The following is a 72,089-nucleotide window of genomic DNA, read 5'->3' as shown; positions in this document are numbered from 1 at the left end:
TTACATATTTTTGGATATTAATACTCTGTCAAATATATAGCTGGTAAGGACTCTCTCCTGTTCTCTGGGCTTCCTCTTCTCCCAACTAATTCTCTCCCTTGCTGCTTAGAAGCGTTTTGGTTTTATGAGGTCCAATTTGTGTACTGTTGTCTTGAATTCCAAGTAAGAAGCATCCTTTCCTATACTTATTTATATCTTGTAGAACACTGTCCATTTTTTCTAGCAATTTCAAGGTTTTGGGTTTCATGATGAGGTTCTGGGTTTTGTTTATTTGTTTGTTTAGTCTTTTTAGAGTTGATATTTGAGCAGTTAATGGGCAGATCTAATCCTCTCGGCGTCCCCAGCACCCTCTATTGATTATAGTCTTTCCTCTAGGACATTCCTTTGGGCACTTTTGTCACATGAGAGATGGCTGTGGTTTTGTATACTTGTATTTGGGTCTTCTATTTTGTTTCCTTGGTCTACATATCTGCTTTTGTGCCATACTGTTTTTATTGCTATAAATTTGTAATATGTTTTGAACATGGAATGGTAAACTCTGAAGTTGTTTTTTTTTTTTTTTTTTTTTTTTTTTTTTTTTGCTGAAGATTGCCTTTGGCTATCATGGGTCTTCTGTGGTTCCTTATAAATTTGAGGATGCTTTTTTCTATTTCTGTGAAGAATGTTTAGGGATTTTTTTTTATTCTTGTTGCATCAAATATATAAGTAGCTTTTGATAGAATGGTCATTTTCACAATATTAATTTTACAAAACTGTGGGCCTGGAATATCTTCCTCAATCTCTTTCTTCAGAGATTTTAAATTTTGATTGTATGATCTTTTTCTCTCTTAAGTTGGGATTTATCCTTAGATTTTTTTTCAAAAAGCTATTTTTAGTAGGAATGTTTGTGTACTCTCTTTTTCATTATGTTGTTAATGGTGTATAGAAAGACTTAGTTTTTTTGTAAGTTGATTTTTCCACTGTACCACTTTACTGAAACTCTTGATCATAGATAGGACTATTCACCATCTTTAGAAATTAGGAAAATGTAAATTAAAACTACTCTGGAGTGCCAGCTTACATCACTTAGAACTGCTGAGAAAATAACTAACAAAAATCACTGGCTGGGATATGTTCGAAGAGGAACACTTACTCAGTGTTGGTGGGATCAAAAAAGGGTACCGCCACTCTGAAAATCACTGAGAGAATTCCCAAAAAGCTAAAAGTAAATCTACAATATGACTTAACTATATTTCTACTTGGCATATGTCTAAGAGGGTCCACATTCTATCCCATAGATACTTCTTTGTCCATGTTCATTGCTACTATATTTATAATATCTAGGAAATGGACACTACATGAATGTCCTTTGGCTGGTTCATGAATGATGAAAATGTGATACATACACATAACATAATATTATTCAACTACAAAGTAAAATAAAATCATGAAACCTGTTGGTAAATGAATGGAACTAGAACATAGCATGCTAAGTGAGGTAATCTAGGCCTAGAAAGACAAATACCTCATATTCTGTCTTGTTTGTAGTTCCTAGCTCTAACCCTTCCAATACAAGCACATAACAGGGAGTATCCATAGAAACCAGGAAAGCATAAAGGACCCATGGGGAGGGGGAGCACACAAAAGGGGACAGCTAGATTCAGTTGATATGAAAGGAAATGGGAAGAATGAGTGTGGGTTTTCGAGGGAATGAGGCAGGGAAGTCAATGCAAGAAGAAAGAGGATGGAAGAAATAACACTAAAGAAGTTTGAAAAAGACATAGGGGATCATATTGCTTTATGTCCATCTAAACTTACACACCACATACAGGCATGTGCATACAGATATATATATATATATGCTACATATAAATGATAATGAAAGATAAATGAAATTATGCTTGTGATAACATCTCCTCTGAGATGTATAGACAATTCAACAAGAATCCTGGTACCAGCCTTGAGAAATCTCCATTCAAGTTGCTGGGAGTCCAAGAGACTCCCAAAACGATATAAGCCACTACCATTTCCCTTTCTTGTCTCTCATAATTTGAAGGTAATACCTTATTGCTAAAGACACAACAAACACAGGGCTCAAAGGAATCCACTGGTAACTGACCTGGAAACACTCTTTCCGAGGACTGGCTCTGACTGAATTTGAAGATGCTGTGCAGTTGAGAAAGGAGAAGAGCAATCAGCAGTCCTACCCAGCTGAACACTGCAGTGACAGGACCAGCAAGATGGCCACAGTGCTGAGATAGTGGTGCCTTTATCTCAGAGGTCATCAACAGCCATCCAACTGGACTTGAGTCCTGCAAAAACCAGCAGAATCTATGCCTGGTACTGTAAACCAAGCCAACTACCCATGGCTGAAGAGGTCATAGACCTAAGAGGAAAACATAGCACTGCCGTTTTTTCTAATCACTATGACTTCTGTTTTCTAAATACCTTTATATCTCTATAAGCACAGATGAGTGTAGCTCTCTTCCCTCATCAAAAATGCAAACACTCAAAGAAGCTTCTGTTGGAGCAGATGGAGACTATTCTAGATACACTCAACTCTTCAGAATCCAGAGAACAAAGGAGTGTGGGGGACAAAATCCAACTGATCTGTCTGAAATGCAGCTCCTCTACATAAGACTCAGATTCACTGAAAAGGGACAGAAGATGCAGAGGCCCAGGACATCTGTCAGACAGTGTCATTCGGACACGACAGGGAAAATGCTCCCAGGAACGCTCAACAATATGATTGTCTGAACATGGCCAGCATAATGACACCAGTTTACATAACTGTGCAGAAGACATTCCATATGTTCCCACTCCTACACAAAGAACTACAGGTAGTCAATAGCTACTGAGAGATGGAGAGCTGGTGTCCAGTGGGGACTAGCCCCGGTATAGGTTGTATGATCCCAAGTGGTCATCCCTGGACACATGTACACATAAGCAAAGCAAAATGAATGCAGTGAATCATCTATAGCACATATGTATACACATGTAACCATCATATTAGAGATCACAAATTTGTAAAGGAGATAAGGGAAAAGTTGGAGGGACAAGCGGAAATGGAGGAGTCAAAGGTCCTCACATACAGAATTTCAAAAGATTATTTTTCTTTTCTTGCTTAATTCTTCTCTCATATATTACATCCCAGATGCAGTTTCCCTTTTCTCTCTTCTGTTTACTCTCTCTCCACACCTTCCCTTGCCTACAGATCCAAGTCCCTCCCACCTCCCCTCAGAAAAGAGCAGGCCTTCCAGGGACAACACACAAATGTGACATAACAGCTTACAATAAGACTGGGCAAACACAGTAGTTGGAAAAAGGGTCCTGCAAGTAGGCAGAAGAGTCAAGGGACAGCAAGTCCTTTAAGTCTAAATGTTATTAATTTCATCTTGGAAAAGAATGTGTTTGAAAATATATTTTGAAACGATCTAAAATGCATTTGAAATACTGTTTTTCTTTTAAGAGACAAAAAGAACATTCCTCATAATAGATAATAATAAATTGGGCGATAATGTTGGGCACTTGTATGTACTTACATGGCAAGAAATGGAAAACTTCAAGTCTCAGGAGGTTGGGTGAAGGATATGTTTCGGGCAGGTCCTGTGTGGCACCCTTGATGACAGACCTGGCACTAAATTCCAATGCTGAATCTTTTGGTCTCAATCTGACTATATCCAGCTTGCAGTCTGCTGTGAGCCTCTTCCAGGACCCATCTCGGGCCCTTGCATTCATCGATATTTCTTAAATGAATTTCAAATGTGATTTGCAAAATTCTCATTGCCACAAAAATACCAAGGACTGAGTTTATACACTTTTAATTCTTCAGGCACATATTAATGAGTAAAAAAAAAAGATCAAGGCTGGCCCTGAAGTAATACAGGTGCAAGATGGAAGGACCTTGGGCTAGGGCAATTTATGAAAACTAAACATGTGCTCTTAAAACAGAATGTGGAGGCAAATACCCAGAGGCACCCCACTTATTCTTGTAGCAGACATTTAATGTGAATGGAGTTGATAGTCCCGATGGAGAGGTGGGCTGAAGAGCCGCATCAGAGGCTGCCAAGAGGCAGAACACACATGGCTTCAACATTGTCCTGCCAGAACCCGGATGCTTAATGTTCCCTGAAGAAAATGGGACATCATTGCCATGATTAATGGAAGAAAGAAACCCTGAGCAGATCCCCCAGAGCTTCCAGGGACTAAACCACCAACCAAAGGGTACATACACATGGAGGGACCCATGGCTATAGCAGCATATGTAGCAGTTATGGCCTTGTCAGGCATCAATGGGAGGAGAGGCCCTTGGGCCTGTGAAGGCTCCATGCCCTGTGTAGGGAATTGCTAGCACAGTGAAGTGGGAGTGGATGAGTGGGTAGGAGAGCTCCCTCATAGAAGCAGGGGGAAGGGGCATGGGATAGGGGCTTTGAGGATGGGAAACTAGGAAGGGGGACAACATTTGAAATATAAGTAAATAAATTAACCAATAAAAAACAAAAGAAAGAAACAAAGAAAGGGAGGGAAGAAGGAAGGAAGGAAAGAAGGAAGGAAGAAAGAAAGAAAGAAAGAAAGAAAGAAAGAAAGAAAGAAAGAAAGAAAGAAAGAAAGAAAGAAAGAAAGAAAGAAAAAGAAGTTGCAAATAAAACTAAGTTTTGTAACTTTGAAATACGTGAATCACGAGGCTGTGGCTCAGTAGGAAGAGCACTTGCCTGACATGCATGAAATCCCGAGTTCTAAGCCCGTCACGTTATAAATGAGCATAACAGTGCACAGCTCCAAGCCCAGCGTTTGGACAGGCTAGGTGGGCAGGAGGCTTGAGCTGCAGGCGTTCACGTTGAAACTCAGTTACACCGTTAGTACAAGGCCAGCTTGCACTGCACGAGATCCCATCTCAAGGAAGAAGTAGAAATATGTAAAGTGTGCTACAGAAAGTAGGAGGGCGAGAATGGAAAGGATGGAGAGGAGCAGAATGGAAAGGGTGGAGTGCAGCAGAGAGGAAGGGACAGGAGGAAGAGGGGTAGATGAGGGAGAGTGGGAGACTCTTCTGAGAAGACCAAGTAACAGATTCATCAGCCATGATTTCCTTGGTCTACAGTAACAGGTCACATCCATGATCACATGATCTGACAGATACTGCCATTTGGATCAGGGAATCTTCAATGTCCACACTGATGCAGGATGGGGAGGGCTAAAACTGATGCAGCAACTGAACCATCCAGGTCCAGACTGCTACGCCACCTTGTGCAAACCAAAGCACACACCTGCAATTACTCTCTGCAGCCCTGGGGACAGCATCTTAAGACTAGTCTGACCTGCTTCTGAGAGTCAGAATAGAAAATCTACCACACTCCTGGAAGTTTTCAGTGATGTGGACGGCCCAGCCTTCTGCCGCTGTAAAGGTCAAAGAACATTTGTTCATGTCTTTCTTAGTCAAACTGGAAGTTTCGTGATAGCTGATTGGTTATCTCATGATGTGTGTGGATTTACATTGGTCTGTCGTCTGCCATACTTCCTGTTGCCTTCTCCCCATTTTTGGTTGAGTCTTTGGTTTTCTCTTCCCTGTGTGTCCATGTTGCTTGAGTTAATTCCATCTGTCACAGACCAGGAACAAGCTCCTGGTCGGCACTTGCCTGTGATTGTGCCTATACAGTTGTAAGCCTGTGTTGTTTGGCTCTAAATTCTCTCTTGTGCCATTGTCAGCTTGTGCTATAGTGTTGCCTTTGGATTTCATTTTCAAAGCAAAATATAATAAGCTTGTTCATTCTTCCATCGAATGAAAGTGGAAAGTTTTTAAAGGGCCTGAGTAGCATGTTTTCTAAAACCCATGTCCAAATCTACAGAACTCTTCAGTTATACCTTTTATCGTGTATTTGATGTGTTTTGGTTTTATTGTTAAAGTTGTAAGGGGCACTTCCGAGGAAATGAGTTAAGTATGAATGATATGGTTATCTAAACATGGCCACTGCTAACTAGATGACTCTAAACAAGTATACATTTAAAATCTTATGCAAGTTAGGCAAATCACCTGTCACCCAGTTTTCCTTCCTCTATTTTATTTATTTCATTTCATTGAGTCCTTATCCTTGTCATAGTTTCCATGCTCATTTCTGACACCTTCGTCCTCAGTCAGCCCTAATTACTGTGACCAGGGACCTCCATCCTTCCTCCTAAGCTGGTAGGCACAGGCTAACATGGTAACCCTGTGTCTTTGTCTTCTGCTGCTCTCCCCGTCACTAGCTGGAAGGGCAGGTCTGCCACAATGCCCTGGGCAGGCCCAGCCTCATGTGCCACATCACACTGTCTGCTTTAGACAGTACCCAGCCCATCCCCCTCAGCACTGCTGCATGCACTCTCAGTAAATTTCCTACCCTTGCCATTTTTAGTTTCTGAGAAATGAGGTGCTTAGCATAGTAACATCATAATTAAGTTATGTGGTTTAAATTACTTGTATTTAAGTGAGTTAATACTTGAATTCAAGCCTGGACTCAATAGACATTAGTTACATTACAGTTTCCTTTAATATATGATTATGTCATATTAATTATAAATGTATTAACAGCTTTTCTGGTGTTTGCTATTTCAGAATAGTTCATAGCTATCGGTAATTACAAGGACTTTTTTCTCAAAGTATCTTCAAATAGCATGTTATCTGTGAATAAAGCTGCGTCTTCTGTAATTAGCTGTGTCGTGAACCAGTGAATACATAAGCCCACCTGAATGAATTACAGCCAACCAATATAACCTAGCATTCAGTGATATAATAAATATAAAAGCTACTGTATAACATAATAGAAATTATACAGTGTATATCTCTCATGCTGGGCATTTTCCTAAATTGCTATTTAATCCTCACTACCACCACCCAAAATATGTGTAAGGAAGTTACTTTCATTTACATTTGATATAAATAGAAAATAACACATGGACAGTAAATTATCTAAGATCCAAGTTGGGTATTATAGTGATAACAAAACACAGTGACAGAAGCTATCCAGTACTCCCTCTGTGAGTAGTTATGGAGACAAAGCATAGAACTCTGCCATGAATGTCTGTAATGTCACACTGTTTAAAATGTCACACTTAATTCACAAAAAAAGACAGTGGCAGACCTGCCCTTCCAGCTAGTGACTGGGGAGAGCAGCAGAAGACAAAGACACAGGGTTACCATGTTAGCCTGTGCCTACCAGCTTAGGAGGAAAGGATAGAGGTTCCTGGTCATGGTAATTACAGTAGACTGAGGATGAAGGCATCAGAAATGGGCGTGGAAACCATGACAAGGATAAGGACTCAGTGAAATGGAATAAATGAAACAGAGGGAGGAAAATGAAGATGAAGACTGAAAATGAAGACTGACTCCTAACAAACCCGCTTTGAGTTGCTTTACTTTAAAAAAATAATTACACACACACACACACACACACACACACACTACTGAGTCCATTTATCTTTGTTCACATCTACATATGATTAAGGCTAACCATAACCACCTATCAGGGTTATCCCTGGAGAAAATTGATTCCCAAATCTCTTAGTAACTATTGACTGACTTCATTTTGAAGTGTGGCCTTGTAAATTTCCCTCATGACGATACAATGTTAACTGCTGTCATCATTATATGAGTCTTGCTTAGGCCATCTATTACTGAGATTTCATGGGCATGACTTCCCTGCCATGGAAGATGCTGTCAGCAGGCATGCTGATCCTCTGATTCTCACAATCATCTTACCTCCTCTTCTATGATGTCCCTGAGAGTTAGGTATAGCGGCAGCACAGTAGATGTAGCCGTTGAGTGTAAGTGATCCATGGTTCACTTACTTTCTGCATTCTGATGGGCCATGGCTCTTTACAATGGCCTCCATCTGCTGCACAAAGAAGCTTCTTTGATGAGGGGTGAGAGCTACACTTATTTGTGGGTACATGGGTGAGTGAAGTTGGAAATTATGCTAGATTGGGAGCTATACTTAAAAATGAACTCCTAGACTGAAGAGACGACTCAGTGGTAAAGAGCACTGACTGCTCTTCCAGCAGTCCTGAGTTCAATTCCCAGCAACCACATGGTGGCTCATAACCATCTGTAATGGGATCTGATGCCCTCTTCTGGTGTGGCTGAAGACAGCTATAGTGTATTCAAATATATTAAACAAACAAACAAACAAACAAACAAACAGTTGGTGTCTGTTAGTCACATAGTGGCCTTAATCATTGCAACAAACATGAGTTAAGTAACCCACGATCTCAACCCTAAACATGAATTTATTAATCCTTCTTCTGTTACCTCAGTAAAATACCTGAAGTTGTCTAGTTATAAAGAAAAGCAGTGCGGCTTATAGCTTTAGAGGCTGAAAGCACAAACAGCATTAGGCTGGCTCAGACAGGAACTTATTAGTAGCATTCCCTTGGGGTGATGGACCAAAGGAACAGGAACAAGTAAGAGGGAAGGGTCGTAAGGTGACTCCAGGAGACAAAAGAAGAAACAAGGCAGTCACAGTGTTCCACTAGGTGCTACTTTTTAAAGGTCCCCAATCTCTAATGTTGCCCTAGGGACCAAGGTCCAATCTATGAACTGTAGTGGGAGTATGCTCAAACTATGTACCAACTTAGCAGTTAATGTAGATTTTCAAAGAAGGAAAACAAAAGGTCACAGTGATATTGCAATCAAGATTGTCCTTGCATTGTCAATAGCAGTAAAAAGTTTCATGGCCAAAATGCTGTTTATACCTCCTAATGACACTCTAACAAGTATTAAGTTACTAATTGTATTAAGTAATTAGTTATATGTGACATTTCCTTGGGCAACCTGCAACCTTTTTGTGAGTCAACAAATACTTTAATTTAAAAAGTCCTCACAGGGACCAGATCCTGAGCTTGTAATAGCTGACAGAGTTGGGAAAAAGCAGGCACAGACTGTCTTCACGGATCTTAGAGCTCTTCAGGAACCATGATGAACAGTTTGTTATCTCAACAGGTAAATCTTTAACAGAGACACCTTGTCCAGTCTCTGGAGAGAGGCACACTTTCTTGAAGTAGAATTACTCTGGCATCACTTAGGAAACAGATCCACGAGGGGAAGAAATACAAAGTGGAGGGGATCTACAAAAGATTATACACCCTGTGGCCAGAGTATTTAGGGCCTCACGCCCCAGCTCCACATCTGTCCTCGGAAGTTATTTTTGCTATTGTTGTTGTCGTCTCTATTTCTATTCTAAACTTAACTTTAAATGAAAAGTCTTTTCTCCATCTCTCTGACTGACAGCTACCAGGATGTTCATTTAACTTCTGCTGTTTTTCCCCCTCTGGAACTCTAGTAAAATTTTCCTCGAGCTTAAAGCCTCAGGTGAAGTAAAACCATATTTGAACAACTGATAGAATGCTCATGAGTTTCCCAAGTGCACGCTTCAGTTTTCCTTTCTGTCCACAGCTCCTGAGCTCACTTCCTCCACGCCTCCTCGTGTTTTATCATCTTCCTTCTCTTCATGATGGAGACCTTCCTGGCCATGCAAAGACACCGAGAGGTGCGCTCTTGAAATAGCTAACAATGCTGAGCTTGTCCAGGTCCTACTGGGTTTCTGAGTATCTTCTTTGCAGAAGTGTGTCTTCATTTTGCCCATTTCATAAATCAATTCCTTGTGTTTTATTCCTGAGTATTGAAATAGTTCTCTGTGTATCCTAGACACAGTAGAGGTTGGTTTTATTTTTCCGTATCTATCCATGGAACTGTCTTCTAGTCTTAGATGTTTCATTTTGGTCTATGACCCATGCTCCCACATGGAGGAAACAGGTGTCAGCTTCGTTCTTTTGCACACAAATATTCAGTTGTAACAGAACCACTTATGTAACAGACAATTTAAGAATCCTAGTACCTTTCTAAAACATTACTCAGTCATGAACATGGACATAAAATTTTAGTTGTGGGCTCTCTATTCTATTGTTCTGTGTGCCACTGTATCAAGATTATGTTCTTGCAATAACAGCCTTAAATAGAGTAACCGTAATAAATATGGTAATCAGGAAATTCGAGAGTTTGACTTGCTTGCATAGTTCAGGATAACATGGACTATTCAAAGTTCCTTGAATTTTTATGAGTGTTTGGTGAGACTTCAAAGTTTTCCAAAGAAGCAACTTAGAATTTGTACTGACAGGTTTTGTGTGTCAACTTGATGCAGGCTGGAGTTATCACAGAAAAAGGAGCCTTCCTAGAGGAATGCCTCCATGAGATCCAGCTGTAAGGCATTTTCTCAATTAGTGATCAAGGGGGAGGGCCCCTTGTGGGTGGTACCATCCCTGGGCTGGTAGTCTTGGGTTCTATAAGAGAGCAAGCTGAGCAAGCCAGAGGAAGCAAGCCAGTAAGAAACATCCCTCCATGGCCTCTGCATCAGCTCCTGCTTCCTGACCTGCTTGAGTTCCAGGCCTGACTTCCTTTGGTGATGAACAGCAATGTGGAAGTGTAAGCTGGATAAACCCTTTCCTCCCCAACTTGCTTCTTTGTCATGATGTTTGTGCAGAAATAGAAACCCTGACTAAGACAAAATTCAGGTAAGATTTACGGTGTATTCATAAATCAATTGACTTTGCAAAGAAGAAATTAAAATTCTCAGTAAACATTAAAAAAATTCCTATACAAAATCATAACACACAAATTACCACTGTATCCACCAACTTCAAGTGAAGTTAAAAAGACGGGAGGCCATGTTTAGGTGAGGAGAGTTGGAGCAGCTGAACACATGTGAAGCACTAGGGAATATAAACAGGTGTTAGCGTCAGACACCTCAAGAAAGCTGAGAACTCATGTAATGCTTTCCATCATTCAACAATTTCACTTCTGTGAAATGTCACCATGTCCCTAGGAGATATATGCAAACCAGGAAGGCAGGAGCAGCAGCTGACCCCAAGCAGGAAATCATTCAAACCTCACAGTTGGTATATCCAAATTAAAGTTTGATATTACTGAGTTTTCACACAGCAATAGAATGAGAACAAATCCCACAGCATTGTAGGTGGAACTGCAGCACTTACTATGAGAATGTGTAGCAGACTCAGAAGGGCTGTGCTGTAAGATTCTGTTTATGGGAATCCCAAAGGCACTCAAAGTCTAACCAACCTATAGCACCAGAAGTCAGTGTAGTACAGATTGATCATCCCCTTTCTAAGTCCTGAAAAGTTCTAAGTGTTGACATAATGCCATGGCAATACTGTCTGGTGGTTCAATACACACAAACCTTCCCTGAGACAAAGAATTACCTAATATGCTGCATAAACCTATCTTTATGCTGTGATTAAAGTATGCACGAGACATACATAAATCTAGTGTTCAAATTTGAGCCTCATCCCCAAGTCATCTCATTTTTATGTGCAGATATTCCAACATGTACAAAATAATCCAATCCATCTCTTCTCTGCTGCCAAGCACTTTGGATAATACTCAATCTGTGGCTGAGGTGGAGGAATACCAGGAAGTCCAAATGGCTGTCATGAGGGTAGTAGGATTCTATGCCATGATTTGAGCAGCAGTTACATGATGTGCTAACATGCCCACTGCTATGCCAGTTTATTCATGCCTAGAAACTGAATGTGAAAGTCAGAAAGGCAGCTTCCTTGTGTTTTTGTGCAACAAATACTGAGCCCACAAACTAGGAGGATGGTCGAGTGGTTAGTAACACTTGCTGCTTGCTTCTGCAGAGGTCAGGAGTTAGGTGCCAGCATCTATGTCTGCAGACTCATAATCCCTTATGAATCCAGATCTAGAGAATCTGATGCTGTCTTCTGGATTCAGCAGGCAGATACTCTCATGTACACACACACACACACACACACACACACACAGATACACATATATACACGCCACACACAGGTACACACTCACACACAGGTACACATACACACAGATACACACACACAAAGATATACATATATATACATCACATATGTACATACACATACAGAGATACACATATATACATGTACACACTTATACACAGAGATATACATACACATGGATACACACACATACATACATACATAGATACATACACAGAGAGATACATATATATACACACCACACATGTACATACACACACAGAGAGATACACATATATACATACCACATACATGTACACACAGATACACATACACAGATACACACACATATATACACAGAAAGATACATATATACACACACACCACATATGTACATACACAGAGACAGAGATACAAATATATACACCTCACATACAAGTACACACTCACACACAGATACACAAACACACACAGAGACATATATGCCCACCACACACACACACACACAAACACACACAGAGAAATATATATCCACCACATACACATAAACACTCACATGCACAAATACACACATATATACAGTTACACATATACATAGATACACATACATACATACATGCATGCACATATACATATATCAAGAGATACACCTATATACACACCACACATGTACATGTACACAATTTAAAACAAATTAAACTTGAAAGAAGTCTGAGCTCAGCTAACAGCACAGAACAGCCACTCTCTGCATTGAGCTGAACCCCCCAGACTATAGAAGATTAGAGAAAGTGCATCCTTGATAGACAAGGATGTATTCACTTAAGGTGGGACAAACTGGAAAATGCTGACCCACTTTGGGGCAAAGTAAACAGCCAAGGGTAATGCATACCGCTTCAGGGTCAACTCTAAAACAGAATAATATATATTCCCAAATTGTCTCTGGCAAATAGCCTAGATTTCAGCACAGGGAAGAAAACTATTTCAACTTGAAAATTTGAAGACTGTGGAGAATGAAGGGAAAAGAAAAATATGTGCTGACAGAAACTCCCCACATGCTGAAGATGGTGTTTGTTCTTTAATGCAACCTCCTTGTTCTTTAAGAACTTTAGGTACTCTGTTAGAGTGGAGAATATTAATCATTTTAATTTTTGCCTAATAAGCTGCAGAGGTGCTTTATCTCAGTGTCACACACGGTAAGGCTGCAGTAGGAACAGGAGTACAGCTATTATTCACATCTACAGCATTTTAAGACAACCATCCCTAGAAGCTCATTTGAAGAAAATAATTTACATACACCTATGTTCTTCCAATGAGATACTTAGCATTTACCCTTCCAAATATATCCCAGAAGTGACTGAGCAGGGACTTAATTCTTGAGGTATTGTTCTAACCTGGAAGAGATTTGCTCATGCCTTCTGGATTATATGAGGACCCATGAAAATCAGAGAAGCAATCACATTCTTGGCATCCAAGTAGCCTGATGATAAATTCCTCCTACCATCAGAAGAGGCTGAGACAGAAAACCACCGGAACGGGTGAGTACTGATGGAACCAAGACTAGCAGGCCATGCTGATGGGGCAGCGGGGTGTAACAGTGGACAGCAGGCAGCGGCTTGCACTGGCCAACAGTGTGTGCCGACGTTGGTCCTTTGCCTGCTTGAGTCCTCCCCTGGTACTCCATCTCCATCAAGGGCCGTGGGATGCAGATAACCGAGCACTAACATATTGGCCGTGGCCTTGCTGAGCTGACAGGAGCGTCTATGCGTATGAGCGACATCCACATCTGAGCTCAAGACAACCATCTCTTCGCACATTTTTGGAGGACCTTCCTCTAAGTTACGAGAGAGGAGCCTGAACTCCACTTACAAAGTCACAAATGTATCCTTCAAAGTCATTGCAGTTAAGACTCTATGTCTCTTGGGAGGGTGCATATATCCTTTATTCCTCTGATTGCATGAAGTTTACCCCCTTTAATTACAGAAGTTCAGTAATGAGAAAATTTAATGTAAGGGCACACAAAATCACACCATTAAGAAAAAAGAAAGACAATTACTCCCATAGACTTGTGTATTTTAAAAACATGAAATATGACCTTGGGTGTGGCTCATTGGAAGAAGGCTTGCTTATAATTGACAAGGTCCTGGGTTCCACCCCAACGCTGAAAACATATATATGAAGCACATTTAAATTTTTTCATTACTTTGAGCTGCTCGCTAGAAGTAATTATAAATTCTCTTCTGACTTAAAAAGAGTTTTAAATGTTAAACTGGCCTTTATAACACTAAAAATAAATTCCACGGTTCTTGACAATCAGCCTGTCTTTCTCACAAAAGTGAAAAGAATCATTAAATCAGAAAGGAGGGCTTGCTGATTTTCTATCCACATGTTTAAACCTGACATAGATAATAAGCATCTTCCGAGGATGTTTTCCCAGTATTTAGATACACAGCTCCAACCTACGTACAGTCAGGTACTGAACGCCTTTTTCTTTTGGAGTTTGCATATACACACCCTGATTTTTTTCTTTTTTTCTTTTTTTGTTGAGACAGGGTTTCTCTGTATAGCCCTGGCTCTCTTGGAACACATTCTATAGACCAGGCTGGCCTCGAACTCAGAAATCCACCTGCCTCTGCCTCCCAAGTGCTGTTATTAAAGGCATGCGCCACCACAACCCGGCTATAGCTCCAGATATTTTAAACAAGGAAGACAGGGACCCTGTGTGAAGACGTTTTCTGTGTGGCAAGCCTTGATTTCAGATGTTGCCGGGCAGGGCTTACATCCTAGATTAGCACTCAGCACTGAACCCAATGAAGCAAGGGCTGTATGCTGTGCTCCTCCTACAGCCCACCGAGGCTGCTGTGCTCCCGCAGCCCACCGAGGCTGCTGTGCTCCCGCAGCCCACCGAGGCTGCTGTGCTCCCGCAGCCCACCGAGGCTGCTGTGCTCCCGCAGCCCACCGAGGCTGCTGTGCTCCCGCAGCCCACCGGCTGTGCTCCTGCAGCCCACTGAGGCTGCCACCTTCAAATGCTCATCGCCGGTGAACTGACTCATTTGCCTCTCAGCCTTTTTAACCACATAATGTTTGATATAAGTGCATCTGTCGGACTCCTCTCAAAGCATAAGTCCCACTCTTTATATACAGAATGTGTAATAGCTCATATTCATCAACTTCACTCCCTAATGAAAAGCTGTTTATCCACAGCCACGAGAATATAGAAACCCATTAGTGGAAACCCTGGTGGAGGTATCAAGCGGGTGTGAGTAGTACAGGCTTCTGGTAACCGGATTGTTCTTATTGGAAAGTTATTACACTTTAAATTTAGGATTATTTTAACATAAGTCACACTGAGTGTATATTGTAATCAGATTATTTTCCCTAATCCTGTTTTCAAAGGATATTATTCACAGTGAGAACATTAACAGTAATCGTTCTGGTAAAAAGACTGAAAGAAACACATAGAAATATAATAAGATCTCTGCTGTGGACCTCACAACATAACAGAACCATTTTGCAGAAATAAATACCTGCAAATTCTTATTTACAAATTTAAATATACATTCCTATCGAATGTGCCCTATGCTAAGAGTAAAGGGATAAATAAAGATAATCTCTAGGTGAAATATATACACATATTACATATAATATATTATTAATAATATGCATTTATATGCATTTACATATTATGTCATTATTAATGAATAAATATAATTAATATATAATTATATATTGTGGTATTAATTATAAACATAATTAATAAATGATTAAGAGTTCTTAATTTTCCACATCCATGAAAAAAATAAATTTTTCTTATGTGATTAGATTTTTTATTTTTACATTTAATTATTTTTTACTTTTTTTCTTTAAATGAAAGTATACTTTTCCTTACATAATATATCTTGATTGTGGTTTCCCTCCCTCTACTCTTCCCCATTACTCCCACTTCTTCTCCCATCTGGACCCATCCCTTTTAATTCTCAGGTGGGGGACTAGAAAAGGGGAAATCATTTGAAATGTAAATAAAAAATATATTGAATAAAAAAACAGGCTTCTACGGGATAATAATGAATTTAAATCAAATTTAAAAAATAAAGAACTAACACACAATACAAACAAAGAACAGAAGGGAAAGATCCAAAGAAGGGGGCACAAAAACGCAGAGACCCATCAGTCCGCTCACTCAAGAATCCCATTAAAACACTCCATCGGAAGCCATAATATACCCAAACGACCTATAGGATAAAAAGAGATAAAGAAACAGGGTCCCTGAAAGGAGCCTTCAATGATGCCACTGAGTTCATTCTGTTGTCCATCTACTGCAGGACATGCAGCCTACCCTTAAGAGTGCTTTTTTTCTGTAAAAGATCTGTATAACAAGAACTTCAAGACTCTGAAGAAGGAAATGGAAGAAGACCTCAAAAAATGGGAAAACCTCCCATGCTCATGGATTGGTAGAATCAACATAGTTAAAATGGCCATTTTGCCAAAAGCAATATACAGATTCAATGCAATACCCATCAAAATCCCAACTCAGTTCTTCACAGAGTTAGAAAGAGCAATTATCAAATTCATCTGGAATAACAAAAAACCCAGGATAGCTAAAACTATTCTCAGAAACAAAAGAAATTCTGGGGGAATCAGTATCCCTGACCTCAAGCAATACTACAGAGCAATAGTGTTAAAAACTGCATGGTATTGGTACAGTGACAGGCAGGAGGATCAATGGAACAGGATTGAAGATCCAGAAATGAACCCACACACCTATGGCCACTTGATCCTCAACAAAGAGGCTGAAAACATCCAATGGAAAAAAGATAGCCTTTTCAACAAATGGTGCTGGTTCAACTGGAGGTCAGCATGCAGAAGAATGCGAATTGATCCATCCTTGTCTCCTTGTACTAAGCTCAAATCCAAATGGATCAAGGACCTCCACATAAAGCCAAACACTCTGAAGCTAATAGAAAAGAAACTGGGGAAGACCCTTGAGGACATCGGTACAGGGAGAAAGTTTCTGAACAGAACACCAATAGCGTATGCTCTAAGAGCAAGAATTGACAAATGGGACCTCATAAAATTACAAAGTTTCTGTAAAGCAAAGGACACCATCAAGAGGACAAATCGGCAACCAACAAATTGGGAAAAGATTTTCACCAATCCTACATCAGATAGAGGGCTAATATCCAATATATATAAAGAACTCAAGAAGTTAGACTCCAGAAAACCAAACAACCCTATTAAAAATGGGGTACAGAGTTAAACAAAGAATTCTCACCTGAAGAACTTCGGATGGCGGAGAAGCATCTTAAAAAATGCTCAACTTCATTAGTCATTAGGGAAATGCAAATCAAACAACCCTGAGATTTCATCTTACACCAGTCAGAATGGCTAAGATTAAAAATTCAGGAGACAGCATGTGTTGGAGAGGGTGTGGAGAAAGAGGAACATTCCTCCACTGCTGGTGGGGTTGCAAATTGGTACAACCACTCTGGAAATCAGTCTGGCGGTTCCTCCGAAAACTGGGCACCTCACTTCCAGAAGATCCTGCTATACCAGTCCTGCGCATATACCCAGAGGATTCCCCACCATGTAATAAGGATACATGCTCTACTATGTTCATAGCAGCCCTATTTATAATTGCCAGATGCTGGAAAGAACCCAGGTATCCCTCAACAGAAGAGTGGATGCAAAAAAATGTGGTATATCTACACAATGGAGTACTATTCAGCCATTAGAAACAATGAATTCATGAAATTCTTAGGCAAATGGATGGAGCTAGAGAACATCATACTAAGTGAGGTAACCCAGACTCAAAAGGTGCATCATGGTATGCTAATAAGTGGATATTAACCTAGAAAACTGGAAAACCCAAAACATAATCCACACATCAAATGAAGTACAAGAACAGAGGAGTGGCCCCTTGTTCTGGAAAGACTCAGTGAAGCAGTATTCGGCAAAACCAGAACAGGGAAGTGGGAAGGGGTGGGTGGGAGGACGGGGGAGAGAAGGGGGCTTACGGGACTTTCGGGGAGTGGGGGGCTAGAAAATGGGAAATCACTTGAAATGTAAATAAAAAATTATATCGAATAATAATAATAAAAAAAGAGTAGTTTGTTTCCCCAGTGAGATTCCCTTGGGGGAAACTAAGTCTTCATTTGCAAGTGGTTATCACTAGAGATTGCTTCTGGGTTAAGGATGAGATGTGGGTCTGATTCTCCTATCAGCTCTAGGCCTCCAGCTGGTGCAGATCTGTGCAGGCCCTGAGCATGCTACCACAGTCTCAGAGCTCATGTGTGAACCTATTCTGTTGGTTTAAGCCTTGCTTTCTTGGTGTCCTCCATCTCTCATACTCTTCCTCTTCTACAGGGTTACATGAGCCCTAAGGGATTTGATGGAAATACCCTGTTTATCACTGAGTGTTCCAAGGTCTCTCACTCTCCATGCAATGTCTGGCCACACATCCCAGTATCTCCTCCCGTCTGCTGCAGGAGGAAGTGTCTCTAATGACGGCTGAGTAAGCCACTGATCTGTGAATATAGCAGAATATCATTAGGAGTCATTTTATTGCTACATTTTTAGGTTTTGGGTTTTTTTTTTTTTTTTTTGAATAGTAGTATTTGGCTTTACCTAAAGTCCCTGCTCTCATGTTCTTGATCACCAAAGCAATGCTGGTTATGGCTTACATCTCAAGAAATCGGCCTGAAGTCAAATGAGATATTGGTTAGTTTTGCTGGGTATAGTAGTCTGGGCTGGCATGGGTTGTCTCTTAGAATCTGTAGAACATCTGCTCAGGAACTTTTAGAGTCTCCATTGAGAAATCAGGTGTAATTCTAATCAGTCTGCCTTTATATGTTACGTTTTATGTTACTTACTCTTTTTCCCTTGAAGCTTTTAAAACTTTTTTGACTGTACATTTAGTGTTTTGATTATTATGCAATAAGGAGAATTTCTTTTCTGGTCCAGTTTATTTGGTATCCTGTATGCTTCTTTGGGATATCCTTCTTTAGGTTAGGGAAATTTTCTTCTATGATTTTGTTGAAAATATTTTCTTTGCCTTTGACATGGGTTTCTTCTTCCTATTATTCATAGATTTAGCCTTTTCATGGTGTCTCAAATTTCCTGGATGCTTTGTAGCAAAATTATATATATATAATTCTCTTTGCCCAAGGTATCCATTTCCTTCATCATGTCTACAAGGTCTGCCTGAGAGTTCTTCTGTCATCTCTTGTATCCTGCCAGTGAGACTTGCCTCTGAGGTTCCTGTTCAAGCTTCTACACGTTTTATTTCTGGATTTCTCTCAGTTCAGGGTTTCTTTGTTGATTCCATATCCATTTTTAGGCCTTGAACTATTTTATTCATTCCCTTCTACTGCTTGTAGAAGCTTTCATTGATTCCTTTAAGGGAATTTCCTCCTTAAGGGTCTCTAGCATAGTCATAAGGCTATCTTAAGGTCATTGCAATATGCTTCAGCTATCTCAGGGCTTAGTGTGGTAGTGTTGCTGGGCTCTAGTGAACACACATTGTTCTGGCTGTCACTGGTTGTGTTTTTATGCTAGAGTGGGTTTAGGCGTCTGGGTTTGGGTAGAATCTAATTCTAGGTGCTGATATTTGGTGTTGTTTTTGTTGGTTGGGTGTTTTGTTACTGGGGTTTTGTTGCTCTTTCTGTTTCTCAGGATGTCATGGTGACTCTCTGCTGCTTGGTAGGAATTTCTTCTGGGATCCTTCTCAGTGTGGTCACTGAAGGTTCCTGGTAAAATGTGTTTCTAGAGTTGGGAAGCTGACACTTAGGAATGACAATGGGAATGGGAATGGGGGTGGGAGAAGGAGTGTCACAGGGAGAGAGGGAGGGAGGGAGGAAGAGAGGGAGGGAGGGAGGGAGTGAGGAAAGAAAGAAAGCAAGATGTTCTGCCTAGGATCTGCTTAGCCTCTTGAGAACTGGGGCAGAGAGTAAGGAGAGGTCACAACACTTAGTCTGCTATAGAGTGGATGAAATTTGGGGATTAGATTTGGAGGAGGGGAGGAAGAGGGAAGTCCTGAAGCTCATCTACCTGTGTCACTGGCCTACTTGCTTCTCAGTTAGGCTTCACGGGTTCCCAAGAAATGTCTGCTGGAGTTATGGGAAAGATAACATGAGTGGGAAGAAGGCTTGAGAGGACCCATGTGATCTACTGAAGATGAGGGCGGAGAGGAAGGTGATACGCTAAAGAGATGGAGTGAGATGGGAGTTTGAAGTTTAGAGGACAGGAGGGAGAAGTGAAGATGATCCTGTTTGGCTACCTGCTTCCATCACCAGAGTGGACGAATGGTCCCCAGTGGATGCCTGCTGGAGTTGTAATTTTTAATTGAAAAGCCATGTATAGAGTCAAGACTAGTTAAGGTAGCCTTTACTCTTACTAGAGTCATATGTCATGGTCAATTTGGAACAGTGGGGTGCATGTTTTCTCTGCTGTCTATGAAGCATTGTTGAAGACAGAGTGAGTCACTTGATAGATAAAATGCTCTTAGCAGAAGCAGGTGGCACTGACAGACTCCAAGTGGTGAGTTTGCCACTATTTTTTTTTTGTTTTCTTCTTTGTGATATTTTACAGTTGTTTTATATTGTTTTCTCATCATAAAAGCTTGGCATATACCCATTTTGGAATACAGCATGATGACTGCCATTCTTACTATTACATTGTTTTGAACTAAAAGTAGACATAAAGACCAGAGAAAAAGAAGTAAACCCAGGAACATATACAAGAACCACATTAATCGTCAACCTGGTATTAAGAACACACCATGGGGGAAAGAGAGCCTGTTTAATTGTAAATTGGATCCTTATTTTTCTTCAACTCAAGATGGATCAAAGATTTATACCCAAGTCCTGAAAAGTGCAAAGATTTGTGGTAGAAAACATAAAAGCTTCATAACACTGGTATGGATAATGATTCCTGGTACATGACACAAAAACCCAAACCACAAATCAGAGTTAAACATGACTACATAATCCTAAAAGCTTCTACTTAACAAGGGTGATCAGCAGCAGCAGTGTTGCCAAGGCAACCTGAAGATTGGGGAAGTATTGGCAAAAAACTTGTCTGACAGGCAGCTCAGCTCTGTCTGGTCTCAGTGGGAGAGGGTGTGCCTAATCTGTCAGAGACTTGATGTTCCAGGGTTGGGGTATACCCAGGGGTTCCCGCCTTCTCATAGAAGAAGGGATGGGGTAGGGGAAGGGACATGGTGAGGGAGGGGTAGAAAAGGGAGCAGCATTTAGGATGTAAACAAATTTTATATATATATGAATAAAGAAAAATACCTGTCTAATTAAGGATCTTGTATTAAGATCCTGACTATGGCCAGGCGGTGGTGGCGCAGGCCTGTAATCCCAGCACTCTGGGAGGCAGAGGCAGAGGCAGGCGGATTTCTGAGTTTGAGGCCAGCCTGGTCTCCAGAGTGAGTTTCAGGACAGCCAGGGCTACACAGAGAAACCCTGTCTTGAAAAAACCAAATCAAAAAAAAATATCCTGACTATGTCATGTATATCTCAGCTTAACAGCAAAAATGAAAACTAATTTTTTAAAAAGGTAACTTACAAATGAACAAATAACTTGAATAATTTGTAGTTCTGTTTCATTTGAATTCTAGAATCAAGCTACATCTCTTTCTATAAATTAAAATGTGTTCCAATGAGCTAGTAGAGAGGATTGTCTTTTTTTAATTTATTGATATATTTATTTACATTTCAAATGATTTCCCCTTTTCTGGACCCCCACTCCCCGAAAGTCCCATCAGTCCCCTTCCCTCCCCCCATTTTCCCACCCAACCCCTTCCCACTTCCCTGTTCTGATTTTGCTCTATACTGCTTCACTGAGTCTTTTCAGAACAAGGGGCCACTCCTCCATTCTTCTTGTACCTCATTTGATGTGTGGATTATGTTTTGGGCATTCCAGTCTTCTAGGTTAATATCCACTTATTAGTGAGTGCATACCATGATTCACCTTTTGAGTCTGGGTTACCTCACTTAGTATGATGTTCTCAAGCTCCATCCATTTGCCTAAGAATTTCATTAATTCATTGTTTCTAATGGCTGAATAGAGGATTGTTTTTATAGACAATAAAAATAGACTGAAGAAAATAGAAATAAGGAGCATGAGGCTACTGGTCACTTAAAAGTTGTTTTGTTTATAAAACAGAAGAACTTTCTTATCATGAAGGTAGGTAAAATTGTCCCCTGAGGACTGATGATTGTAACTGTCCTACATTGGGAAAGCTGTCCTATCTCAAATTTCAGTTTGATTGAGTGGTCCTTATATACCAAGCCAACTGTACTTTATTTGGTCTGGTCTTCCTGGGTTTAGAGTTCAAAAACCAGACCAAATCAATGGCCCGTCACAAAATTATTTGACATTTAGATACCCCTCAATGCCCACATCTTAAAAGCTCAAAGAGGCTGATAATGGAATGGAATCTCACTCAATTACACAACTCTAATGTTGTATTTTCTCCAGAATTATCGACAAAGAGGTGCCTGATTCCTGGGCTTGGTGATTGTGTTGGATCACAAAGTGTCTGTGGGGTATATTGCACTCCCTGTGTTCTAGCTTCTGCAGACTGTGGCTTAGCTGTTGAATACTCATGGCTCCAAGGTGAGAATTAATATTGAGCTGCTCCTTTTCTTTCTCTCAATGTCTATTAATGAGAATTGGATTGTTCTTGTCACACCTTTCAGACTTTTGGCACTGTCTGAGGTGGCATTAACAATCTGTCACTTATTTGAAAGCAATAATTTTTAATTTTCAAGAAAGAACGAAAGAAAATAGATGTAGCAGTTCAGCCACTCTAAAATTTTTCTATTGCTTAATTACACACTAAAAAGTATAAAAATGACTTTACGTTGTCAGCTATTTCAAAAAGATATTGCTAAAAAGTTATCTTCAAATGTATGAAGATGAGAGCTAAGACTTCAGAATACAATCATTTTCAAATTTGTGGAATAGGGGGAAACCCAAAGCAGACATATTTTCTTCTACAAGACCTAGATGTCTCCCAGACCCTCCAGACAACTCTACTGGCTTCCCTTCTAATGTTCCTTGATCCTTTCTACTACTGAAATAAGCCCTTTCCTACCCCAGGACCTTTGTATGTACCTCATGTTCTTTGCTCTGTTTCTTCACATGTGTCTCTGGGACCTCAACTATAAAACAAAGCCTTCTGTATACTTTATTCACTGAGTCCTCAATCAGCAGTTAAATCTCTACCATCCCATCTTGGTTATATTCTTCACATCTTTACACCCCGATAACTAACCTCTTCTGGTTTATATTTAACCCAGCTCTAGTTATGCATCGCTTCTCTCCCTCACCATCTCCCACATTCAGCACCTAGAACAGCTCCTGGAACAGTTGCAGTAAAAGCCCTGAAGTGTCTGTGGAGGGAAGGACAGGTAAATCTTATCCGGCTGTACTCAGTGAGGAATGAATCACACGTCACTGGGACTTTCACATGATATGGAATTTCAAACAAAAGAACTGAAAGCTGTTGCTTCCCATGAGCACGTCCTGCTTATTCTTTCTGAGCAGCATAGTGGAGGAAGAGGTCATCAATGGCCAAAGGAAAGTGTCAAGCTCAGCATCCTGTGGGACTCGGAGACTGTGGGAGACAGTTTTATGTCAACCTGACACAAGCCAGAGTCATTTTGGAAGAGGGAACCTCAATTAAGAAAGATTGGCCTATGGTGCATTTCCTTGATGACTGATATGGGAGGGCGCAGCGCACAGTGAGCGATGCCACCTCTGGAGATGTGGTCCTAACATGCTGAGCAGCCAAACCAGTAAGCAGCACCCCTTCAAAGCCTCTCCTTCTCCCTGCCTCTAGATTCCTACATAGAGACCCTGCCCCGACTTCCCCGTTGACGGACTGAAATAAGCCCTTTTCTCCTTAATTTGTCATGGTATTTTATTGCAATGATAAAACCCTAACTAAGATGGAAGCTTTATAATTGAAGGTCTGAATTTCCAGTCAGAAACTAAGCTGGACCCACGTGAGCCACCAGCAGCTCCTTTGTCTGACCTTACATATAAATAGATGAGGAAGTTCTTGTCTAAAAATAGCTGGGCTATGATGACCATGTTTCCATTCCCTGAAACCTCTAGACATCAGAGATGGTGCCCTATGAGTAATCTCCTGTAGGGACAAATTGTGTGGCCATTTCCTCTGTATTGATCATTAAGACTCAGAAAGTGAATAGCTCAGAAGTCTTAGAAAGTCTCTAAGATTCACCAGATTCACAAGGATCCTCCTACCCAAGCTTATCTGGGTAGGTAGACCTGCTAAGGATAGGAGATGCTCACCTACATGCTACGCTCTATGTGCACAGGGAGCTCTAGGGCTCCAGACATCAAGACTTGGTGAGTCTTGGGTGGTACAGCTGCCCTTCTGTCTATGCCTACTCCTGTAGGTCACAGCTCCCAACAAACTCACTAGTTCTCCAGTTAGACCATGGTAGTTCTGTTACTTTGATCTGTGTTCATGTCCCTCTCTGAGGTGAGTAGATATTCACATTACCCCAGGAACTGTGTCACAAAGCAGCATGCAACTAGGGTCTTGACCTCAAGGACTGGCCCTTCAGGCCATAACTATAGGCTTGGTGAACCTCTCTTCTGCATGGTTGGAAACAGACTCTATTACACAGTTTCTGCATTTGTAACCAACTGTGTGTTCCAACAGTGCCTGTCAGAATGGAATTTACCTTTGAATTACCATTACTTGTATAGTAAAAAAATCATAATTACTGAAGATGCCTAGCACAGCAAAAGTCATAATTAGTTTGAAGGAAAACCATTTAAGCCGCAAATTGTATATGTGCATACTCAGATGTACACAAACAGCTGAAGAAAATATTTTTGCATACCAATAACAAATTTAAACTCATTAAATATTCACTAATCTACTTGCATGACTCATTTCAGTTTCCAAAATGAATCTCAACGTTCTCTATTATCTTAATAGAGGCATAAGAGTAGGCAGCAGAGTGTGTACCCTGGAGATACCCAGCATGCTGTTTGGGTTCCAGTTTATTCAACATATATATATGATGAAAGGCAAACACTGTCATCTCAGATCTCAGAACCATGGGGATAGCAAAAAGCCTATCTAATGTTTATCTTGAGATTAAAATGAGTTGATATATTTGTAAATTCAGCATATTTTTACATGTAATATACTTACTTAACAATTTTAAGCATATATATATATATATATATATATATATATATATATATATATATATATATGAGTTTCTCAAGTCGAGGAAATATTGCCCATGATAACATGTTAAGATGAACACCAGTACCATGATGCATGTCAGACGTCTGTCCAATGTTTCCATTATTTTGGTTAATAAGCAATAGAAATAAGTTTTAAAATAAAGATAAACGCATCTTAGAGAAGCTGGCTACATAGACCTACAGCCGACATTTATTTTAGTTCAAAGTCTCATGCCTTCACCACAATCATCTAAATTCAACCCCTACTTTCCCTTTCCTGGAACTACAAATTTCCTTTCATCTATGATTCTGTCGCCACCACCTGTGGTGCATCACTCCCTTCCCACAAGGATGATGGTAATCCAAAGTCACAGAAGAACCTCAAAGCAGCTTCCTTGTTATGGAAACTCTCTCAGCACTGCTGTTCTATGTGGTCTTTAGCTTGCATGCCACATAAAGTACAATAGTGCTGTATGTGTGAATGTCCCCACATTTCCTATAAGATTGTCACATCCTTGAGTTCAAACAATAATGCCACCAGTTTACAATCCCCTCCTCTTCCCCACAGTAACTCTGTCCTAGCATAGTCTTTTCCATTTGATTGATATTTGTCAACCAGAGCCATGCCTTCCCTAGAGCAGCCTGTCATAGGACTGTTAGAATTACCTGTCGACTGTTACAATGACATCAAGGAAAAGACAACTGCATCAAGGATGTTATTGACAGAAACTGCACAGATATGCCAAGAATAAGTGTTCTAATTAATCATCTAGGTTCAGACTCGTGATGTTCAGGGGCCCTGTCTGCCTCCCTTTGGGAGCCTGCTGACCTCAGCAGCAGCCTGGAGGAGGCCATGGATAACAAAAACAACACCTCTAATGAGCAGCGACTTACAACAAGCCCTAATTCATAACTCAGCACGAAAGGGAAGCTAAACAGCCTTCCTGGGAGGTAGGAGGACAAGCAATTTTAGATCTAGCCATGCCCTTGAAGAGTCTGCCCTCTTCTATTATTTGTCTGTTTTCTTTGGAGACAGTGGGTATCAGGGTATGTAGCAAACAGCAGAAGAACACTATGTATTTTACAAAAGACGTTTCCTTCATGTACAGACCAGACACTAAGGCAATCAGGAGCCAAATATAATCAAGACAGGGGAAATCCACAGTGAAAAAAATAGATAAATAAACAGAAAACTAAACACAGGGTTCTGTCAGTCATCATAGCTTTGTGACTTCTCAAAGAAACACATACAAGCCAGAGTCAATGGGGTCTGTTTATTAGTTTGGCCATGTAAGAATAATCTCATCTATTTGGTCTAGAAATCTTAGAAGAGAAGCCGGCATCTCTGGGTGAAGGTATTTACTTCAGTGATGGAAGGTCTTCAGTCCATACGCAGTAAAATGCACAGACACTTAAGGCAACCATAATTATAATGCTATATAGAGAGAGAAATGGAAACCACAGGAATGCTTGATTTCAATGAGAAAAAAATCTTTGGAATGTAAAGAGTAAAACAGAATAAATGAAAAGAAGAGGCAGGGAAACGAGCTGCCAAGACCGTCTACGAGGACTCCTAGATCAGTGACTAACCAGACATGTCTAACATGACAAGATTCAAGAGAAGTAGGCTCTAGTGTGACAGTGCGTTGAACTATAAGCAATCAATCTATGGGGACCCAGGAGCAACAGGGTCAACACCTGAGCTGACAGTGAGAGGGACACAGTCATACGGAGTGGGCACAAAGCAACCAGACAGGAGCCAGAGTGACAGGGGTGTTCAGTGTAGACTGCTCTTGCCGGGAAGTCAGCTGTAGGAAAGGAGACTCCAGGGAAGGAGGGATTTGCAAACGATGCTTGCATGATGCATTTGAACAGCTAGAGGGATGTTCTAGTGGCAGGCAAAAGGTCGGCCACATCTAAGGAAATCTAGATTGAAGCATGAGAGGCTTAGAAATAAGTCAGGGTCACAGGACTTACAAACTTGATGTGAATGTGGTGGCACACCGTGGAATCAGACGGATCACGATGGAGATGCTCACTAGCACAAATTCTTATTCTACTAACACAAGATGGCTGGCGTGCTCAGAATTCTGCAGTCTCCCATAAAGCCAGTGTCTGCTTGGGACACTCGGAGGTCATAGAGCGGTCACTCCCTGCCTATCCTATGCCTCTTCCTTCTGTAGTATAATCCTGGTGCTTTTCACCAGCTCCGCTTTCATGACCTAGCTCGGGGCCCTCTGGTCAGACCCTTTCCATCCTGTTTGAGCAGCTGTGGCTGCGGGCTGCTGAGCTGACACGCCCAAAGCCCCGGAAGAATGTGCATTCTTTCAATGAATTGTCTTCTCATTTTCAAGTAGGGACTTCAGGCTGGTTGTTTTCAGGTCTCAAAATGTGATTCTTACCCTAATGTTGGTCTGGTAACTGACTTCCAAAGTCCTAATACATAGTTACTAATTTAAAGCTATTTCACCACAACGACTGGAGACCCATCTCAGTCCCTCCTTTTTTATCCATTTCTCCTGCAGGTCCCGTCCACAGTCATTAGTGCTGCTAGGTCACAGTAGTAGTGAATTAATTACTGCAAGTGGCCCCTCAGAAGGACCCACCATAAGACACATTTCACATAGGCCCAAGAGTCAGACAGGAGGCTTTAGAATATCTTTGCTTCCAGAACAACCTCATGCTGCTAAGGACCCTCAAAGATCCTCTGTGCATACTCCTTCACAACTGTGCTGACCCTGGCAAGGAAGGCCAGAAAATCAGATGGCCAAGCAGAGCCCTGTGTCTGGCCACTGGAGGCATCCACATTCAGACACCTGGCAACTCTGAGCTCAGAGTCAGCTTCTGGGATGGATTCTTATGGACCTGGAGAGTGAGTTCATGACTAGGTCCTTCTCCTCCTGCTCAGAACCTGCTGAGATGCTCCACCATTGTATTAGGACCCCAGAACGAGGACATTTGATCCTACACAACACTGTTCCTCAATCCTACTTAAGAGGTGTCTTCTGTAATCCCTATTTTCTGCACAGAATTCCTCAATCTCAGTTGGTTGCCAAGGAAAACCAATATTTTCACAAGAGCTGGCCTCTGACTCAGTGAGACCCTGTGCTGCTTAGTTTTTGGGGTTATTTTATTTTATTTTATTTTATTTTATTTTATTTTATTTTATTTTTTTCATCTTGACACAAGCAAAAGTCACCTGGGACGAGGGAACTGCAGCTAAGAAAATTCTTCCGTTAGGCTAGCATGTATGCAAGCCTGATGGGCAGTTTCCTTTCCTTCCTTTCCTTCCTTTTCTTTTGTTCTTTCTTTCTGAAACAGAGTATGTATGTGTATGTGTATGTGTATATGCATCTCTGTGTGTGTGAGAGTGTGTGTGTGTGTGTGTGTACACACACATACCACCCTAGCTAGCATAGAACTCTTTATGTAGGAAAGGCTGGCCTCAACCTCACAAAGGTCCATCTGCCTCTGCCTTGAATGCAGCTATTCCCACATGAGCAATCTCTTGACAAAATGATGGATGCGAGTGGCCCAGCCCACTTTAGGTTGTGTGAGAAAGCTGACTGAACAAGCTTGGACTTTGCTTCAGTTCTTGCCTCCAAGTTTCTGCCTTGAGTCCCTTCCTTGGTTTCCCTCGTGATGGATTACGAGCTGTGAGATCAACTAAACCCTTTCCTTCCCAGGTTGCTTTTGGTCGTGGTATTTATCACAGCAATAGAAGGCAAGCCATGACAGGCCCTTGGCGTCACTGTAACTGTCCATTCCTAATCCCAGTTCCCAGCCAGTCTTCATGGTCTTCCTGCCCCTGGCTTGTCGGTCTCCTTCAGCCATCGCCTGCTGTGCGTGAATGGTTCTCAGCCCAGACAGTGCGGGCTGTTGAGTGAGGACCTGGAAAGGCAGATCCCATTCTAGACGTGCCCACTGGGGTACAGGAGGAGCAGCCTTTGGTAGGAAGTGTACTATATCCAGACCAAGAAGCTCTGGCTCACCTTCCGCCCGAGCCCCGGTTATGTGCATTTCTTCCTGAACTCGTTTCATTTTCAGTCTTGCTCATAGCCAAGCAAGCCTTGTGGGCGTGCACGTCCCTCCTCAAGCTCCAGGGACTGAACTCTTCTTTTCATCTCTGAGTGCCAATGCTGCTCACAGCTAAGCATCCATGACCGCTGGGCCTGCCCCACCCATCTGCTCGCATGCCCTTCCCCTGTGCTCCTTTGGGATAGAAGCTCTTGATTTCTTCTCATAGTAGACTGTCTGTGAATCTTCCTACACACTATGATGCAAGCCAAGGCTACCTCTCCTGACAGTCAAGCCCATATATGTAGGGGTCAGGAGACTGTAATGCTCCTGCCTCTGCCTAAGAATTCAGCTTTGCTACTCAAGAGCTCCTTTTCGGGCCAGATCATCATCTAAGAGCCTCGGAGGGATGCAAACCCTCAGAGGTCACCTGACTGATTACACAGGGAACTACAATTTAACAAGATCCCCAAGTCACAGAATCCATATTTAAATCTGTAGAATAAGGCTCTACACACACACACAAACACACATACACACACATACACACAGTTATGAGCACATTTCTACTACTGATCAATAATAATTGATTATACCCACTCTGGGGATCTCTCTGGTAGGAATAGGGACAGAAGATGAGACTGTATCATAGCTCTCCTCCCTGAGTAGTTGAGGCAGGCACCCTCCTCAAGTTTCCCCCTGCACCTGGTTTCCTCTTTCCTCTTTCCAATAGTTGAGCTGTGTTATTTCTTTTCCACTCTGGGTGCGTGTATGCATGTTGTGTGGTGTGCATGTATGTGTGTATGGGTTGACATGTGTATGTACAAACATGCATACATATGTGATATACACATGTTTGAAAGCATATAGAGACCCAAAGTTGATGTTAGGTGTCCTTCTTAACTGCTCTTGTCTCCATTTCTTAAGCGGGGCTCACACTAGACCATGGGGCTCCTCGGTCTCTATCTCTAGAGAGCTTGGATCACAGATACCTCTTGCTTATGTTCTGAGGATCTGGACTCCAGTCCAGTAAACTTGTATAACAAGTGTGTCACTCGGAGTTTTCTCCCAGCCCCAAGTGCCCTTTCTCATTGGAATATCCCTGACTTTCCAATATGACCCTCCCAAAATAATCCCTGTCACTGTTCTTTAAAATACAAATACTAAATCACAATTTAAAATAATATTCTTTCAAAGCATTTCCTTACTTCCTGACAATATAACCGCATTGCATCATTTACAAGCTTCGGACATCTAGTTAAACCTTTATTTATTTCCATTTCTTGGGCTGAAACGATCCCAAAGAGTCTGTGGTTCTGGATTATGGATGCAACTGGTAAATCAGCATGGTTCTCTTGAAGAAGAGAGGAAATTGCTCCCTGTCCACCTGTGGGGACACGGGGGAGGGGGATGCTTGTCCAACACTTGTTCTGCATCTGTAATTAGGCATTTCTGTCACTGAGCACCATGGGGCTTTTTGTGAAGGGTGCATAGTCTAAGTCTGCTAATCAGAACAAGAACATCCTGGGAAGTGAATTTATGTTGTGGGACATGTGTGTTTCCTTGTCACAGCTGGTGAATGGCAAGAGTGGCTGTCAAGGCTGACAGGAGGGCAGATAAAAGCCCCACATGGTGTTGTGTGCCTCTTTGCTTCCAGAGGCCTTTCTCTGACTGGAGCCCATCATATCCCTTCCTCCTTTTGCCCAAGGACTCTGTCAGCAGCAGAGGAGACTCCTGTGCAGCTACAGCAGGCAGCCAACTTTTCTCTTAATGATCACGCATTCCCTTTTATTTACCCTGGGTTACTCTATGAACTTTCTCTCCTACTTGCATCTATGTCTCCTCCAAATCACTGGAAACGAAGTCCTTATGTCAGATCGAAGCAGGCAGAGTTCTAGCTCCTCCTCATAAACTTGTATATATACACACGGGGACTGGAACATTTGAATCCCAGAAAAAATTCAAATACCTCTCAGAAATGTTTGGTGCTTGCAGGAATCATGACAACTGACTGGAGGCTATACTACAGCTTAGAGTTTCTACACCAGGTGGGAACAGGAGAGAAATGGCATGAGGATAAGAATCTGTCTTGGGGGAGCTGCAGAGATGGCTCAGCAGTTAAGAGCACTGACTGCTCTTCCAGAGGTCCTGAGTTCGATTCACAGCAACTTCATGGTGGGTCACAATTATTGGTAATGGGAGCTGATGTCCTCTTCTGGTGTGTGTGAAGACAGCTATAGTGTACTCATGTACATAAAATAAATAAACCTTTTAAAGAAAAAATAGAATCTGTTTTGATTTAATGCAATTAGTGTTTCTAATCTTCACAGATATAGAGTCACATTTTACCTTTGATTCCTGGTAAAAATTGTCATTTTTGGCAACATTTCCATACCGAACCCTGGGTTTCTCCTGACCTTGTACCACTCATAGGCCATGAGTGACCTGAGCCAGGACATGAGCATGATTTTAGTTCTATCCATCAATCTATCTATCATCTATCATCTATCATCTATCATCTATCCATCTATCATCTATCTATCCATCTATCATCTATCTATCCATCTATCATCTATCTATCCATCTATTTATCTATCCATCTATTATCTATCTATCCATCTATCTATCCATCTATCTATCATCGATCTATCATCTATCATCTATCCATCTATCATCTATCTATCCATCTATCATCTATCATCTATCCATCTATCATCTATCTATCCATCTATCATCTATCTATCATCTATCTATCTATCCATCTATTTATCTATCCATCTATTATCTATCTATCCATCTATCCATCTATCATCTATCATCTATCTATCTATCTATCATCTATCTATCCATCTATTTATCTATCCATCTATTATCTATCCATCTATCATCTATCTATCATCTATCTATCATCTATCATCTATCTATCATCTATCTATCTATCATCTATCTATCTATCCATCCATCTATCCATCCATCCATCTATCTATCTATGTATCTATCTATCCATCATCCATCCATCTATCCATCTATCTATCATCTATCTATCTATCATCTATCTATCTATCCATCTATCTATCATCTATCTATTGATCATCTATCTATCTATCCATCTATCCATCCATCTATCCATCCATCCATCTATCTATGTATCTATCTATCCATCATCCATCCATCTATCCATCTATCATCTATCTATCATCTATCTATCTATCCATCTATCTATCATCTATCAATCTATCTATCCATCTATCTATCATCTATCTATCTATCCATCTATCTATCCATCTATCTATCATCTATCAATCTATCTATCCATCTATTTATCATCTATTTATCTATCCATCTATCCATCTGTCTATCTATCCATCTATTATCTATTTATCATCTATCTATCATCTATCTATCTATCTATCTATCCATCTATCTATCCATCCATCCATCTATCAATCAATCTATCTATCTATCTATCTATCCATCTATCCATCCATCCATCTATCTATCCATCTAGCTAGCATCTATTAACTACCTATCTATCTATGCATCTATCTATCTATCCATCTATCTATCCATCTATCTATCCTCTATCATCTATCATCTATCATTTATCTATCTATCCATCTATCTATCATCTATCTATCTATCCATCTATCTATCCATTTATCTATCATCTATCCATCTATCTATCATCTATTAACTACCTATCTATCTATCTATGCATCTACCTATCTATCTATCTATCTATCCATCTATCATCAATCATCTATCTATCCATCTATCATCTATCATTTATCTATCTATCTATCTATCATCTATCCATTTATCTATCATCTATCTATCATCTATCCATCATCTATCTATCTATCATCTATCTATCTATCTATCCATCTATCATCTATCTATCTATCCATCCATCCATCTATCTATCCATCCATCCATCCATCTATCCATCCATCCATCTATCTACCTATCTATCATCTATCTATCTATCTATTATCTATCATCTATCTATCATCTATCTATCATTTATTTATCATCTGTCTATCATCTATCTATCTATCTATCTATCATCTATCTATTCATCATCTATCTATCTATTTATCTATCCATCTATTTATCCATCATCTACCTATCATCTATCTATCATCTATCATCTATCTATCATCTATCTATCTATTTATCCATTTATCATCTATCTATCATCTATCTATCTACCTATCTATCATCTATCTATATATATATATGTATCATCTATCTATCTCTACTATGTATCCTATCAATCATCTATCATCTATTTATCTATCTATCTACCTATCTATCATCTATCTACCTATCATCTATCTATCTATCATCTATCATCTATCTACCTATCTCTACTATCTATCCTCTTTCATCTATCATCTATTTATCTATCTAGCTACCTATCTATCTATTTATCTATCTATCATCTATCTATCTGCAATGCTGGGAGTTGAAACCAGCATCTCCAGTATGCGAGCCAATCCCATTCCCTTTATATGCTACATCCCAGTTTGTGTCATTCGTCACATCTTATGTGTGAGCATTTTGAGCACTTTTCCATATCATGAAATAACTATTTAAGAACAGTTACCTTTCCAAAGATCTTGCTCATTTGGATGACTGATGCTTCAATTAGCACAAATGTCCTGCATATCCTGGGAATGAACAGCAATGGTCTGTTTCTCTCCCCCTTCACTGACCAGTGAGTGTGGGAGGCTTGCTCTCCGGTACACCTTCTCCAGCTCCGGAGAGCTCCCTCTCACGTCACTCTGTCAGTGTGAGTTCCCCGTGGTTCACACTGGAGATAATGAGAATGAACAGGAAGCCCTACAGCTTCCTGCTCAGACCCAGAGTGCTTGCTGCATCATCAGTGTGACGGAGATGCAGAGCACGCTGGGGACCTCGGTCTTCCTGTGCCTCCTAGCAGGTCTCCCTGCCACCCAGAGCTATCAAGTGGTGCACAGGAGACACTCTCAACCTTATATTTCAACTCAATGTGATAGAAAACTCAGTTTCAGGTGGTGCCTAAACACGTGGGCTAAAACACTGTTTTCCTTGTTTAAATATGGACTCTGTTAAAGTCAGTGTGTGTATATGTGTTTATGAGTGTGTGTGTGTGTGTGTGTGTGTGTGTGTGTGCGAGAGACAGAGACAGAGACAGAGACAGACAGACAGACAGACACAGACAGATAGACAGGACGATGGGAAGAAGAGGTAGAGCACAATCCTTCTGTGAAGGAACATTTCATCAGAATGTTTACACGTGCCTCATTGTTGATAATCCTCAGAGTCTGAAACTGCAATGTCTGCACTTCATATGTTTGCATTTTAATCTGATGTTGACAACATTCCTTTCACCCCTACCAACTTTTTCTCACCTCCCTCCCAACATGAACCCTCCCTCAGCCGGAAGCCCTACTTTGAGAGAAACTAATTAAAACTAATTTGATAGTATAGAAAAATAAATCAAATCATTAAAAATAGATTGAGAATGGACCTGATCCTGGATACATAAGAATTCAGCTTAGGATAAAGGAGTCCTTAGACCCACATGTGCTGATGAATTATTATTCAATAGGTAGTATTAGAACAAGAAGGTTTTTTTTTTTTTCGTTTGAGTAGAAGAAAAATGTAACCTGTCCTCATCCCACCAAAGCACATTTCAGATTAAAACTGACATCACCAAAGTTCTAGGAAAAAATTCACAGATAAATTATTTACAATATTAGTTTCAGAAAGGATTGTAAAACTAGTACATACCATACATAAGCCTCACAAATAAATTCGATATTATAAAAAAAAAATTAAGGGCACTAAGATGGCTCAGCAGATAAAGGCACTTACCACAAATCCCAATGATTTAAATTTAATACCTAGACACATACAGTGGAAGAATACAACTGACTCTTGTATGTCCTCTGACCTTCATATGCATGCCTTGGCATGTGTGTATACAACTGTGTGTGTGTGTGTGTGTGTGTGTGTGTGTGTGTGTGTGTATGTCACACACATACCCTACAACACATAGAAACACACATACCCACACACACCACAATTTTTAAAATTTCTATATTGTAAGTATATACGAGATTTCTGGCCTATAATTTACCAACTTTTTAATGATTTAACATTTCACAGCTTTAAAATTTATAAGCAATAAATAAAGATGAACTGGGAACAAATTTTCTTATAAATTAAAAGGGTAGATAAATAGATAAGGTAACAAAGGCTAATGAAGACTGGCTCGTAGGTCAAAAAACAGCTGAAGGACAGACAACGCATATGACAGTATTGGAGGACGACCACTCGTGGTACAGCCTTAAGGGTGGTAACTTGCTGTAGCCTCTTATTGCCTTCCTCTCTCTGTTTCCTGCCTGTCACAAGGCAAGTACTTTTTCTCTGCCACATGCAGACATGATGTTCTGCTCCATGAAAGCCCACATCAACACAGTGATACAACCAGGAGCTGAAAGTGATCTTCCCACCTTTTAATACTTCTCTCAAGTATGTGTCACAGTGACCAAAAGGTTAATACACCTAGCCATCAAAACATCTGAACCAAGGATGTCCAAAAGACCTCCAAAGCAAAGTAGGTTACAACCATTGTCCTTAGTGCATTCTAGGGGAGGAAAGTAAAACCCTAGCACCGAAGACACCACACACTTCAGACTCAGGATTTGAAGGAACTAATACAGTTCTGCAGTGGGAACCTCATTCCTGAGGACTGATTCTCATAGTGTCAGCAACTATGCAACCTGCTTAGGGAGAAGAGAACTTAGTAGTCCTATCTAGTTGTAACCCCTACAAACCAGAGCAATGGTTAGTATGGGAAGATATCTCTTTAGGTGTAATAGAGAAATTTATATGTGGGGGTAACCAGCAGTCACCTACTTGGATGTAAGGACCACTCAATAAGATGGTGTTCACACTGGATGCTCAAACTTAGTCAACTACCTGTGGCTAGTGAGGCCATAGAGTCTCGAGGAGAGCCTATTACCGCCACCTCCCTGAATCAGTACAATCACTAACTCTATTCTAAAAGCTCAGTCCACACCCACAGAGAAGTGTAGCTGTCTTAGCACTCATCAAAGACACTTACAGCAGACAGAGGCAATTACAAAAACCCACATCTTGGCAAAATGCAGAAAACAACTGGCCCTGGGGTGCCCACCCAAAAATAAATATATTTATGACAGAACCTCTACAGCTAAACCTCAGGAAACATGGGGAAAGAAGGTGAGAGTCACAGGAGCAAGACACCTACTCCCTTATAAAAGAAAAACAGGAAGGAAGGAAGGAAGGAAGGAAGGAAGGAAGGAAGGAAGGAAGGAAGGAAGGAAGGAAGGTGGGGAGTCTGGTGGACCTAGGAAGAGAGCATTCAGAGAAGGCACAGGGATAGAATATGTTCAAGATACAGTGTATGAAATTCCCTAAGAAGTAATAAGATGTAAACGTTTTAGCCACTCAAACTTAAAGAAATGCAAAAGGAAATTAACTGTGGCTCTGAGGACATGGTTCTGTGGGTAAGAGCTGGCTGCACAAGCCAGACTTGAGGTTGACTTCCTTGTTCTGAGTTCGAGCTGGGCACCATGGCATACATCTGACGTCCCAGTGCTCCTATGAGATATGAGAGGCGGAGACAAGAGGATCTGCTGAATTGTGTGGTCTAGCTAGCCTGGCATACACAATGACGGTCAGTAGGGGAAGAGGTGAGGTCCAGCATCTGAGGTCTTCCCCCAATCCCATTAGTACAACGTGGCATGCACACAACTAAGTCTCCCATGCACACCATGGCACACATGCATCTAAACATTCTATGCATACAATGGCATGCGTGGACCTAAACTCACAGACACAAACACACACAAGAATATATAAAGCATTTTTAAAGTAATGGTGGTGGCATTTTTAGCCTGCTAGACAGTCCAAAGAAAAGAAACTGATGTTGGTGCTGATGCGGGCTTAGGGAGAGAGCATGGTGCACTTTTGAGACCTTAGAGTTATACATTTCTAGGGCTGAATCTATAATTACAAATCAAAATTATTAAGTACAATTCAACTTTGTGTTGACAGTCTACTGTCATAATGATATGTATGGTTTTTTTGCCTTTAAAAACATTCCAAAGATGGGCTTAAGAAATGTCCTAGCAGTTAAACACACTTGCTGCTTGTGCAGAGAATCTGCACTTAACAAACAGCACCCACATGACAGCTCACAACCACCTATAAATCTAGTTATGACCTCTGCCAGCACTTCATGCACATGGTACATATACATGCAGGTCAAACACTCATGCATTTATTTTTAAAGAAAAGAAAAAGGGCATTTCAAAGAAGCTAGAGAGGTAACTCACTGGTAGAGCACTCAACCCTATATGTGTGAGTTCCTGGGTTATATCTATAACACTACAACTAATTAATGAATCAATCAATTAATCCATCAAATGTTTGCAAACATATTTTGTCCCCATGTGTCCCTTATAATACTATTCGTAATAGCAAAAAAACAAAAACAAAAAGCAAAAAACAAGACCAGACAGCACTTAAGTGTTCGGTGATTGCAGACAGGGCCACTGGGCAACAGCAGATGTTAGTATCAGAGAGTGTGAGTGAGGGGCCATTCATTCTATGTTCTGATGGGAGATAAGTACTAAGAACACGAAGAGACATGAGCAAAGACCAAGAGAAGAATTTCTACTATTTGGGTATCTGGGAGAATCTTAAGGAGAGAAGAACAGTTCTATTCAATTCAATTAGGATATGTTGTTACCATGATTTGATTATGATGCAATCATACACATAACCAGACATCTCATTGTGAAACATAAAGGTCTCAATCAGCAAAGGACTTGTTTTGCAAGCACGAGGGCCAGAATTACATCTTTAGAATCCAGGTTAACAAACAATGAAAGATCTATATGACAAAAATTTCAAGTCTCTGAAGAAAGAAATTGAAGAAGACCTCAAGAAAATAGAAAGATCTCCCAAGCTCGTGGCAGCAGGTGCTGGAGAGGTTGTGGAGAAAGAGGAACACTCCTCCACTGCTGGTGGGATCGCAAGCTGGTAAAACCACTCTGGAAATAAATCTGGAAATCAGAAAACTGGGCATGATACTACCAGAGGACCCTGCTATACCACTCCTGAGCATATACCCAGAGGATTCTCCCGCATGTAATAAGGACACATGCACTGCTATGTTCATAGCAGCCCTATTTATAATAGCCAGAAGCTGGAAAGAACCCAGATGTCCGTCAATGGAGGAATGGATACAGTGGTATATATACACAATGTGGTATATATACACAATGGAGTACTATTCAGCAATTAAAAACAATGAATTCATGAAATTTTTAGACAAATGGATGGAACTGGAGAATATCATCCTGAGTGAGGTAACCCAATCACAAAAGAACACTCTTAATATGCACTCACTGATAAGTGGATATTAGCCTAGAAGCTTGGAATACCCAAGACACAATTCATATATCAAATCATGCCCAAGAAGGAGGAAGAACAAAGTATGGATACTCTAGTCCTTCTTAGAAGGAAGAACAAAATACCCACAGAAGGAGATACAGAGGCAAAATGTGGAGCAGAGTCTGAAGGAAAGACCATTCAGATACTACCCCACCTAGGAATCCATCCCATATATAATTACAAAACCAAACACTATTGCGGATGCCCACAAGTTCTGGCTGACAGGAGCTGGATATAGCTGTCACCTGGGAGGCTCTGCCAGTGCATGACAAATACAGAGGGGGACACTCTCAGCAGGCCATTAAGCTGAACACAGGGTCCCCAATGGATGAGATAGAGAAAGTAACAAAGGAGCTGAAGGGGTTTGCAGCGCCATAGGAGGATCAACAATGAGTCACCCAGTACTCCCAGAGCTCCCATCAACCCATGATGTCCCATGATGGACAAAACCATCAACCGAAGAGTATACTTGGAGCTACCCATGGCCCCAGACACATCGGCAGCAGAGGATGATCTTGTTGGACACCAAATGGGGAAGAGGCCCTTGGTCCTGGAAAGACTTGATACCATAGTGCAGAGGAATACCAGGACAGGGAACCGGGGTGGGTTGATTGGGGAAGGGGAGATAGCTTACGAGATTTTCAGGGAGAGGGGGGAAACCAGGAAAGAGGACAACATTTGAAGTATAAATAAAGAATATTCCTAATTAAAAAAAAAATAAAAGAATCCAGGTTAAAAATGGCCGATACAGTTGCTGGGCAACTGGGAGCAGGCAAATCCCTAGTGCTTGTGAGAGACCCAGTCTCAAAAGAATAAGGCCTGAAGCACCTGAAGAACAACTGAGTTTGTCCTCTGCTCTCTACAAGTTGGTGCAGCTACAGGTGTGCACACGGGATTGCACATGTGAACACACACATGTATACACACACATGCTTTTGCATGTACACACATTCACCACATAATAACCTTGAATCTGCATAATTAACCTTGTAAATTTAAAATAAAGTAAGAAAAAAGAGAAGAAACCCTTGTAAGAAAAGAAAGATTCACTTTTCCTTTCAAACTGAATTTTCATTCTATAATTTCTAACTTTGCTTAAATATTTCTTTCTGGGTTACCTATAAGCATGAGAAGCAATCACAGCTGTAATGCTCTGGGTGCAACTTGAGATTAACTAATATTTTTATTAAAATAAATCTGCACTCCATTTAGATACTTTAAGAGATTTAATATCCTCCAAATTTATTCTCACTGTATTTTCTAGTAAATTGGTTTAAATATTGTGTTATACCTCTGTTAATTGCCAAGGTAACCCAAAATTCTCTCTCCACTTCTCTCCCATGACTGTTTTGTGTGCATCAGTGTTATTCAAGGTGCAAAGCTCTATCTTTACCCCTGAAAGTTGAGCCCACACCATACCACACCATATCCAACCAAATGCAGCCTTATCCCCGCCATGGTGGGCCAGAGCAGCCTCCAGTTTCCCTCTTGAGAGTATCGTGTCAAGAAGAGCCTCAAATGATGGGAGTCTAGGTTAACAATTTGTGGTTAATGATCTTCCGTATAAAGGTCATGATTAAGGAATATTCAAAGACAAAGCCATGCCCATGAGAAGCTCCAAGAGACGTGGGGACATCAGTCACTGCAGCTCACTTGCAGATCTGAACCCAGTCCGTCCTCGTGATTCCTCATGGGAGGATTGCTGGGACAGTTCTAGGCTGAGCAGTGGTCCCAACCCCTGCAGCCTCAGAATCTCAGAATATGACTGTAGTGAAGAAGGCCTTTGCAAAAGAATTCTAGTAAAATTCGGCCTTTTGTCTGAGCATGAGTGCAGTGGGATTGGTGAGCTTGCAAGAAGTGAGATTAAGCCACAAATGGCAGAGAAGACCACACAGACACAATGAGAATACAGGTGGCCTTGCACAAGGGTAAGCAGGATTTTTTTGAAGCCTACTTTTAATAAGGCTTCAACCTCTCTTCTAGCCCACCACCCAGAGGTAATAGAAGCAAAAAATTATCAGGACATGGGAGAATTAAACCTGTTTGGCAATAGTTCTTCAGGGGTGAGCTCTATCATCTTTGGCACTTCAGTTCCATAGCAAACACCAAGTACCATTCGGCAGCTGCAGACCTGTCCTTTCAGCAGACAGACACCTGGCGACTGTAGTTCGGTCCTGAAGGAACCACCAGGCTTACCAGGCTTGAAAACAGGCCTAAGGTGAGGCCGCAGAAGCAGCAAGCTGCCTCAAAAGCCTCATGAGCAGTTCTTGGATGAGTTTCTCTCAATGACAGTATTACCACAAGTTGAGCTCCACAGTGCTATGTAAGGTGAACCAATACATGCGTGTCATTAGCGAAGAATAGCGAGGCGGAGCAAACCAAACCAAGGCTCAGTGCTCATCTCCCACTGTCTGTGGGGTCTTATTTATTTATACACCTTCACCAGGCGTCCTTTCATGTGCTTGCTATATCCAAACATACTTTCACCTGTGTCTGCTTCAGGAAAACAGCCTTTCACATGTCTACTTTAGTAAAACACCCTTTCGCCTATGTGCCCCAGCGAAACAACATTTGACATACCCGACTTTCCAAAGAAATGAGATGTTTCTACTTCACACAAGGAAGCAACCAACACCTGGGGAGAAATGGCCCTGCCGCCCCCTCTCCCACCCTGCAGCCTCAGAGCTGAGAGAGTGTGTCTGTCCGTGCTGATTAGACCAACAGACTTCGGATTTGGTTCCAGCAGCTTTAGCAAGCTGCTCCAGGATCTTTGTAAGCATGTTTGACTCAGTCCTCCTCTCTGTTCTTAGCATTTCTGGCTGTGCCTGCCTTCCCATACAGGGAGCCTATCTATTTCTGTTTTAGTACAAGAGCAGACATGGCCCCTTTGTCCCTCCCATCGGTCTCCACTCTTCCTTTGACGCACCGCTATTCTGAGCAGACACCTGGGCTCTCCATCCACACACAAGCACCGTGCCGAACATTATCACTTCGAGGGTACCCTGACAAGAAGCAATCTGGGGAAGGAGGAGAGTTATTTTAACTCTGAGATTCATGATGGGGAAGGTACGGCAGCTGGGCCTCTGGCTCTGGGGGAAGCTTATCACACAGCGTGTTACATTTCCACAAACCAGGAAGCCAAGACAGAGAGGAAACGGGGTCGGGCTTCAAACGCCCCCAGAGATGGACTTCCTCCAGCTGAGGCTCCACTTCCCAAAGTCTCCACAGCTCCCAAAACAGAACCACCATCTGGGAACCACGTGCTAAGGCACAAGTACGTGGGAGACACTTTACATCCGAGCCACCGCAACTGGCATCTGGGGTCTGCGATTTGGACATCTACAGCTCAAGTTCCTGTTCCTTTCAGACCCTTGCTGGGACACCACTGGACCTCAGATCAGTATTGTCTGATGAATGTAACTACGCTGGGATGATTCTAATGAATGTGACAATTAGAACAAAGCTGGGACCTTAAAACAGCCATTGAAATAAAATCCTGGAGCATCATACCCCAGAACTGCCTACCTCATATCTGTCGACTGATCAGAACCAAAGAGAAGAAGACAGGAGCCATTGCTATAGTTGTGCCTCAGCAGGCTGCCAGCGGGACAGCCCTGCACTCCAGAGACTAGAAATGGAGCCCAGTTGGGTTTCTGTGAAGCACAGTCCAGCCCTTTACTCTCTTCACCCATGAAGATTTTTTAGAAGAGACAAAAATATATACATTACAAACTCGAATACCTCACTATGTATATGCCTTAGCAAAGTCCTCCAGGACTACAGAGACTGTGTGGGAATGCACTCTTGTCAGTCTGGTGTGGTAAGTCAGGCAGCCCTCTTTGCCACAGATCTCTCTATTCTTTTACGGGAGGCAGCCAGCACGCCTTTGTTCTTGTTGAAGAATTTTCTTCCCATGGTGTTGTTTTCTCTTTATGATTTTCTGTAAACACAGCCCGGTTTCTATGCACATCCATCCTACACTGCTGTGCCTGCATCCTCTGGGGAGTTAGTTACCTGTCATTCTGAGACACCACTGCTGTCATTTCCTGTTTTGCATCTGACCTGGCTAAGGCATTAAATGTGAGGGTGCTTGTGGCTCTGTACTAAAACACCAGGTGGGATGGGAATGGGGCTTTCTTGGCATGCCGGACGTAGACAGAAGAAAGATCACTGTGTCCTTGGGAGCAGAAACACCATTCACTGTGTCCCACCATACACTGCGATTGCCTTGCCGCACTGCAGATCAGCGGCTGACGTCCAACAGTGGGGGATTAGCATAAACAGACAGCTTTCCTGCATGGTCTATAGTTTGCAGTGGCACTCCTAGAGGGAGGCAACATAAAAAAGCCCTGTTACCAGAAGTTCTTTTATCAGCCTCTAATTATCCCCCTAACTGCTTCCTGTCTTTCTAATGACATCCATCAGAGACAGCTACTAGTTTATTCTCCTTGCTCTCATCCTGGGAGGGGCACGTATCTGGGACCAGGAGTTTGCCATACCTGCCTTCTTGTTTTCCATAGACCTGGACAGTCAGACCATGCCATCAGCAATTCCAGCAGATGCTGAGTCTGAATGTTGAACTCTGTAAAAACCACATGAGGTAACAAAAGGTAGAGATTGAGGTGGTATCAGCTCTCGGAGAATCAGCAAAAGGAGAAGGAATAAAATTCAGCGACCCCCACAGAGGCCTGAGGATCCACATGCTCCAAACAGCTGGACATTCACAGCAGATATGAGAGGTTCTAGTGTTAATGCACCAGAGAGAAGATTGTAGATGACCACATCTCGTTGCACATCTGCCTAGAGGGTGTGGGTTTGAATGTTCCCATCATAGAGAAGCTAGGCATTTGAAATAATGGACAACGTGGACCATCCTGAGCTGACATTCATGGACACACATTTTATAAATGCAGCCTCAGGGAAGCACTCATAACCTCTCAATCACAAAGAAAAACATTGAAGATTTAGCTCCTTTCTTGAAATTTGTTCTCCATATGAAAACTCTGGTCTCGTTAACTACAGACAATATGATGGAATCTGCAAGAGCCCTGACAGCCCAGTACCACAGCCCGTCACCAGTGAGCAAGTGCTAGCACTATGCAGAGAGAGCACCATCCGGTTTTAATCAGTGCAGTAGTAAAGGTAGGTTGAAACACACAGGCTATCAAAATATCTCCTTCATTCATAAGCTGAGAAAGCGAACTGTTTTTCCACATTCCGGCCTTTCCTGTTGCTCCAAATCTCTGGTTTCATCAGCTCATCCCAAACAATTATGCTCAGGAAACCAGTCTCCTGTGGTTCATGGTATGATTTTAAGTAGCTCGCCTTTGGGGAAAATGAAAGTTTTATTTGGGGTCACGCTAAAAGTATTTTTAGTCTCTAAATAGAATGGGGAAACTATCTAAACAAATTATTACTAAAAAAAAATTGAAAGGTTTTTTCCTCTTGAAAACCATATTTTTCTACATTCCCTAAAACAGATTGTCTGTATGCACACATGTGTGTGACAAAATAACAGGTATTATCATAGCATTTTTACATGCACATAATGTCCGTGCATCACATTAATCTACACTGCCCTCTTTTTGTTCCTCAGAACTGTGGTTTTCACTAGGAACACGTGAGTGCCTCTTGGAACTTGAAACTGAATTTATTGAATGAAGCAAATTAGTATATTAGTAATAAGTTAAATTACTTAAGCAAAGTATTGCTTAAACTATTGAGTTCCTGAGGTAACCTTCTCTTTCTGCCTTCTCTGGTTATCATCACTTCTTTTCTGGGTACCTGACCTAAGGCTAACCTGTCCTCTGACAGTGGCTGTGCCAGCATCTCCCAGTCCTGCTTGCACAGATGTCAATACGGTGGTCCCTTCCTGTGAGCTCTCACAATTCAATTTAAGCTCCTCTGTACGGTTAGAATTTAGTGCATGTTCTCTCTTCCGACACTGTGATTTATCAAAAATAAGATACGGGGAGGCCAAATGTGTCTCAGAAAACTAAACAAGAATCATGCTCCTATTCTCTTTGTTCTCAAAGGAATAGAGGTCTGCAGCATAAAACATTCTAAACCAGAAGCTCACTGACGGCGCAGAAGGGACACGCAGAGCAATCGCTATGCGCAGAATCACCTTCAGGAGACTCTATCAGGCTGGGCGGTGTACTGGCGATTTAACCCGAGCTATCTCTGAGCTATCAATCACCCTTCATGCTACCTGACCTTCCCTCCTTAGCACCTTCACAGAGCATCAGGAAGGGCAGCTCACAGAGAAGTTTTAACCTCATCAGCTCACTCAAAGTGAGAGAGCCCCAGTAACTAAGAGTAGTTTCCTAGTTTGAGACATTTTAAGAGCTAATGTTTATGTCAATTTCTGTGAGTCTGTCCTGGAAAATGTGTATAAAATGTAACTCATCAAATTAACTGGAATATTTTAACTGATCCAAATATTTATCTTCTTCTCACACATATTCTATAATCTACTATATATGCTTTCTACATTAAGCAAAATTATTCAGTATATATGATTTAAGGTCAATGTAATTTTTCACATTTTAGTGCACAGTTAAATTAGAAAATAGAAATAAAACTATTTTAAGCAATTCTTAGAAGTTATGTTAACAGAACCACTCAGATGCTTCATCCATGGGGGAAAAAAATTACAAAATCAATTAAAATTGTTAGTCATGCTTAACACTAATCAAGAGAGAAAGCTTTTCATTCAATATATTTCAAGTACTAAGAAATAAGAATTTCAAGGAGCAATTGGGTTTCTACTCACAGAGATTAAAAGGAACACATAGATCAATGTCCAGGGAAAAAATATCACTAAAGGCCTGCATTAAATACCAGGTGGCATGTCAGCATGGACAGAGGAAGTTCTACATGGTGGCACTCCAGATGGGAGCTGTAAGCAGTCAATGGCCGCTGTGAGGGAAGATCTGTTTCCCCAGGAATGAGATGCCACACATGTTGACCAGTCCCAAGAGGTGAGCGTAAGACACATGTACATAAAAACAACAATAAATGGATTCAGTAGGTTGTACATATATGTGTGGACATACGTGTGAGCACATGTGCACATGTGTGTACATGTATGTGTGTGCACATGTGTGTGCATATATGTGCGTGCATGTGTCTAACAATAGTAATTAAAGAAGAGATGGTGGGTTTGGTAAGGGGTACATGGAAGAAGTGTGACAGAAAGAGCAAGCAGAGCGACGGACAGCTCATATATGAAGTTCTAAAAACTTATTTTTAAAACACGAGAGTAACATCTTTGAAGACCTGTGGGAGCTGATTTGTAACCGATACTGCAAAGTCCGCATACAACTTCAGCCATCTTCCATCCGCTGTCACTTGAAAGTCTTACCAGTGATGGATCTGGAGCATGAGGTGCAAGACAGGGGCACGGGGTTGATGCGAGCTCCTGCTGGAGAGAAGAAACACAGGCACATCCTCCATCCGAGAGCCTGGAGAGACAGAAAGGGAGATCAGAGTGGATGGCCCCTGCGAACCATGAGAGGCAGAGATTTGGGATCCTGAGTGGTTTTCATCCCCGAGACATGTTTAGAAAGTGTGTGTAGCTTTCAGAGCGAGGCTGAGCACTCAAAACAGAAACACTTGGAAGCTTGTACAGACGTGCATCGGGATGGAACAGACTGGGAGAGGAGTCCCACAGTGCTCCACAAGCACCCGGATTACCCAGTGGGACCAGTGGAGGAGGCTAGCCTCAGGGCTGCAGCTAATGGACAAAGACTTGTGGTAATTTCAACTGTGACCTGATTCTCACTTATCTGTCAGTCACTGTTGCAAGATACTTCCTATCCATTCACATTGAGGCAGCCAGAGGCCAGTGATTGGAGGGGAGAGAGGAGGAGGAGCTAAAGAGAAGTGAGGGGCGGAGAGAAAGAGGCTCCGTAGAGGGCACAAGCAGAGAAAGGAAGGAGATGCAGATGTCCAGGTGGCTTCAGAGGTATTTCTAGTGTTTTGGAGAGCTTAGAAATATCAGGATAAGACTTTATCCTTGTAAATTAGCATTGTGTAATTGGGAGTTTTATATACATAAATATATTTGGTTAACTATTGGAGTTTAAGAGTCATGCTTTACAGGATACTTGGAAGGAGCAGGTGCTGGGCAGAAGCATGGGATTCCCACCGTTTACAGAGTATAGACTCTGTAGACTCTATAGACTCTCAGAGAGAAAACACAGCTGGGATGCAGTGAGAGACTCCAGAGCAAGACCCTCCAGGACATGGTGCAGAGGCCTGGTGGGGTGGTACCTTTTTATTGAGAACCACTACAAGTCACCAGTCCCCACAACACAGCCTGCACTGGAAACTGTTCCCTCCCTGGGAGAAGCAGTGGCCTGCCCGTCAAACACAGCACCCAGCAACAACCTACAAGTGAGGCAAATGAGGTCCCAAGTCCCAAGCGTGAGAAACAGGTGTGCACAAAGTAACCAGATAGTCCCTCTTTAAGAAGCACTCTGAAATGGATTTGGGTATTCTGACAAAAAAACAGGAAAATTTATAAAATATAACTAAACTAGCAAAGTCACTTTATAAAAAAAATCAAACTGATGTCTTGGAACTGAAAAAAAAATATTAATAACGAAAAGATGATGCTCAGGCTGAAGAGCAGGCAACACACATGGAGAGGGATTTGTAGGTAGAAAGTACGAAGCGGAAAAGAAGCACCGTGAGGAAGAGTTGGGGGTTAAGAGAAAATGTACCAGAGACGTGAACATCATGTGGTAAAGCTCAAACCCAAGACCAGTGTTTGTTCCAGGGGAAGACAGTCGAGAGAAGACGCAGAAGAAATCTAAAGAGAGCTCGTCAAAGGTTCTTCTAAAAGATGCCATCCCACAGATCAGGGAGTGCTGCACACGCCAAGCATGAAAAGACAGGGCAATATGGGCCTGACAGACAGACAGACCACAGCCAAGATGCTATTAGAAAAAGAAGACAGCAGAGCTCTTGAAGCAGCCGCGCTGGGAGGAGAGTGCTGTTCTCCCTTCCTCATTTTCAAATGAGCAACAGGAAGCCCGATACCGACTTTTAAGTAAGAGAAGTGGGAGACAGAAGACAGTGAGTAACAGCTTTAAAGAAGAGACGCTGAGGAAAAGTCTGTGCCCAGCAAGAGTGGATCTAAAATGACAGCCAAAGTGAATGTTGTCAGAGGAGAGTGTGTGTGTGTATGTGTGTGTGTGTGTGTGTGTGTGAGAGAGAGAGAGAGAGAGAGAGAGAGAGAGAGAGAGAGAGAGAGAGAGAGTTCATATGTGGGCAGGTACATGTGTGTGTGTGTGTGTGTGTGTGAGAGAGAGAGAGAGAGAGAGAGAGAGAGAGAGAGAGAGAGTTCATATGTGGGCAGGTACATGTGTGTGTGTGTGTGTGTGTGTGAGACAGAGAGAGAGAGAGAGAGAGATCATATGTGGGCAGGTACACGTGTGTGCATGTGTGTGTGTGAGAGAGAGAGAGAAAGAGAGAGAGAGAGAGAGAGAGAATTCATATGTGGGCAGGTACACATATGTGCATGTGTGTGTGTATGTGAGAGAGAGAGAGAGTTCATATGTGGGCAGGTACATGTGTGTGTGTGTGTGTGTGTGTGTGTGAGAGAGAGAGAGAGAGAGAGAGAGAGAGAGAGAGAGAGATGTGGTTCCTCTCATGTTACCCACCTTTATATTAAGGCGTGGTGTCTGCCGGCCTGGAACTCTCCAATCAGGTTGGCTTGCTAGCTGTCCAGAGAGTGCTGGGAGGGAGGGAGCTGCCTTGCCTCTCCCCCAGGGCTGGGATATCGAATGGCTGAGAAGCACCTAAAGAAATGATAAGCATTCTTAGTCATCAGGGAAATGCAAATCAAAACAACCCTGAGATTTCACCTCACACCAGTCAGAATGGCTAAGATCGAAAACTCAGGAGACAACAGGTACTGGCGAGGATGTGGAGAAAGAGGAACACTCCTCCACTGCTGGTGGGGTTGCAAGCTGGTACAACCACTCTGGAAATCAGTCTGGGGGTTCCTCAGAAAACTGGGCATGATACTTCCCTGCTATACCACTCCTGGGCATATACCCAGAGGATTCCCCAGCATGTAATAAGGACACATGGTCCACTATGTTCATAGCAGTCTTATTTATGATAGCTAGAAGTTGGAAAGAACCTGGATGTCCCTCAGTGGAGGAATGGATACAGAAAATGTGATATATTTACACAATGGAGTACTATTCAGCTATTAAAAACAATGAGTTCATGAAATTCTTAGGCAAATGGGTGGAACTGGAGAACATCATCCTGAGTGAAGTGACCCAATCACAAAAGAACACACATGGAATGCAGTCACTGATAAGTGGATATTAGCACAGAAGCTCAGAATATCCAAGACACAATTCACATATCAAATGATGCCCAAGAAGAAGGAAAAACAAAGTATTAGCATCCTCCTGAAGACCAGGCTTTCCACAGGGGTGCTAAGGATCATCCTCGGGTACTCCTTCTGCACAGAAAGAAATGGTGAAGACTTGTGTCCAAAGGGCCGTGGTCCTAGACACATGCACAGCAGGCAGAGTGATATAAAGCGGGGATTCCAGGGTGGGCACACAGGTAAATGTAAGTTCAAATAAGCAAAGATTGACAAACTTCCCTGCAAAGCACCAGCTACTTTAGGCCTTCAGGACACATATCCTGTGCCACAGCTACTCTGTTCCCATTGTGATGCAAAAGTAGACAGACTTTCTATAAACTATTAAGCCTGGCTAAGTTCTCACACAGTGTTATTTATAATACAGAAAGCAGGCTAGATTTCACTCAAGAAGTGTTATTCACAGATCTGGATATAAAACAACATCAGACTGTGAACAGCAGTGGCAGCAGCAACAGCAGCAACAGCTTGTCCAGGGGAAGGGCCATCAGCAGTGGAACCAAGGTGACAGGGTCCTGGTAGGCCCTGTGCCGGCTACCACTGACCATTGCTGGCCAGCCGGGCTGCAAGAGGTGGCAGATTTACAGCTCCTTTCACCACAATGAAGCCACATCAGAACTCTGCCTCCCGCCAGTCAGTTACGAGAGACTCTCCACCATCTTGGCTCTCAGATGCCAGAGACAACCAACAGCCTGAGGTACACAAACATAACCCGAGGCCAACATCACGGGGGTCTAAGCCCGACAGGCATTGGCCTGCATCCAGTCCCTGGGATGTCCAGTGGGCCATCTGTGTGTCAACCTGTCCAGGAGGTTGTCAGCCTGGCAGACTCTCCCAGCACTTTCAGGGAGCGTGTGCATGCCGCCATCTTGGCTACCTGACAGAACCAATTAACAGTCATAGCCCAAGATGAACATTGCTTGGGCCTAAGCCTGCCAGGCCTTTGCCTAGACTCAGGGCCTGAGCAGCTAGGCTAGCCTAGTGTGTGCCAACCCGGTTAGGGGAGTGGCAGCCCAGCAGAGTGATCAGCACTCAGAAAAGGTCCCTGCAGCATACACCCTCAGCACTCCCTGAAGGAGCAAATGAACACCACCTGGTTCACAGAGACAATCTGGGACACAGCACACTAGGGCTCCAAGGGCACCCAAGAGGGCAGCACATCAGCAATCTGTGACAGGGGAAACCCAGTCACCAGTGTTGCAGAAATAGCCCTACAGCTTCACAGGAGGCTCAAACATCAGCCAGAGACAAGACCAACTAACACCAGAGATAACTAGATGGCAAAGGGCAAATGTAGGAATGCTACTAACAGAAATCTAGGCAATATGGCAGCATCTGAACCAAACTCTCCAACATCAGCAACTCCTGGATACCCCAACACACCAGAAAAACAAGATTTGGATTTAAAATCACTGGTCATGATGCTGCTAGAAGAACACAAAAAGGACATAAATGAATCTCTTAAAGAAATACAGGGGAACATGAATAAGCTAGAAACCTGTATAATGAAAACACAAAAATCACTTAAAGAAATTCAGGAGAATAAGGCTCAAGAGATAGAAGCCAATAAAGAAGAAATGCAAAAAAAAAAAAAAAAAACCTTAAAGAAATGCAGGAGAAAGTGAGTCAAATGGCAGAAGTCATTAAAGAGGAAAGACAAAAATCTCTTAAAGAATTACAGGAAAGCACAAACAAGCAAGTGAAGGAACTGAGCAAAACCATCCTGGATCTAAAAACAGAAGTAGAAACAACTAAGAAATCACAAAGGGAGACAACTTTGGAGATAGAAAACCTTGGGAAGAAATCAGGGGCCATAGATGCAAATATCAACAACAGAATACAAGAGATAGAAGAAAGAATCTCAGATGCTGAAGATACCATAGAAACCATGGACTCAACAGTTAAAGAAAATGCAAAATGCAAAAAGCTTGTATCCCAGAACATCCAGGAAATCCAGGACACAATGAGAAGACCAAACCTAAGGATTATAGGTATAGATGAGAGTAAAGATTTACAACTGAAAGGTCCAGAAATTATCTTCATCAAAGTTATGGAAGAAAACTTCCCTAACTTAAAGAGAGAGATACCCATGAATATACAAGAAGCCTACAGAACTCCAAACAGACTGGACCTGAGCAGAAATACCTCCCGTCACATAATAATCAAAACCCCAAATGTACTAAACAAAGAAAGAATATTAAAGACAGTAAGAGAAAAAGGCCAAGTAACATATAAAGGAAGACCTATCAGAATCACACCAGACTTCTCACCAGAGACCATGAAAGCTAGAAGATCCTGGGTAGATCTCATGCAGACTCTAAGAGAACACAAATGTCAGCCAAGACTACTATACTCAGCAAAACTCTCAATCACCATAGATGGAGAAACCAAGATATTCCATGACAAAACCAAATTTACACAATATCTTTCCACAAACCCAGCTCTACAAAGAATAATAGGAGGAAAACTCCAATACAAGGAGGGAAACTACACCCTGGAAAAAGCAAGATAGTAACCTTAATTCATCAAACCCAAAAGAAGATAACCACTCAAATATAAAAATAACATCAAAAATGACAGGAAGTAATAATCATGATTCCTGAATATCTCTTAACATCAATGGACTCAATTCCCCAATAAAAAGACATAGACTAACAGACTGCATAAGGAAACAGGACCCTACATTTTGCTGCATAGAGGAAACACACATCAATGTCAAAGACAAAACCTACCTTAGAGTAAAAGGCTGGAAGACAATTTTACAAGCCAATGGTCTCAGGAAACTGGAGTAACCATTCTAATATCAGATGAAATTGACTTTCAACCTAAATTCATCAAAAGAGACACAGAAGGACACTTCTTGCTGGTCAAAGGAAAAATCCACCAAGAAGAACTCTCAATTCTGAATATCTATGCTTCAAATGAAAGGGCACCCTCATTTGTAAAAGAAACCTTACTAAAGCTAAAAGCACACATTGCACCTAACAAAATAATCGTAGGTGACTTCAACACTCCACTTTCCTCAATGGACCGATCAGGAAAACAGAAACTAAGCAGGGACACAGTAAAACTAATAGAAGCTTTGGACCAGTTGGATTTGACTGATATTTATAGAACATCCTAAATCAAAAGAATATATCTTTTTCTCAGCACCTCGTGGTACCTTCTCCAAAATCGACCATATAATTGGTCACAAGACAGACCACAACAAATATAAGAAGATCGAACTAAACCCATGCATCCTATCAGATCACTATGGAATAAGAGTGGTCTTCAATAGCAACAAAAACAGAAAGCCCACATACACTTGGAGGTTGAACAATACTCTACTAAATGACACCTTGGCCAAAGAAGAAATAAAGAAAGAAATCAGAGACTTTTTAGAATTTAATGAAAATAAAGGCACAACATACCCAAATCTTTGGGACATGATGAAAGCAGTGCTAAGAGGAAAACTAACAGCCCTGAATGTCTTCAAAAAGAAACTGGAGAGAGCATACACTAGCAGCTTAATGGCACATGTGAAAGCTCTGGAACAAAAAGAAGCTATTTCACCCCGGAGGAGAAGAACACAGGAAATCATCTAACTCAGGGCTGAAATCTATCAAGTGGAAACAAAGAGAACCATACAAACAATCAACAAAACCAGGAGTTGGTTCTTTGAGAAAATCAACAAGATAGATAAACCCTTAGCCAGACTAACCAAAAGGCACAGAGAAAGTATCCAAATTAACAAAATTAGAAATGAAAAGGAGGATATAACAACAGAAACTGAGGAAATTCAAAAAATCATCAGATCCTACTACAAAAGCCTATACTCAACACAACTGGAGAATCTGGAGGAAATGGACAATTTCCTAGACAGATATCAAACACCAAAATTAAATCAGGACCAAATGGATCATCTAAACAGTTCCATAACCCCTAAAGAAATAGAAGGGGTCATAGAAAGTCTTCCAACCAAAAAAAGCACAGGATCAGATGGTTTCAGTGCAGAATTCTATCAGACCTTCAAAGAAGACCTAACACCAATACTCTTCAAACTATTCCACAAAATAGAAACAGAAGGAACACTACCCAACTCCTTCTATGAAGCCACAATTATGCTAATACCAAAACCACACAAAGATCCAACAAAGAAAGGGAACTTCAGACTAATTTCCCTTATGGTCATTGATGCAAAAATACTCAATAAAATTGTTGCCAACCAAATCCAAGAACACATCAAAATGATTATCCAGCATGATCAACTAGGCTTTATCCCAGTGATGCAGGGATGGTTCAATATAAGGAAATCCATCAATGCAATCCACTACATAAACAAACTCAAAGAAAAAACCCACATGGTCATTTCATTAGATGCTGAAAAACATTTGACAAAATTCAGCAACCTTTCATGCTTAAAGTCTTGGAAAGAACAAGAATTCAATCGGTAGCCAGCATCAAACTAAATGGAGAGAAACTTGAAGCAATCCCACTAAAATCAGGGACTAGACAGGACTGCCCCCTTTCTCCTTATCTTTTCAATATTGTATTTGAGGTACTAGCTTGGGCAATTAGACAACATAAGGAAGTCAAAGGTATACAAATTGGAAAGGAAGAAGTCAAACTATCATTATTTGCAGATGATATGATAGTCTACCTAAGTGACCCAAAGAACTCCACTAGAGAACTCCTACAGCTGATAAACAACTTCAGCAAAGTGGCAAGTTATAAAATCAACTCAAGCAAATCAGTGGCCTTCCTATACTCAAAGGATAGGCAGGCTGAGAAAGAAATTAGGGAAATGACCCCCTTCAAAATAGCCGCAAACAGTATAAAGTACCTTGGAGTGACTCTTAACAAACATGTGAAAGATCTGTATGACAAGAACTTCAAGACTCTGAAGAGGGAAATGGAAGAAGACCTCAAAAATGGAAAAATCTCCCATGCTCATGGATCAGCAAGATTAATATAGTTAAAATGGCCATTTTGCCAAAAGCAATATACAGATTCAACGCAATACCCATCAAAATCCCAACTCAGTTCTTCTTAGAGTTAGAAAGAGCAATCCTCAAATTCATCTGGAATAACAAAAAACCCAGGTTAGCTAAAACTATTCTCAACAACAAGAGAAATTCTGGGGGAATCAATATCCCTGACCTCAAGCAATCCTACAGAGTAATAGTGTTAAAAACTGCATGGTATTGGTACAGTGACAGGCAGGCAGATCAATGGAACAGGATTGAAGATCCAGAAATGAACCCACACACATATGGACACTTGATCCTCAACAAAGGAGTTGAAAACATCCAATGGAAAAAAGATAGCCTTTTCAACAAATGGTGCTGGTTCAACTGGAGGTCAGCATGCAGAAGAATGGCAATTGATCCATCCTTATCTCCTTGTACTAAGCTCAACTCCAAATGGATCAAGGACCTCCACATAAAGCCAGACACTCTGAAGCTAATAGAAAATAAACTGGGGAAGACTCTTGAGGACATCGGTAGGGGGGAAAGTTCCTGAACAGAACGCCAATAGCTTATACTCTAAGATCAAGAATTGACAAATGGGACCTCACAAAATTACAAAGTTTCTGTAAAGCAAAGGACACCATCAAAAGGGCAAATCGGCAACCAACAAATTGGGAAAAGATCTTCACGAACCCTACATCAGATAGAAGGCTAATATCCAATATATACAAAGAACTCAAGAAGTTAGACCCCAGAAAGCCAAATAACCCTATTAAAAAAATGGGGTACAGAGTTAAACAAAGAATTTTCACCTGAAGAACTGCAGATGGCTGAGAAGCATCTTAAAAAATGCTCAACTTTATTAGTCATTAGGGAAATGCAAACCAAAACAACCCTGAGATTTCACCTTACACCAGTCAGAATGGCTAAGATTAAAAATTCAGGAGACAGCAGGTGTTGGCGAGGATGTGGAGAAAGAGGAACACTCCTCCACTGCTCGTGGGGTTGCAAACTGGTACAACCACTCTGGAAATCAGTCTGGTGGTTCCTCAGAAAACTGGGCATGCTACTACCGGAGGACTCTGCTATACCACTCCTGAGCATATACGCAGAGGATTCCCCAGCATGTAATAAGGATAAGTGCTCTACTATGTGCATAGCAGCCCTATTTATATTAGCCAGAAGCTGGAAAGAACCCAGGTGTCCCTCAACAGAAGAATGGATGCAAAAAAATGTGGTTTATTTACACAGTGGAGTACTATTCAGCCATTAGAAACAATGAATTCATGAAATGCTTAGACAAATGGATGGAGCTGGAGAACATCATACTAAGTAAGGTAACCCAGTCTCAAAAGATCAATCATGGTATGTACTCACCAATAAGTGGATATTAACCTAGAAAACTGGAATACCCAAAACATAATCCACACATCAAATGAGGTACAAGAAGAATGGAGGAGTGGCCCCTTGTTCTGGAAAGACTCAATGAAGCAGTATAGAACAAAATCAGAACAGGGAAGTGGGAAGGGTTGGGTGGGAAAACAGGGGGAGGGAAGGGGACTGATGGGACTTTCGGGGAGTGGGGGTCCAGAAAAGGGGAAATCATTTGAAATGTAAATAAATATATCAATTAAAAAAAGATCAATCATAGTATGCACTCACTAATAAGTGGATATTAGCCTAGAAAATTGGAATACCCAAAACATAATCCACACATCAAATGAGGTACAAGAACGGAGGAGTGGCCCCTGATTCTGGAAAGACTCAGTGTAGCAGAATAGGGCAAAACTAGAGCAGGGAAGTGGGAAGGGATGGATGGGAGAACAGGGGGCAGGAAGGGGGCCTATGTGACTTTCGGGGAGTGGGGGGCCAGAAAAGGGGAAATCATTTGAAATGTAAATAAAAATAAAGTAAATAAAATAAATAAAACAAAACAACATTGATATGGTGTAGAGACTAAATCTCTCTATGGATATCAATATGGATAGAAAGAGATCCATATATCTCTACATATGGACAAAATAAAACACACATTTCTCTATATCTTTATGTTTATATTTTACAGATACTATATGTCTATGCAAGAACACATAATTATATATAAAATATATAATTCTACCTCCTTCTTAGTGACTTTGAACTATGACAACGAACAAAATAGGAGTGAGGGGCTAATGAGTTTAAAGTCTCCAGGGATGCCAGCAGTACATACATACAACTTCTATATGTGCAGCCGTGGAGCCAGCTGACAGACATCCTCCACATGTGCAGCAGTGGGATCAGCTGACAGACATCCTCCACATGTGCAGCAGTGGGGTCAGCTGACAGACATCCTCCACATGTGCAGCCATGGAGTCAGCTGACAGACATCCTCCACATGTGCAGCAGTGGGGTCAGCTGACAGACATCCTCCACATGTGCAACCGTGGAGTCAGCTAACAGACATCCTCCACATGTGCAGCCATGGAGTCAGCTGACAGATATCCTCCACATGTGCAGCAGTGGGGTCAGCTGACAGACATCCTCCACATGTGCCCCAGTGGAGACAGCTGACAGACATCCTCCACATGTGCAGCCGTGGAGTCAGCTGACAGACATCCTCCACATGTGCAACAGTGGGATCAGCTGACAGACATCCTCCACATGTGCAGCCATGGAGTCAGCTGACAGACATCCTCCACAGGTGCAGCAGTGGGGTCAGCTGACAGACATCCTCCACATGTGCAGCAGTGGGGTCAGCTGACAGACATCCTCCACATGTGCAGCAGTGGGGTCAGCCGACAGACATCCTCCACATGTGCAGCAGTGGGGTCAGCTGACAGACATCCTCCACATGTGGAGCAGTGGAGACAGCTGACAGACATCCTCCACATGTGCCCCAGTGGAGACAGCTGACAGACATCCTCCACATGTGCAGCCGTGGAGTCAGCTGACAGACATCCTCCACATGTGCAACAGTGGGATCAGCTGACAGACATCCTCCACATGTGCAGCAGTGGGGTCAGCTGACAGACATCCTCCACATGTGCAGCCATGGAGACAGCTGACAGACATCCTCCACATGTAGGTTCACTTCAGTGAAGTCGAGAAGCTTCTCCTGTGTGCTCATTTCTGGCACTCACTAGGAAAAGGTGAGAGGTCTGTTCTGGAGGATGGCTTGTTTCCCTCACTTGGGATTGCTCTCCTATGTGCAATGAGTCAATGCCAGGAACACTTCTGCCTTTTTTATCATAAACACTTCTAGGACTAGTCACTGAAAAAATATAACAGAGATACTTTTCTTAAAGAAACAAATACCTGCATAAGATTATCTGAGTCATACACTCACACTCAAACACACACATACATTCACACACACACATAGATGCATACACACACATATGTGCATACTCACACACATATTATACACATAAATACACTAACATACAAACATGCAAGTACACATTACACAACACAGATGTCTACATATACATATGCATACACATCCACATATATTGCAAACACACATAAACACTACAAATAATACATACAAATATACCCCATGTGCAAACAAATATACAGACATGAATGTTATCCACACATATACACACAGACACACAGAAACACACCATACACAAACATATACACATGCATATATGTATATATACATACACTACACAAATACATGCACAAACATACCACATACATCAACTATACAAATATATACACACCCCACACACATACACATGGATGTATATGCACATACATGTGCCACGCAGATATAAACATACCACACACACTCAGGAGGAAGTGCAGGCAAAGCCAGGTGATTTCCTGGCCCTATGACCCAGGGGGATGCAATCCCAACACCATGTGCAGTTTTGCTGCGAAGACCATCTGGATGGTGGCTGGAGCAGGGGAAGAATCGCATACCTGTCTGTAGACCGACATTTAACGCCGCTTGAATGTCAGCTCTCTCTACAGTCTAAATTCGGGGAAAGCATCTGCTGCTCTTTTGCTTCCTCACACGCCATTTGAAGAGACAAGAACCTTAACTTGCTCCATGGGCCAGCAGGGAAGAGGCCATCATTGCCGGATGAGACGCTTATGTGTGGGTTGCTCAGAATCCACACAGGATTCAAAGTACATTAGAAAGAAAATTGTCCACTGAAATGAGTTGGGACTTATTCTAGATTCTTCCATGTCTGATCAATATTGGTGTAAATATGATCGATTAGCTCTAGTAAGCTATGATCATTAATTATTCCCCTTCCCACTGTCCAGGTCTCACTATGTTAGACTCTTCAATCAGACAGGTAGCCAATTTCAATTGCATCGGGCAGTATCACCAAATCTTAAGTCCAGCAAATTGTCAAAAATCACAATACAATCTTTGACTGGATATAAGGAAAGGCCTCTTTCTCCCTGTAGGAAAATGAATGCACTTATAAACTGGACTTTCAAAAGTGACTAAAATAAAATAAAAATCAAAGCATTCATTTTATAGATAGATCCATGAGCCACTCAGATGTAAGGTATTTTGGTATGAAAGAGAATTTTACAAATGATAAAATTGGACCTTATGATTTAAATGTACTTGACTCAGGGTTTCAGTGCTATGGAGTGAACTCCAGTTCAGTGTCCAGGAGTCAGAGGTGAGCATCCACAGTGCACTGTTTCATGCCCAGTAATTAAACTTCACTTCTTCACTGCTGATCACACTGTGAAACTTGTCGTTCTTCCTCTAACCTTTGTAGGCAGTCTTTGTCTTTCTCTCTACTTAACAATTCTCAATTAACCAATGGGATGTCTATTTATCCAGGCTTTTATCCTGACTCCTTCGACCCATGAAAAGAAAAGAATTTTTTTTTAGGATTTCCAATGGTCTAATCTTTAACAGAAGCAACTTCCAAAGAATAGGCAAACTCTGTATTAAACTAGTCCTGCCCCAAGTCCCTTTCCATCCTATACTGAGGCACAGCAACTCACTGTAACTCTGTCCAGGTCCTCTCTCCCTCTCCCTGGGTCACTGCTTAGCTCAATAGAGATGACCACGCATAGTTGCTATGGTTGTCTTCTCCCTTCAGAGCCAATGACCGCACTCTTGATACCAATCACATGACTTATTCGCCCTTCAGAGTCAATGACCTTGTCCCTGCAGGGCTCATGACCTTCTTCTCCCTGCAGAGCCAAACACTTTCTTCTTGGTACAAATCACATGATCATCTTCTCCCTGCAGAGCATATGTCTGTCGTATCCCTGAAGAGCCTGTGTGGAATCTTCTCCCTGTGTCTCATTGCCCACCAGCACCACCAGGAGCAGTCCACCCATTAGGAAAGCCTATTACTAGGCACTTGCCTGGCAGAGTTTCACCTCTTGTTTACCTCAGTCATACATCTGCATGCTCACCCAAAAGGATCCCATGTGTTTAAGGGAGCCTAGGGTGGCACACAGTGCAGTTTCTGCCTCTTGTCCTCACATGGGTCCCCGCCATATTTCTTTCTCCACCTCCACAGCAAGTGAATCAACTAGCCACACCTTTACTATCTCTCTCTGGAGTCACTTTGATCTCAGTCTTCCATGTTCCTTATGTGTATGTCTACATATGTAGATGATGTGTATGTAGACATAAGCATGCCTTATACATATTGCCAACCCCACGGTTTCCTGTGTGCCACGGGTTCATCTGTGCTGCCAACGTACGAGAAGCCGACATGTCGGGACAATAGAATCCCACTCCAGCTCCCAAGCTTCCTGAGGTCGACTCCTTTGCTGTTGCTTCCACTGATTTCAGCTCGTACCTTCAGTGCTCTCCAAATTATCAGTTTATAAGTTTCCTCACTTTGTGATCGTTTCTTCCATATGTTCTGCTATTCCCTCAGCCGCTGAACTCGGCAGTGTTTCCTGAGTCTCAGCAGTGTGGTAGACAGTCTTCTCTCTGAGTGATGCAAAGGCAGAGCATGTATAAATTTGGTTTAAATTTATGAGATTTGTATGATCACTTCATTTTTATTTCTAATTAGTCTTAAAGGTATAAATGTTTTGCATATCTTGACGATAGAGTTATAAATTAATTGGTTATGATTTAAAAGGTATAATGTTATTAAAAAAAACAAGGTTAGTTTAAAACTGGTGATTCAGTGTTGGAGCCATCTTAACTAGCTACACGTGGCATGACGCAACAAAGGAAATACAGGCCTCTAAGATGCTTCTAAATTAGCATGGTGATTTGTGTGAATCTTGGCCTGGAGATTGGATTTATAGGAAATATGATTTAAAATAATGTCTCTTCAATAAGTTACAAAGTCATACATTCAAACACAAGATGATGGACAGACTTTACAGTATAAAATGTGTTTACCATTAATTTTAAAGAGAAAAGATTATTTGAAACTGGGTTTTGCTTTCAACAAATTGTAGTTATGCTTTGATATTGCAGGTTCCTTTTGTTATTTGACCTTCATACAATAGGGTCTGGTTACAGGTTACTCTTTACAGGACCGGTGGGTGTAGGTCTGACCTTAGAGATAACAAACTCAGATCAAGAGATTTACATTTGAGTTAATACAAAGCTCAGAGCTGCCTCAAAGCCGCTCAAAGCTGCAGAGGATTGAGAGATGCAGTTTTGTCTTGCAGGCCTCACTTAGAGAGTTTCTGGCCAAAAGAACATTTTTAACAGATTCATACAGATATGGTTCAAAATAAAGTTCACACCTAGATCTGTAAAAGATAATAAGGCTACGTAAAAATTATAAAGGCATTAAAATTTGGCCTGTCTACTCCATACAAAATTATTATAGGTATAGAGGGTAGTTTTTTGCTTTGCATTCTGACAATTATAAAAACATTCACTTCTAACTTTAAAGGAGCATAAGCTAACTTTAAAAAACCAATAAAATAATTTCATTAGAAAGTTATTCCTCAAGAAATGGCTTGCTCTTAACAATGGGCTTTTAAAGTTTTTAAGAAAATGATTTTCAAAAGGTGTTAAGATAAATATTTTGCCTAAGACTCTGCTTTAAGTTTGTCATTTAAGCCTCTGATATTCTCAAGATAGATGCAAAACAAATACTGATAGACACAACTTGGAGAAAGCTACCATAAGTATTTGTCAACAGTTTATGATATATGCTTACTTCCATTCCTTAACAAAGAGAACATTAATATAAAATCTCTCCAAATAAGGTTTTGACATCCTCCAATAAAGATTTGATATAATAATAAAATGTTACAAAATAAAATCATAAAAATATTTTTAAAAGAATGTTTTAAGAACATGATAAAATGTTTGTTCCTTATTTTAAACAACAATCAAATTGATTATTATTAATTGTTAATCTATTACATGACAAGCCTTTTTGACAAAATTAATAATTATTATCTAAAAGATAAATTGTTAAAAATTTGCCTTTATACATGTTTTTATATTGTTATAGATTTATACATACATCCTATAAAAATACATCTACTATAGGAGTAAAGCTCATATAATTAGATCACATGTTTATTCTTTTGAGTGTCCCCTTGCTTCAGCACAGATAATTAAATTAGGTGCTGTAGCTGTTCTTTTAAAATGTTAAAAATCAAACTTTTGATTTTTATATTAATAATATACATATATAGCTCATGGCTTGCAATTGCTTAAAGTTGTTTCTTTTTAATGATACTAATTCTTAACTTTTACAATTGTTTGTACAAATACAATTCAAAAAATTAATCAAAAATATACATATGACCATTGACAGATTTTCAAGTTTTCTAGTTATAACTGTTTTAACATAAGAAACAAAATAAAAAATAAAATTAGTCATTACATATGTTATTTTTTAATACTAAATGTTCCAAATCAGATTAAGACAAATATTATAACTGATTATTATAATCAGTCATTCGAGATGTCTTATTAACAATTTGATATTAGTCATATTACTGAGATTCCTCATAATTCGCAAAGACAAGATATTATAGAACAAGCCCATAGAACTTTACAATATTTTTATAATAAAAGAGGGGAGAATCACATCTCTATATACCATAAAAATTTTTAAATTTTAATGCTAGAGATCTGTCTGAGTGTAGAGAAGAGGGCATGTTTGTGTTTTTTCTACAGGATGCCGAAAGAACATGCTAGCTGCCAGAGTATGCTGAGACAAAGAATGATGCTGATTATAATCATGGCCATAGTCCTCAACACCTTTGGATGCTTCTTACTAATGCTGATACCACAGACAACTACGGACTCAACATCCCTCTTTGCATGGCAATTTTATTTAGCTAAAGATTAAACAAATTATAAACAGATCAAGGGGAAATATTGGCTACTGCTGATTGCCCCCTTCAGGGTGTCAAAAGGCCATATATTTAAATTTTTCAGATTTCTATCTTGTAGACAAGATAGAATGTGGCCTGCCATTTATTTTCTTTAAGACATCCACGGGCATTGCCTCCCTTGTTACCTTTCAACAGAATCGACAACAATACTATTTACTTAGTGCTGCCATTGATAAAGACCTGGCTGAACTCAGAGATGGTTTAGCCAATTTAAAAGATTCTGTTGCCTCCTTATCAGAAGTAGTATTACAGAACAGGAGAGGTCTTGATTTACTCTTCCTGAAGGAGGGAGGACTCTGCGCAGCCTTAAGGGAAGAATGCTGTGTTTATGTAGACAAGACAGGCCTGGTAGATGATAGCCTGAGGAGAGTAAAAGAGAGTTTAGAGAAACGCAATAGAGAAGGAGAACAACAGGAGTCTTGGTATAAAAATTGGTTCTCCACATCCCCGTGGCTTTCCACCCTACTACCTTCTATCCTAGGACCCTTCATGGGGTTATTGCTGTTAATCTCCTTTGGTTCCTGGGCTTTTCAACGATTAACCCGCTTTGTTAAATCACAAATAGATTCCACCTTACCCAAGAATTATATCTCGGTACAGTATCATCGTTTGGACGCAGCAGAAGCGGTAGGACCCGGTAGACAAGACAGCTCAGCAGAAACAACTGCAATACCTGCCACGGAGAGGCTCAATTTCCATAAGCTCCTTTGATGAGGCTCTGCCTGGCTCCCACCTATTCATCCCTGGGCTTATCTGAAGGGGGAGCTGACCCAAGGTAGCCATCTTAAAGATGGGCAACTTCCTCCATCCCCTGACCAACCTAAGACATGGAGCCTTGAGGATGACAAGGTAATCCTACGACAGGTAAGGCTGAGGGATTAGAGAGGTCGATCCTAAGACAGAGACGGCTACACATTATCGGTCTGGCCCCCTTGCCCAGTATTTCCCCCAAACCTTTCCACTTCTAATATAAGGAAAAAGGGGGAAATGTGGGAAGCCATTAGAGACCCTCACTTTGGCTGACAGGGCAAAGGCCCTGAGATAAGCAAACAAGAGCCTCTCCGGCGGGCATTGGTTTAGCCATTGTCTCGAAGATAACTGCAGAATGATCCTGCCTGCATCAACACCCTCCGACTCCGGTAATTGTGGTGGAAGGAAGTCCTGAGATAACTGCGGCAGGCTCCAGCCTGTGCAAACACCTGTTGTCTCCACCGGAGGACCCTTATCTCTTCCTGCTGAAACTGCTAGGATTGCCCTTCCTTCCTTTGTCTTTGCCTTGAGGCATGTCCCTCCTGAAAGCCTTAAAACCTGTGTACCCCAGAACATTAAACGAGGCCTCGACAATTGAACCTCTCTCTGCCTGGCCTCGTTCTTTCTCTCCCCCCTTTTTGACCCTCAGGTAGCACCCCTTCAGAACCCTGGAATAACTGACCCGCGGGACGGGTTACACAGCACAACATCAGAAAGCATCTGTAGGAGTCATCGAAAGAGCTTCCCGACTGACTGGATCTATTGCCCTGCATTTGTGTGGGATTGCAAAAAGTTTGGGCTGAGTAACCCTTAATCCATGCAGACATTTAGAGAATCTACTGGAAAACGCTGAGAATGAAAGGCCCTCGAAAATGTAGACAATCCAGGGGAAACACAAGGAACAGGAGTTTGCACATGTTCTCCTTTGGATCCCTGTTGCTGTGATAAAGACAACATTGACTAGAAACTTTGGGAAGAAAAGGGTTATGTGCCTTGCATGTTATAGTTTATCATTCAAGGAAACCAAGAAGTAACTCAAAGCAGGAACCTAGAGGCAGGAACTGTAGCAGAGACCACAGGAGAGTACTGCTTAGTGTCTGGGACTCCTCAGGGTTCGCTCAGCTTGCTTTCTTACAGCAGCCAGAACCACGTGCCCAGGGGTGGTACCACCCACAAACTGGGCTCTTCCACAACAATTATCAATCAAGAAAATGCCCACGGACATGCCATAGGCCAATTTGAAGGAGGACGTTTGTCAGTTGATGTTCCCTCTTTTCAGTTGATTCTAATTTGTGTGCAGTTGGCAAAAACTAGCCAGCACAGAGAGGGAGAAATATGGTCTCCCAAATGCTGCTGAGAATCAGATTAGACCATGAGACCTATAGAATGCAAGTTGTTGGTGGCCTTGATAAAGTTAATGCCAACAAGACTGCTGGTCAAAGTGGTACCCGATATGTACCCAAAAGAGAGTGTGAGGTGAGGCTGTGAAGACAGAAATAGACCTTCTTTTTAGGAAATGGACTTTAAAAGGAGCTGTGAAATGGGGTAGCAGCTGGGGAGTGGTTCTGTCTTAGAGGGATATTTAAATGAGAGCAAACACAGCACTCTTACATACTGATGCAAATAGACCTAGAGAAACTTAACATTTGATTATGTAAGTGTTCAGAGGAGTAGATTCAGGAGCAAAGTTCCAGAAGAGAGCAGAAAGAGGCCATCCAATACACATATGGGTACTTGGATCCCAGACTTTGCTAGGACAAGAATTCAATTCTTGTCACTAGAAAGAGGGTGGAGCTTCTGGGTTCTGAGCACGTGATTGGCAGGTGGAGGGTAGGAGGAGAAATAAAATGAAATCATGAGCAAGACTGCCCCTAGGGGGAAATCTGAACATTACTACAGCAGCATACCCAAATCCTTCAGTAGATGCCCGGAGGCCTCACGGTGATGATGACCCCCATCGTAAGTCTACAGTTGACCCTTAGTATCCTGAAACTATCAAACACCACACTTGCTGCCAACACCTCTCTTTCTTATGGAGGAACTGGAGGGAGCTCATGGTTGTCTCTCCTGAGCCAACTGACCTCATGTCTGGTTCCATTTTGGTCCGATCCAGTGCTATTCCTGCCATCTGAGTCCTCATCATCATTTTCAAAGGAAAGCCAACCTTGCTAAGTGCTCTACGGGAATAGATTCAACATGAGCTGCTCTATAAAATGCTGTGAGATGTTTGTCCCTCACAAACTGAAGTCTGTCTTCATGAAGAAACACATTCCCCGTCTCTCACCTGTGCACTTCCTCTGCCAAAGGAATCCCTTTAGAGAAAATGGAATCTAAAAACAGAGGCTTCCTTATGGTAGAAATCTAAACACCATGATGTCCCCTCTGTGAGTCCACCACTGGCCACAGGGCTGGAGTTGACCACATTGAAGAGTCTCAGTACAGTCAGTGAAAGTGAGTTCCAGGTGGTAACAAAGGACATGGAGAGGACTTCATAAACCTGACTTAATCCTAACACCAGATGGCACATACAGAGGGGTGTAGAATGCCCAAATCCTTATCCTTCTTCTTCTCGGCTAATGGACCAGATTGCCATTCATGAAGTGTTTGTTACTACTTTCTATGACTTTTTTCACTCATTTGTTGAGAATTTTATACAATATTTTTAATTGTTTTTGTTTGTTTGTTTGTTTGTTTGTTTGTTTGTTTTGATCATTACATGCTTTGGGGGGTTGGCCTCCCTTCCCAGCCCCTCCTCCCAGAGGTATCCACCCCATCATCCCTCCCCTTCTCCTCTCAGAGGGTGCTCCTTCTAGGCATCCCCCTTCCCTGGAGTATTGAGTCTCTATAGGATTGGGGGTATCCTCTCCCACTGAGGCCAGACAGGGCAGTACTCTGCTATATATGTGCCTAGGGCCTCAGACCAGCATGTGTATGTTCTTTGGTTGGTGGCTTAGTCTCTGGGAGCTCCCAGGGATCCAGGTTTGTTGCAAGATATTTCCTATCCATTCACATAGAGGCAGTGAGAGGCCAGTGATTGGAGGGGAGAGAGGAGGAGGAACTAAGGAGAGAGAGGGAGGCTGGGCGGACCACAGGAGTGGAGCAGAGAGGGAGGCGTGGTATCCAGATGGCTTCAGATGTATTCCTGGTGTTTTGGAAAGGTTAGAAAATTGGGATAAGACCTTTATCATTGTAAATTGGCATTATGTAATTGGGAGTTTTATATACATAAATATATTTGATTAAATATTCAAAGTATTTAAGAGTCATACTTTACCAGATACTTGGAAGGAGTGGATGCAGAGGCCTAGTGAGGAGGTATTCTTTTACAGTTATTCAACACTACACAGGTTAGTTGACACTGTTGGTCATCCTATGGGGTTACCATCCCCTTCAGCTCCTTCAATCCTTCCCCTAACTCTTCCATAAGAGTCCCCAACCTCAGTGCAGTGCTTGGCTGTATGTATCTGCATGTGTTTCAATCAGTTGCTGGTAGAGGTATGGGAAGAGACAGGAGAGATGAATGAAAAGATGCGGCTGCCGGGACAGAGCTGGGGTAGTGGTGAGGGAACCTCTAGGAAGTGCCCGAGACCTGGAGTGTGAGCGGCTCCCAGAACTCAATGGGGGTGACATTAGCCCAAACACCCAACAGTGGGCAAAGGGAACCTGAAGGTAGATAACATATTTTTATCATATTCATTCCCATCCCCTAATTCCTCTGAGATCCTTACCTCATACCTACTCACCCAAATTCATGCTTTCCCCCTCTAAAAACAAAAAGAAAGAGGAAAGGCCAACAAAGGGAAGAAGAAAAAAGAAAGATAAGCATGCACTTGTGTTGGCCCTCTTCCCCTGAGCATCTGGACTGCCCTGGAGTGTGGTTGATATGTCCAGTGTCACTCCACTGAAGAGAACCGATTTCACCTCTCCCAGAAGCTAACGCTTGTAAATACCAGCTTGTCAGCCCTCGCGCTCACTTCCCCTTCATCCCCAGATTGTTATCTGGTCCTGTGCACTGTATCACAGTCCCTGTGAGTTCGGATGCACATCTTTCCTGTGTCTGGAAAATGCTGTGTCCTTACAACTCTTCCCTACCCTTGGCCCTTGCCATCTTCCCCTTCTTCAAATAGATCCCTGAGCCTTGAAGGAAGGAGTAGAATACAGACACCCCGTGCAGGGCTGATTACTCCAAAGTCCCTCACTCAGTGCACATTTTCCAATTGTGGATGCATCTGTAGATCACCATCCAGTAGAAAAGCACTGCCCTACTGAGTGCTGAGCAAGGTCCTGGCCTGGGAGGATAGCAATATATCATTGGGAGTTGTTTCATTTCTATGTTCACTTAGCAGAATAATAGTCATGGTGTTTCCCCTGGGTCATGATCTATGTAGTCACAGATTCTTGGCCTCAGGAACAATATCAGACTAAGAATGGTAGCATACAACTTTAATCCCAACACTCTAAAGGTAGAGGCAGATGGATCTCTTTGAGTTTGAGACCAGCCTGGTCTACATAGTGGAGTTCCAGGCCAGCCAGAGCTACATAGCAAGACCCTGTCTGAAGAAAAAAATTAGTTACCACCTATATTTCGACAAGTTCTATGCCATAAGTATGTACTGTCTAAAACAACAGGACATCACTATCAGGTTGTGGAAAGTAACAAATACCTTTGGTAATAGCCTATATTAAGAGGGGCATAAAATGTGGCTACACACACACACACACACATTACTGGGGATTTTATTTGGTGGCATAAGATATGTTGTCTCCTCCATTAGATTGTGGCTCAATCTAACTGTATGTATCTTACAAAGTGTCTACAGTAATAGGTTTTTATAGATCTTATTTTCAAAAGTCATTTTGTATTACTTACAAAAGACCAGTCTCAGCTTGGAGAAGGGTTCTTGAGCAAGGCGCATTAGTGAACCGTTAAAAACCCACTAGAAGTCGATTGTGGCTACAAGCTGACAGTTCTGTGTTCTGCTTGGGCTGGCTCTCCAGACTGCTGTGCATAGACAGCTCAGCTCTTGCAAGCCAAATCCCAGTCTTTTGCTTGCGTATCAATTCAATCATTACCCCAGGTTCCCTTTTGATTACCCCATGAATCAGTATTTTATGACCTTAGCCAGTTGATTCTTAGAAGGAGATAGCAAGTAAATTAAAAAAAAAAAAACATAGCAAATGAATTCAGAAATTTGCCTGCCTCTGGAACAAACAGTAAGTTTAGCTATGTGGGAACCCACCCTGAGATTGCCATTCCATAAATCTCCTTATCTATTTCCTTAATATCTTTCTGACCAGCTGGGCTAATTAAGGCAGTCATCTCTGTTCTTTTAGGTTGTGAAGCTCCTCACACAATTCATATTGCATCCTTACATTTTACATAGCTGAAAAATTATATGTTCTTGAATTCATGTTTTGAGAGTTCTTCCCCACTGCCTGAAGGGCTGTCCTGAAGGTCACATAATTTACTATTTTTCTGAAGAACACATTCTCACATCCCATACTAATGCTGTTTCTAATTATCATGGAGTCATTCGCACTAACAGGGAGAGCATTCCCTGAAGGTAGAACATGAAAATATCTGCATTACTATACAAGCAAGCCGCATACCCAGAGCAACTGTCAGCATTCATGGAGTCCCGTGTCCTGCTGCTCTGCTCCGGGGGCAGGAAACTGTCACGCAGTCCCTTCCACGCGGGACGTGGCAGTCAGTTATCTCTCCTTTCTGCCCTCGCCTTCCCTACCTTTCCACTCTCCACTGCTGTTTGGTTTGAATTACGGTTCTATGGGGATACAAGAAATTTGTGACAAGGGCATAGAAATAACTGATGTTGATATTCCTCAAAAGAGAATTGGGAACACAAGTGTGAGGACTCATAACTTCTAGAAAATAGTTCAAGTAGATGGTGTTCCCACACCTCAGACATTTTCCCGAAGAAAAATAACACGTTTGTGCTTTATATAACCTGGAACATGTTTGTCTGTGAAACGGCTAGACTGCTAAACAGTCAATTCATAACCCTGTTATCAGAGGAGCTGTAAAAACGATGGTGTCTTTTGCTGAATAGAAACTTTGTGACTTCATGAAGTTTATTAATCGTTGCTCTTAAAGCCTGCGCTATCAGGATTCTATTCAGAAAGCCTTTTCTTGTGCCAATGAGTCCAAGCCTATTGCATACTGTTATCAGATTCTGAGCATCTGGACTTATGCTGACATCTTTGATTCATCTGGAGTTGAGTTTGGGGCAGGATAGTAAATATGGGTCTATTTTCATTCTTCTATATGCAGCCATCCAATTTGACCAGATCCATATGTTGATGATACTATCTTGTTTCTAGTATTCATTATTTTTTTGCTTTTTTGGGAAAAACTCAAGTGTCTATGGATTTGTGAATTTGTTTCTGTGTCTACACTTCAATTCTATTGATCATTATGTCTTATTTTGCCGGTATTATGTAGTTGTTATTGCTATAGTGTTAGTTGAAACCTGAGATGGTGACACCCCCTGACGTTCTTTTTGCTGCTGTTCAGAATCATTTTAACAATCCTGGTTTTTGTGTTTCCATATGAAGTTTAAGTATTTTTCAATTTCTGCAAAGAATCATGTTGGAATCTCAGTATGGATTGCATTATATCTGTAGATTCCTTTTGGTGGGGTTCTTTTAATTCTCTTTACAAACATACTACATCACAAAAGTAAAAATGTATATAGGAATAAAAACACAAAATTTGAAATATTTACTTTAACAGTGAGTGCTCTGTTCCACATGTCTCTGTATCTCCTCCTGTGGATATTTTGTTCCCCCTTCTAAGAAGGACCAGAGTATCCATACTTTGTTCTTCCTTCTTCTTGAGCTTCATTTGATCTGTGAATTGTGTCTTGTGTATTCCATGCTTCTGGGCTAATATCCACTTATTAGTGAGTGCATACCAAGTGTGTTCTTTTGTGATTGGGTTACCTCACTCAGGACTTAGTCATCAGGGAAATGAAAATCAAACAACCCTAAGATTTTATCTCACACCAGTCAGAATGGCTAAGATCAAAAAGTCAGGTGACAGCAGGTGCTGGCGAGGATGTGGAGAAAGAGGAACACTCCTCCACTGCTGGTGGGATTGCAAGCTGGTACAACCACTCTGGAAATAAGTTCGGCTGTTCCTCAGAAAATTGGGCATGATAATTCTGGAGGACCCTGCAACAACACTCCTGGGCATATACACAGAGGATTCCCCTGCATGCAATAAGGACACATGCTCCACTATGTCCATAGCAGCCTTATTTATAATATCCAGAAGCTGGAAAGAACCCAGATGCCCCTCAACAGAGGAAGGGGTACAGAAAATGTGGTATAGTTACACAGGAGTACTATTCAGCTTTTAAAAACAATGAATTCATAAAATTCTTAAGCAAATGGATGGAACTAGATAAAAAAAGCTCTTGGCTGGGGCCATAGTAATGCAACCCCCTGACATCATAATGTCACAAGACTTCCCAACAAGAGGATTCAAAGTGTGTCTGCTGCCCAACTGGCAGGGATCACTATCTTCCACACAGAAGCTACCATGTTTGGGCTGTGTCTTCTGTGCCTTCACAGTCTAGAATTCTGGAATGGGAACAGCACCTGGGCCGAGGTAAAAATCTGGCGACAATGCCAGCCAGTTGGTGTAGGCAAAGAATGGGCTTTTAAAAATAAAAATGCATCTGTACTATTCTAGTTAGAATTTTTTCTTCTTTCATACTTAAGTTCCCAGAGAGACGTTGTCTGTGGTGTTTATCAGAGTGACCCCCACTCTCCATATAACTTAGAGGTATTGCTGGTTAAATGACAGCATCAGCTTAAAGAAATATGACATGTTTTGTGACAAAGGACAAGTGGCTCAAGGTAATGGCATAACAGGAAAGAAGACGATGTTTCTATCTGTCATGCAATAGAAATTTTTACACAGTTCATACAAACACCACTTCAAACCGAGTCCAGTGAGGCTGGCGAAGGGAGAAACAGAACTCTATGTCAGAGTCCAGTCACCTGTTCAGGTAACACCTGTAAAGTGATTCTTCACAAGAACAAGAACAGGAAATAGACATTAGACATTTAACTACATTTGTTTAGAATTAGAAATATAACTTTTTTTAAGAATTCAATTGTTTGGGTTTCTTGAGGAAAGCCAAAGTATGTGGAAATAAGTTTACAGAGCTAAGCTGACCTACAAAAGTCATGTTAACTTTTGTTCATCTTAACACAACCTGGTCTTGCCATCGGTCTTAGATCTGATCACATTCCAAAGAGATGTGTGCTTTAAAGAATAAATCAGAGTCAGAACTAGCAGTATTAAACCCTTCACCACCTGAACCTATTAATGATTTTATAGCTATATTTTATATGAAGTGAAAATTTATTGGTTGTTTTATTGTCTGGTACATTTGATTTGTTTGGTTCTGCTCAAAACTGTCAGTAAATTCTCACTGGCTCATATATTTGATTTGCCCGAGGACAAGCACAAAAACATAAATCTTCAACTCTGAGTCCAAGGACTTAAAACTCTAGTCCCGGTTTCCTTGAAAATCAAATAATTCATGCTAAAAGGAGAATAGAGAAGAAATAAAGGACTATCCCATGGCATGGGAGTTGGGGGAATATGTATCCCTGAGGTGGAGGAAGAGAAGATGAAGAAGGGTTTCAGACATTGGAAAGGATTCATCTGGAGGAAGACAGAAGAGGAAATGAAATTCAAATTACATGGTAAAAGGGAGATCAACAATTTAGAGACTTAGAAAAACCCAGTGTAGTATTAGAGGGTGGTATGTTGGAGGATAGAGGGTCCAGGGCAGGGCAAGGCTGGTGTGGACTGTGAAGACCCTGCAACACCGTGTCACAGGGGGTTGATCCTTATACAGACAGTAGGGATGTGCTAAATATTTGAGTCTTGGATAATGTGCTCAGAAAGCATCAACTTAAGGACCACTGGCATCTGTCATGGGAGCTGGAGTCAACTGTGACCTGTACTGGGCATAGGGGGAGAGGAGGGGAAAAGGCAGAAGGCAGTGGTAAGGCAGCAGTGATGAGAGACCAGCAGGAAGGGAGGCAAAAGTAATCAAACTTTAGCCTGAAAAAGTTTAACCAAGACCGTGTTAACAGCA

Source organism: Apodemus sylvaticus, chromosome 16, assembly GCF_947179515.1.
Source record: "Apodemus sylvaticus chromosome 16, mApoSyl1.1, whole genome shotgun sequence".
NCBI classification, from domain to species: domain Eukaryota; kingdom Metazoa; phylum Chordata; class Mammalia; order Rodentia; family Muridae; genus Apodemus; species Apodemus sylvaticus.
Note: the sequence above shows the minus strand (reverse complement) of the source record.